The sequence below is a fragment of the Bactrocera dorsalis genome, chromosome 4 (genome assembly GCF_023373825.1).
Source record: "Bactrocera dorsalis isolate Fly_Bdor chromosome 4, ASM2337382v1, whole genome shotgun sequence".
NCBI lineage: Eukaryota > Metazoa > Arthropoda > Insecta > Diptera > Tephritidae > Bactrocera > Bactrocera dorsalis.
Genome location: NC_064306.1, coordinates 22,994,900 through 23,059,731, shown reverse-complemented (window position 1 = coordinate 23,059,731; position 64,832 = coordinate 22,994,900). Strand labels below are relative to the sequence as shown.

Sequence of the window (64,832 nt, the reverse complement as noted above, 5' to 3'; positions counted from 1 at the left end):
TTTACAAAAGAAAAATCAAGCACCTATTAAGCTATCGGAGTATAACGTTGGGTCTTCTTGGAACTTTTCAAGAGGCCATAGAGCGATTTTTCTTGGGAAGGTCGAGCGGTTTCATTTCTTGCACAAGCTGTATCTTGTTCGCTTTCTTTTTAAGATCTCGACGTAATATGCGTCAAGTCATTCCGTACGTCATTCCGAGTTGCTGAGAACGGCGCCGAATCGACTCTCCATGGTCTTCGTCTACACTTTCATCTACGGCTGCTATATTTTCTTAACTGGACGTGGTCTATTCCGTCGAGTATTATCCAATAAAGAATGCTGGGCCTTAAGATAGCTGATGGCATTGCGAATATTACGCTGACTAGGCCGATTATGTTGACCTTAATTTGAGCGAAGCGCGCGAAACACATTTTTCACAGAACGTGAATTTTCGTAAGAAAGTTGAACAATTTGTAAACGTTGTTCAGACGTAAGAGTTTTCACGATGAAATGCCTGTTTGGCTGAGCAAAAATAACATGACAGCTTGTCACAACTCACGTGTGATCTGTCAAAAAAAGGCAATTGGAAAAAATACCTTTAATTGGAACACCTAATATAAAAATTCCCGAACGTCCCGTTGACTCTGAGACATGTGAGTTATTTTAATGAAATTCAGCAAGAGTCTCTTTTTAAAAAGTGGTTTTTACAGCTTTATAAATCGATTTTTTAATTGTCTAATGTAATTTTATCCAAGTAAAAGATTGGAAATACAGATACATAGTCGCATAAAACTTAAAAAATACCAAATAAGGCGTTGAATAATAAATGTTGAAATTTTAGGTAACAGTTTGAAGTTTTGCAACACCTCAAAGTATTTCCCTTCTTTAATCCATAAAAATTGCGAGAGTATAAAACGTTCGATGCAGGCGAATTCAACACATCCTTACTTATATGTTTTTGCATTGATTTATCATAATATCCAAGCATTAATAATAGAAAATAGGTTTAATTGATTGCGTGGAAACAGCGTTTTGCAGGATAGTCTGAGTGAGTGACTATGGATTGTGAACCCAATCGCTTACCAAGGTAAAGTCCAAAATTTTGGTTTAATTATGTATATTCTCAAAAATTAATGTTGAACCTCCTCATACTTATTCAATCTATTTTTATTTATAGATAATAATTTTTATATTCTTCACATTCTACCAAAAACGATTTATCCTGTTCAGAATTCCCGTCAATTTCTGTCATTAAATGTGTATGCCAACATAATGTTCTACATATGTACATACAAATGTACTTATGAATACTTACATTGTGCGTATTTATGTACAAGTAAAAGTAAAGCTGACTATTTTCCATAGTCGCATCAGTGAAATTTCGATTTTGATTTTTTATTCTGTTAAAGGCATTTAGTGTCTGCAGCTCTACAGTATACCCTATTAGATGGATTTATTACAATTTCGTTATGCGCAGATGTACATTTACATACTGACATGAATACATATATATGTATGTACATCTGTACACATCTTGCATGTAAATTTGTGTGCGCATTCATATTTTCATACATACATTTTTCTGTATATGTACATATATACATACAAATACGTACATACATATTTAAATGTTTTGCACGTACCTATATACATATGTAGATGTACATAGATAGATAATTTGTATAAACCGCTTTTACCGATCATTTAAAATATTACTTTTTATTTGTAAAATTGGTATTTAAATGCCCGCGAATTTGGAACCTCATTATCTGTTGACCGCCAAACATCTTTCACTCGAGGAATACCTAAAATACATCATCTAGCGCACTAAAAAATTAAAGAATTGAAACAAAAGAAACTCAAGGCTCAAACTGACGAATGGACGACCTTATTTGTGTGTCGGAGAATACTGAAATAGCAAAAATGGCCCATGTATGTACATATGTATTTATGTATGTTTGCATACACATTTGAACGCAAGTCTTAGTGCGGTCAACACCCGCACCATTTACTCTTCGTATTGTATCTAAATTCACCATTGTTGTTGCAATGGTACAGGGTTTAAGTTTTTTTGATTTTTATACGCCACACGGATCCAAATTCAAGTCTTACCATATCACCGTTCATATACATACATATATATATATACATAAGTATATATGAACGTATTGAAGTCAGCTTCATCATCTGCAGCCGCTTTGAAACAGAATTCACTTACTCGTACAGTAGTTGTTGTTGGCATTGATGCTGGTTTTAACGAGGACTAATTCATTGCGCAGTCAAGTTTTTTTAGTCCTTTGTTTGCGTTTGTGTGTGAAACAAATTTTGATTGGTTGAAATTTCCCGCAAACATTGTCTGAAGGAGTGAAAACGACAATTAAAGAGAGAAAGAGATAAATAGAGTGCACAGCTTGCGCAACAAACAATTTACTGCATGTACAGTACGAAAACAAATGCACAACATACGTGCAACGTGTACAGTGTCCTTCAAACTGTGCCGTAGATAAAATCGTGAAAATGCTACAGATATTTGGAAGGTCAATCTACATATAATCTACATATGTACATTTGAGCATTTTAAACACTCTTGCACATAACTTATAAAATCTACACGACACAGGAAAACATATGTATGTATGTGTGTAAATGGATTTTTATAAAACTTACATAGATACAAGTATATACATTTATGCGGTTTGTAACGGATACACTGGAAAAAATTATGAATAAAAAAATAACCTTCCGATGTTTTTTGGAAAATGAAAAACTTTTTTAAAAAATGAAAAACTTTGATTCTGCTTGTGGATTATTTTTATTTGGTCTTTTAAATTTTTTTACATCAAGTCGAGAATATGATATCATGTAAATGGCCGCCGCCACAGTTGATTGTCATTTGAGCCCTTTTTATGGCATTTTCCATCACTTTGGCCAGAACTTCCGACGATAGGTCCTCACATTCTTGACGGATATTGTCTTTAAGAGCTGCTAGAGTCTGAGGATTGTTCACATATGCCCGCGACTTCAAAAAGCCCCACAAAAAGAAGTCTGGAGCGGTCAAATCAGACGATCTTGCTGGCCAGTGCAAATCGCCAAAACGGGAGATTAGGCGCCCGGGAAATGCATCCTTCAGCATATCGGTTGTGGCACGTGCAGTGTGTGCCGTTGCACCCCCCTGTGGGAACCACATGTTTTCCAATCCCAATTCATCAAGTTGTGGCAAGAAGAAATTGTTCATCATTGTTGTGTAGCGCTCACCACTCACAGTAACCGTTTGGCCCGCGACGTCCTCGAAGAAAAAAGGTCCGATGACTCCTCCAGAGAAAACAGCACACCATACAGTGACTTTGAGCGGGTGTAATGGCTCTTCGTGGGTTACACGCGGATTTTCAGTGACCCAGAAGCGTAAATATGGAAATGGGCCTCATCACGCATGATTATTTTTGATGAAAAATCATCTTCTATCGGTAGTGATTAAGGATGGCTTGAGCGTATGTTAGACGCGATTGGCGGTCAGCAGCTAATAGCTGATGCACGTCTGAACTTTGTACGGAAACGTCTTCAAATCTCATATCAAAATTCGCTGTAAATACCGTCAACTGATACCTATTTGCGTGGCACGTCGTCTGGTCGATGTCGACGGCGCTTCTATGACATCCTCGGCAACAGCTGCAATATTTTCTGCAGAACGGCTACTCCGGGGTCTGCCACGCCCACGGCAGCATCTCGTGTTGTACCAGTCTCTTCGAGGCGAGCGGCTAAACGTCACAGTGTTTCACCAGTAGGCGTCAGACGGCCAGGAAATCTGCGAGGAAAGCTGCTATCGGTGACTGATGGCTCTGATTATATCCTGGAAGGAATTTAAAAAACAAAGCATGGGGCATAGTCGGAATAAGCTTTATTTTGGTATCAGCGGTAATTTTATTGATGAAAAATATTATTTCCACAACAAATTTATTTTTATTTATTTATTTCAAAATATCAAAGATCAAGTTCCGCCAATTCCTAAACACGCTGAGAAATGTTCATGTTTGTCAGTGCAGCAAATGAGGTACTTATGTACCTACATACATACATATGTATATTTTTATCTCCTTGATTTCATTGCGAAATTAGGCATAAATAATTCAAATAAAACTTCATGGTTATTAAAACATTCATAAGTATAAATATATTTGGTATATATTCACTAAATTCCACTGGACGTGGCACTAAATATGCATTTTTTTTTTTGAAAATGCAAAATTCTTTGATAATGGCTTTTCTAATGGTAAATTTTTAAAACCGTATCAACTATTCAAGTCTTTATTAGAAATTTTTTCGAGTGAAAATACTATGAAATAAGAAATTACAATTTCACATTATTTAAAAAAGTAACATAGATACATATAAACATTTGTATGTGCATCATATTATATTTGCAGGCACGTCATCACAAATCGTCATCTAAAATACAAAATAACGTAACATCATTTTTCGTAAATCTAAAGGCAATGTACTCATACATATTTATAATATTATTTAGTGATTCGCAAGCAATAAAAATACTTAATATTGATTTTTTTGTTGTTTAGCATTTTAGGTGACGAAATACACTTCTTAGTATTTAGCATTACCCATATTTTGTCAATTCCTTTTCAAAATCATATACACTGCTAATAATTAAAATTTAGCAAGGCAAACGAACAAGAGCTTTTGCTCTTTTGCTGCAGTGATTCGTATATTGTTTCCGCTTTTACTACAAATACATACTATAGGGTGATTTTTTAGGAGCTTGATAACTTTTTTAAAAAAAAAAAACGCATAAAATTTGCAAAATCTCATCGGTTCTTTATTTGAAACGTTAGATTGGTTCATGACATTTACTTTTTGAAGATAATTTCATTTAAATGTTGACCGCGGCTGCGTCTTAGGTGGTCCATTCGGAAAGTCCAATTTTGGGCAACTTTTTCGAGCATTTCGGCCGGAATAGCCCGAATTTCTTCGGAAATGTTGTCTTCCAAAGCTGGAATAGTTGCTGGCTTATTTCTGTAGACTTTAGACTTGACGTAGCCCCACAAAAAATAGTCTAAAGGCGTTAAATCGCATGATCTTGGTGGCCAACTTATGGGTCCATTTCTTGAGATGAATTGTTGTCCGAAGTTTTCCCTCAAAATGGCCATAGAATCGCGAGCTGTGTGGCATGTAGCGCCATCTTGTTGAAACCACATGTCAACCAAGTTCAGTTCTTCCATTTTTGGCAACAAAAAGTTTGTTAGCATCGAACGATAGCGATCGCCATTCACCGTGTGGCATGTAGCGCCATCTTGTTGAAACCACATGTCAACCAAGTTCAGTTCTTCCATTTTTGGCAACAAAAAGTTTGTTAGCATCGAACGATAGCGATCGCCATTCACCGTAACGTTGCGTCCAACAGCATCTTTGAAAAAATACGGTCCAATGATTCCACCAGCGTACAAACCACACCAAACAGTGCATTTTTCGGGATGCATGGGCAGTTCTTGAACGGCTTCTGGTTGCTCTTCACCCCAAATGCGGCAATTTTGCTTATTTACGTAGCCATTCAACCAGAAATGAGCCTCATCGCTGAACAAAATTTGTCGATAAAAAATTTTCGAACCGAACACTGATTTTGGTAATAAAATTCAATGATTTGCAAGCGTTGCTCGTTAGTAAGTCTATTCATGATGAAATGTCAAAGCATACTGAGCATCTTTCTCTTTGACACCATGTCTGAAATCCCACGTGATCTGTCAAATACTAATGCATGAAAATCCTAACCTCAAAAAAATCACCCTTTATATTTCTGCAAGAGTATGTAAATAGATACATACATATGTATGTATGTATGTACGTGGCATATAAAGCTATGTGTAAGCAATTTAATTTTGCAAAGTTGGCGCGCAAATCGACGTTCGACGACACCTTGCCAATAAAGTGCGAAATTTCTTCAGCGAAACTACCAAACTGTGAAATTAAACATATGTACATATATACAAAAATATGCCTCAAACATATACAAATGTACCGTCGCCTAGGCTATGGTGTCAAGGCAGTGAAAAGTTTATTTGCAGCATAAACTCGAGGGAAGTGTGTCAGACGCATAGTGATTACGCTTTTTACCATCGAATGATCCGGGCACCAATAAACTCGAAGGCTTGTCTGTCTTTGCGGTCATGTTGCTAGCGATGTAGCGATGTAGCGATTTTAAAGTATTCGTCTTCCTGTGACTCCTGGCTTACGCATACTATGCAGATACTGAACTGGTAGCACTGGTGACAATGTTGTTTCATTTTTCAGTAAAATAACACAACAATGTTGGAACATACTTCAGACACAGAAAATAGTGGACGCACATCATTAGCAGCGACAGTGACTCAACCTCAGAGCAGTCATTTCTCATTGGGTCGAAGGGTCCAACAACCAGCCATGAATTGTTATTATTGTAAGCTATTTGAGAGACCGACAAAAAAGCAAAAACTTACCTCTAACGAAGTTAAACCAGTTAAAAAGAGACAATACTATGATGTGCGGCATAATGAGGAGCTGACGCGAGTAGACGTCGTCGAGAGACGTTCGTAAACAGAAGGGATGAGTGCACGACGGGATTCATAGTGACAAGGCGTACAGAGCAGCGACAAAAGCTGTTGCTTTCCCTGTTTCGCAGCCATTTCACTTGTATTTATGTGTGTATGTACATATATTGTAGTTGGTGTGCGATGACATATTCGTTCAGAGCAATGATGTTTCATTATTTTCCACATTATTATTAGTATGGCTAACGATTCGTGGTCTAGCAAAAACTACCATAAAACAGATGAGCTCGTTCAAATGGATATGTATGCACATATTTATTTACATTATATCTACATACTATATATACGTATGTATGTATGTGCACCAAACCAAGCGCCACCATTACCACCACCAACGCCGTTCTGTTAACGACGGGAACGAAAGCACCAACAAGAACAACATGAGCTCAAGTCGTTCAGAGATTTTACACCGACGTCGGCGTTGATGAGCCGCCACCCACCACCACGGCCTGGCATGTAAAGAACTACGAAGCCTCCGAAGCGGACAGCAAGCACATGATCCTTAATTTCGTTATAATTTTGTGTGCTGCCTGGAATCGTATATCATTTTAAGTTTGATCGGCCGCGAATACGCGCGTACCACCGAACCGAGACATTGAGGTCGTACTCTTCGCGACAGCACGGTAACTCATATAGATGGAACAGTTAGCAGCAGAGTGAATAATTCGAAGGACACATTTGCATACATTTTCTGGCTGTGGTGCGGCACAGGGCAGTAGATTGCGATAGAGTTAAACGCATCCGAAATTACATTATTGTTATTACCCCCTCTCAAGAAGAGGAAATCGAATTTTCATTATTTGTAAACATTAGAAATTGGTCTGGTCTGCTTCAGCTATAAACACGACGTACAGTGAACAGTTAGTTAAACACTCGCGTTGTATGGTGGTCGGGCGCCATCTACATATCTACATATATGGAGAGATTTTGGCATTAAATTGACGCGATTAAAAAGTTTATCGGGCCCAACGTTCGCTCTTTCTCTCTCTCTTTCGGCATGACGGGCGTGTAAAAGAAACGCTGGACAAAGCTCACCCGTCGACAGGCGGTTCGTAACGCTATACACTAAACCAGCCAGTACTATAATCGGTCTTCTGAGTACTGTAGTCTGGCGGTGCCGCGGCCAGGAAAACAGTTTGCAGCTGGAATAGTGACTGCGTGTGTATGTGCCTCCATGTGTTGGGGTTAGTGATGATTTCAACTATTCACCAGTCGTTTACCTACTCAGTATAGACATCGAGACGCCAGTGTCGGTTACGCGTCGGTCAATCGGCGGACCAAATAAAAAGCAGCAAACAAATCTAATATATGCGTACACACACTTATAGATATCTACCCAGATACCTTAATAATTGTAATTGATTTTGAAATTAATTAATTGATTCAACCGCAAAATTCGTGAAGTGCGTCGAATTCGTGAAGTGTCGTCTGTGTTACAGTGATATGTTGCAAATGGCTAATATTTTATCCTGTGTTTGTGCATTTTGATCAAACTTATTTGTAAGCGTGTGAATCGAAAGCTCTAGTGGTACTTGAAAGGATTAAACTGATTAGCAACTATTTGTGTATTGTTGTGAAGGTGTGCTCGTAGACATACCGCTTTTCCGTGTTCATACCGTTTTTCGCTGAGTGGTATAATTGATTTTTTCAAGACGTATATTGATACGCGCTTTTACACCGGCCACAAGTTGGATTTCAAACAACACAGTTGTGCCGGCGGCCCTGTGTCCGGTGGTGGCGTCGTCGGCAATACCATCTCGAATTCCCTTCAGGTGCATCACGTACATCAGCCTCATTTGTCTACTAGTAATCCGTCTGCCCATTTACCACCGCATCATTCGCTCTTGCATCCACATCACGCCGGTACTTCTGCCGTATCGCACGCAGCCGTCCAAGCTCACGCCGTCGGCTTATCGCATAGCGGTTTACCGCCCATAGGACAGCAGCAGCAGCAATCAGTTTCAGTAGCACCGACCGCACAACAACAGCCTTCACACCAGCAGCAACAACAATCGGCGCAGGCACAAGCCCAACAGTTACATACACCAACTTCCGTCGGTTGTGCGACCAGTAACGGCAGCGCCACTTCCGGTAGTGGCAGCAGTGCCGTCGGCTCGAATTCCGTATCGTCGTTGGTCATTGGCAACGGACCCGGTTCGGGTGGTAATAACGTCCATCCGATTTCGTCGGTGGCCACATCTGTCTCAACGGCTTCTTCCATACCTCACATCGTTCCACCCAGCCTGGGACTGAGTCCTCAATCCAGTGCAGATTCCCAACAGTTTAATATATTTCCGGCTATATTTAGTCGGCAACTCAATTTCACGGCGGGTACTTGCGGACAAAGCAAACTTTCAATGGATGAACTGCGTCCGAATTTGGTTGGCGGTTTGTTGGGCTTGCAACAAGGTTTATTAGATGACCATGCGGCGAATATGCAGCATGCTGGGGTTTCTCAAGACACGAAATTCATGTCATTTCAAGATAATCGCCTAATGGGCATTACCTCTTCGCATGAGAACCGTTTACTCGGCCTAACTTCATCGATGCAAGATACTCGTTCCCCACTCACATCCATCGACAAGGGCTCGCTTAATCACCAACGCAAATGCAGTAGTACACCCGAAGACTTTAGCTCATTGTACTCCGGCTTGCCCACACCTGGCATGGACACGTCTTCGCACCATCACACACCCGCGCACACCCCACCAACGCGACTCTCTGACCATTCGATATCCGGTAATTATTGTATTGCATGGAGCTTGCTCTCAGAAAGATGCATGAATGACTGACAAAGGGACATGTGTGAATGTGAAAAGAGTTGTAACGCCTGCGAGTGGTCACTTTAATCCTTTCTTTCAATTTGTTGCACATTTTGATGATCGCTCGTCGCAGCGTTCGCACAATCCCCTTTCTTTGTAGTGGATTATTCTAAATCCCCGGATTGAGCAGAAGCCAATAACTCCTGCGAATCTCTGTACATATGTATGTGTGTGTTTGCATGTTTACCACAATGCGTTTGTTTGTTTGCGCTGTCAGCCGCTGAGTGTGTTGTTGTAACTGTGCACACGTGCCGGAGATTATCACGCATTTCGGGTGACTGTTAAGCTAAGTACCTCAATTATCTTCTCAAATGCGAGGAACAATTGAACTACTTGCTCGATGAAATTTTATGCCTCAATGTGTATTTATGAACAGGGATGTTTACAGACGTTTTTGTGTTTGCTAAATATTATAAATCAACTTTTTTATTAAGTGATTTAAAAGAAACGTTTAATTTCCATGTTACATTCGGAATTCGACTGCCGTCGGGAAGTCGTTCTTAAAAAAATCATTTTAGATTTTGCTATATTTTGAGAATAATTGGTACAAATATTGGCCAGTTCGAATTTTCCATTCGGCATATCACTCAAAATTATGAATATAATTTCTTTTGGTATAGAAATACTATATATATTTTATTTAGGAATTGTTTTAACTTTCAACATATGTCAGATATAAATTATTCTATCTTTTAAGTCAGATTAAACTGGACGAATTGCTAGATATTATTAAACGTGTCAAGTAAATTTCATTAATATTATCTTCATAAAAGTGAATAAGAAATTAAAATATAGTGTACTCGTATATATTCTTTATATTCAATGTGACGAAATAATTATAAAGAAAAGAAAGCAGTGCTCTAATTTGAAATAGTTAAAGGCAACTCAATTAGGTACTTAATTAAAAAGGAGGAATAGACTGTTTTGTAAAATGAAAAATAGCAGGTTTCTCATAATAGTTATAGCGTAGCCAAAATACATCAATAAATAAGTAAGACTCAGTTTTATACCATTGCAACTTGCAAATATCACGGCTATGTCTCAGACGGTTCATCCATTGAGTCAAAGTTTCGATGACTCGTTCGAGCTTTCGACTGGTAACTGGCGAATGACACGCATGATGTTTGGCTCCAAAGTCTGATTTGAAGCGGGATTGTCAGCTTAGACTTTAGATTTTACATATCCCCACAGGGAAAACGTTAAATTATATGCTCACGGAAGTGTTCTCTCTGTGTGGGAAGTGGCGCCGTCTTGTTGAAATTAAAAGTCGCTGAGATCACACTCTTCAATTTCTGCTATCAAATAGTTGGTTATCATGGCGCGATAACGGTCGCCATTGATGGTTACGTTTCCACCGGCATTATTTTGAAGAAATTTGGACTGATGATTCCACCAAACCACAAACCACACCAAATAATTTTTTGCGTTTTTTCTGGATAAAATGGTTGTTCTTCCTCTCAAATGCGGCAATTTTGCTTGTTTGCATACCCATTGAGCCAGAAATAAGCCTGATCGCTGAACAAAATTTGACTCGAAAACGTCGGTTCTTGGAACTTTTCAAGAACCAATAGAGCAAAGCGATGTCGCTTGGGAAGTTCGAGAGGCTGCTGTTCTTGCCACCCTGTATTTTGTACGCTTTCAATTTAAGATCTCGTCTCAAAATGCGCCAAGTCGTTCCATACGTCAGTCCAGGTTGCTGAGAACGGCTCCAAATCGACTCTCCATGGTCTTCGTGTACACTCTCAGCTATGACTGCTATATTTTCTTCACTGCGTGCAGGATTTCTAAACGTTGGCGTAAGTCTTTTCATGATGAAATGCCAAACAAACTGAACAAATATAACATGAGAGCTTGGCACGATTCACGCGTGATCTACCAAAAAAAGCAATTAAAACAAAAGTACCTCTGCTTTGATCACTACTTGTAGTCCAACTATTGGACCACTTCAAAAGATAATGTTTTGGCCGGCATTTTAAAAGCACAATATTAGGAATTTTAGATGTGAACAAAGCAAAAATGAATCCTCAACTAATTGACAAAATCATTTCAAATATCGCTCTTTTAACGCACTGAAAAAATTCTCCGCAACGACGTTTAAAATGATTTTGTAATATTCAAAATAACTGTTATATTGGGATTGGGCGTGGTAATTTCTGATTTTACCCCTTATTACAGTGTTCGGAGAAATGTTAAAACTACTTTTTCTCAACAAGTTTGGTCCAGTATAAAATGCCATAACTTAGCACTAAATTAAGATATAAAACTGTAATTTGGTACAGGTGATCGCAGTAGCAAGGGACAATTGTGGACACAAAATTTTGAAAAACTGGGCGTGTCCCGTTTAATGTACATATCACCTAAACCACTTAATCTACAATAACCAAATTCGCTCAGGACAAATTCTATAAGAACCCCTACCGACCGTGTGAAAATTAATAAAATGTGTTTATAACCCGTTCTCTCTCCATATAACGGTTTTCTTAAAAACTACTACAAGTGCAATACGAGTATATGAATAATCTTATACATATGTATGTAAATATATAAAGACTTGAAAATTTGTACTGGTATTCCTTTACTCCTGTAGAAGGTTCTAACGGCGGACTTTTTCGCAAAATCCCGATTTCGCAATTTATGTAGATATTTATAACTCAGGAATGGCTGAAGCGATTTTGCTGAAAATTGGTGATGAGATAGCTTGAAACCGGGACGGGACGGGCATAACCTACTTTCTATCGTTTTATCTTATAAGTCACAACAATTCATTATTAGAAAATATATATTTCAAAACACAAGTATGTGTTCAATATTTATGTACGAATCATTAATATTTTTTTACTTCAAAAGTACAAAACAACATCGCACAGCTACTGACAGTGTACGGTGGTTTTTGTTTACATACACATATACTAGGGTGGGCCATATAAAATTTCGAAGAAAAATGGGCCGATGATTCCACCAGACCAAAATCCGCACCATACAGTGATTCGTGCTGGGTGCATTGGCTTCTCGACGATTACGTGCGGGTTTTCTGTGCCCCAAATGCGACAATTCTGCTTGTTAACATAACCATCGAGGTGGAAATGAGCCTCGTCCGAAAAGATGATTTTTCGGTAAAATTGACCATCCTCGGTCAAACGATCTTCTGCCCAATCTGCGAACTGTAGAATAATGAATAGCGACCCATTTCGTAAATTTTAGACTTTTTACTGAATATCTGTCACTTTCCGAATGGTATTTGACATTTCCAATGTCGAAATATAGATAATTCAAATTTAAAACGTTAGATGACCCACCTTATATATATATGAATTATAGTTATAGCTGTAATTGAACAAGAAAAAGTTTAATCATAGTTTGAGATGAAAGAGATTTGAGATTACAAATATTCCTGAAGTATTGCACAAAACAATGCAATATTTAAAAGGAACGGACTTGATCGTTTTCTTACTACTACACGTAAGATATTAGCCGTTGATTTTGCAATTACATTCGATGAATGTTGAACAAAATATTACCAAATGATTAGATATAGGGCATGAGAGGCCCTACTCTTGCACTTTTATTCACTATAACAAGAATAATATTGTATATTGTATGTGTAACAATATAAGATGCAGATGCAGAGACCGTGGATATGTTGTTACATCATACGTATTTATGTACATGTACTGTATGTACTTTCCCTTAAGAGATTCACGAAGTTAATAAAAAATTTAGATTGCCAATTTAACTATTCTATTATATTGTTAGGACGATAAATGATATCCTTAACAACAAGGGACGAACGGAGCCGCGGGCTTAGACTTAAATATAAACCCAAGATGATACAAAAGTGGTTTCTGAGGTGTGCCATCTCGAGTATACAAATTGCCAAAATCGGACCATAACTGTTTAAGCGCCCAAATTCCGAATATGTTATCCCCAGTGCATAGGGCTGACTTTTTGCCGAAAATATTGGCTTATCTGGGAGATAATAATAAACTTTTGTATAAAAATGGGTTAAATCGGGTCAAAACTTCACTTAGCCTTGACTACTATATTACAAATGTACATATATGGTATGATTTTCAAACTTCCAGTTGACTTTATAGACTCTTTATCAACCAATGTGGGAGTTATTTTAATGAAATTGGGAGAGCATATTTTTCTAATAACAATGTGTATTTGTACCCGGGTCGGTTGAAAATTTGCCCTAGATCCCATCCCACCTGAAGGTATTTTTCGGGGTTTAATCCTAGAAAGTTGCAAGAGTATGAAATGTTCGGTTACACCCGAATCTACTCTTCTTTACTTGTTAGAGATATTATTATTTTTACAAAATGTTAACTATTCGAGTTACGAAAGCAGCCAAAAGATTGTTGTGTTTAAAACTATTGAGCCGCTAAGCTAGAAAAAGTAGCATGACTTTTTGAAAGTCGAATTGAAGCTATTTTTATAATAAAAAATTTCTAAATATAACATGCTGTGACAAAAATGATATTCATAAAATATTTTAATTAAAAAAAAAAAAACAAATTAACAAAATCAGACTATACTCTAGTAGACATAACTAGCAATTGTTTGTCTTACGGGATGTACACATATTTAAAATTTTTGACAAATGGGGAATAAAAGAAAATGTGAACTTTGGTTTTAAATATGAAAATAATTTCTTAAGGGGTCAGTAGGGTAATCTGGCCTGTTTTTTGACATTTTTTCATAGAAATTTTTATTCTGCAATAGAAATTTGTTCTCATGTCATGAGGTACATATATTGCGGAATTTTTTTTTGATGACACCTGTCGGAGAAATTGGGTGAATAAGATGCGTTTTTCACTGGCGGACACGATTTCTCATGTTTGGATCATCTGAAACACAAAAACCCAATTAATTCTTAAAAAGTACGTGAACGTCCTACTAGAATTATGAAAAAATGTTGATAAATAAAAAAGTAATTAACGTTTTTTTTCTAATTGACATAACATTGTCAATAAATTATAAAAAAATATAGGGACGATAGCTAGGCGTTCGACCGGAAAAAGTGTGTTTTGAGAAAAACGCGTTTAAAGTTTGAGGTGTGCACTCCGAGCGCTCCGAACGTCGAGCGGTATTATTAATTTTGGGCCTTTTCCGAAACCTTCCAATGGTAAAGTGGGTTTCTACATTAATTCTAAGGCTATAAGAGAACAGAAAATGCAAAAAAAAAAAACAAATTGTTGGAAAAAAGATTAGCCTACTGAGCCCTTAAAATATACTTAGGGGCATGGCAATGAAGCGGGTATAATATGTAAAGATTCATTAATTTTTTTCGTAATTTTGTTGTTCACATAACTAATTTATCAAGTTTGAACCTCAAGCTGATGAAAAGTAATGATTGTTTGTTAATTTTGTTGACTATAATAAACAAATCGTGGGAAGCATTTTTGATCGTTTTTTTTTAAACAAAAAAAGTTGTCATCAAACGCATTTGTACTTAGTGTCACATATAACTATTGCTGAGCCGGAGATGGGCTTACCAGTTATATACCTTTACAGTCGTGTGAAAATTTTTTAAATTAAATTAAAGAGTTTAAGAGATCGTTTCAGTGTGGAAGCTGTTTTGTTTTTTGAAATTAGAAAAAGTATCGAATTTGGCTTTTTATTCAACAATTTTCGTAGAAAAAAGGAATATTAAAAAAATAAAAGCTTACAGACCTCTAAATTGGAACTAAATATCTTCAGAACTCTTCTTTAAAGAGTGGAAACCGTTTTGAAAAACACCATTCTGAGGAAAACGCCTTTAAAGATTGACGTTGCTGTGTTCCCCACTCTGTTCCTTTTTACAAGAAACGCTGTACCGACCGTAATAATTTGAATTTCAATTTCAAAATTTGAGAGAATATTTATTACAGTTTATACTATCCGATAAAAATTCGATTTCTCGAAAATTTCACATTGGGACGATCCCTTAAGGCTTAAGTAAAAAAAAATGTTCTTTTAATTCTACAGTGGCTATACTCCTTATAGACATGTGCTGTTACTCTCACAATAAAGAATATTTCATAAAAAATAAGTTTGTAAGAAGCAAAAATCCAATGGTTCAACCTATAAATGTATTCTTCAATCTGGTATTTAAATAGTAATTAAAAACTTTTTTCAAAAGCTTTAAGCGTGGTTTTTCCGATTTCTATTCGGCATTACTCGTTCATATTAATATTGTATTTATTCACATACTGATTGCCTTAAAAATCGTGTGACGTCGATTGGTAGATATAGTATTATTCTCATTGGCCTTGGTATTGAATTTCAAACAAAAATATATTTAAAATGAGTTTATTTTTTATTTTAACATAACCTGTAGGGTGTTTTAACAAAAGTCTACTTAATTCAAGTACTTTTTGGGAAACATAGATCTAGACCTAGTAATATAGCAGTACTTCAGATCCGAACGCATTTTTCCAACACCGAATCTATGTATGTCAATGTTTTTTTTGTATTATTATTGACGATGAGTCTTGCATCTATGTATGTATGTTTTCGACCCGGAAATAAACCATCAAAAAAACTACGTCAAAGCTGGTCAAAGGTTACGTTGACAGTTTTCTTCGCTTAATGAGGTGTGCTGCACTGTAAAACTGTCAACAAGGAATACTATGTACGTATGCACATACATATATTTGACTGTTATGCGCCGACAACTATTTGTTTTTCGCACCACGATAATGCGCCGTCGTATATTGCATTGATTTTTAGCAAGTTTTTTGCCAAATTTGCAACCAATATCGTCCCGCAACCACTGTATTCACCTGATTGAGGTGCGTTTTGAATTTAGTAAACCGAGAAAACCGTTTTGTATCAATTGAAGACATTAAATGTGAATCGCTACGCGCATTGAAGGCTATTCCAGAAATTGATATTAAACACTAATTCGAGGATAAGAAAAAACATATGCACAAGATTATTGTGGCCAAGGAAGATTATTTTGAGAATAAGTTAAGAATTGTAAAATTATTAATAAAAAATCTAACTATTTTTTGCTAATAACAGTATGCCACTACCGCTGTTAATAAAATTGATACAGTTGTCATGTTTTGTAAAGCTCCTTGCGTTATGTTCACAACATTTACATACATCATTACAGCATCTCCCAGTTTCATTTTTGACACGACACATTCAAACAGATGCACAATAAATTTTAGTTGCGTTACCAGTTTGGGAGTTATGAGCCAAACTAGTAACGCAACTAGAATTTATTATAAAAACTTATTGTTATCATGAAGTTGGCTAAAGTAAGTCGTAATTGTAAAAACTTTTTTTGAGTATAACTGCAAAGTAAATATTGAATCTTCGTATTTAAGAAATGGTTATTTATTATCCTCTCTTTAAGGTTTTGTTAGGTTACATCTAAAAAATATGACAATATCTATGTTCTTTTCTGATCAAAAAATTAATGAAATAGTTCCAGTTTCAGTCGCCAAGTTGTTATATTCTATTCTTTATGAAATCAATTGAAATTTTGCGCCCAAAAGACTTTACTCTAGCCTAATTCACGTATGGATATAATATTTTTTCTTACAATTTGTGAGATTATTCAATGTTTCGTTCCATATGAAATATGAAAGGGGTGAAAATTATGGGTTGGTATTACCACTTCAATACAGTTGTCTCCTGAATTTACTCTTAGTTTCAAAATTAGTTTTCTACTAATGCCGCTAATGTATTTCATAGCTACTACTCATTGCGCCAAACGGTCTTTTACATGGACTCCGAATTAAGTGATTGACGAATTTGTCGCTCTTTACCTGTTTGGTAAAAGCTGACAGACAGGCATTCATGTAAATACGTAAATTACTAAGGATGAGTTTTAACTTGATGAAATTTCACCTCGATTAATATAAAATTTGCATAAATTATCCCAATGTTGCATATTCATATGACCGTTAGGCCGCTGCGTTGCCGTTAGACGCACCTGTGCTTTATATTTTACGTTTTCTGCTTCATCTTCACCACTACGGGAATATTATTCTACCTGCATATACATATACAAGTGTTATTATTGTTGATCTTTGGAACGTCACCATCTCGCCCACACTTTTCTGCCTTTTCGCCCTCTTGTGTTTGTGTGCGTATTCCTTGACTTTCTGCTTGTGTTGTGGCCGCAGTTTGGTTAGTCTAATTATTCATAATTTTAGGGTCAGCGCTTGGCGGCGCTTAAACGTTTTTTGAATAATAATTTGCCGGTATTTTACATACCGCCTTAAAGTCGCCATCTTTGACTGAATGTACCGTATAAGAGTGCATGAGAGAGATTGATTTAAAATTGTATATGACGAGGAAAGAGGACATTCCTGTATGCATGTGTGTGTATATGGGTACATGTCAGTGTATGTTGGTTTGCCTCAAATTATACATAAATGTCACGTGTTTAAGAAATCAACAGCTGTTGGCATAGTTATCTCAATTCTAGTTAATTTAACCTCATAAGCAAACAATATACTTATGTATATAATTTATATACAAACGACGACTAAATGTAAATACCTATTTATTAAATAGTTTACTTTGGACTAAATTGAATTTTGCAGCGGAAGGTGCATTTAAGAAGCTCAAGCCCGAACCTAATACGGGACTCTCGTCTGTTTCCGGCGGTGTCACGTCGCCCGGAAATGGTTTATCTTCGTTAAGTCAACATGCCGGCCATACACCGACCACAGCATCCTGCCCGACTCCAGCGAGACGAAGACATCGGACGACGTTTACACAGGTCAGTTACATAAATCTTGTTCGAATCAACTCTAATCTTAATACTACTCTAGTTTACGTAACATTTATGTGTACGTCTACCATATCCATACAAACATATGCGTGCAGATGTAATATATTATATTAGCAATCAATTTTGACTGTTTGTGCAAGCAATAAAGTTCCGTTTATTTAATATACAACTATTGAAAATCTTGTTACAAATTTATGGAATGTAATTAATATACATATCTAATTCTGGATTCTTTTAGAGAAACTTCGACATTTCATACCTACTTGCCTACTTTTTTAAAGAAAAAAACACAAAAACTTCAAATTTAATGGGTAATGTTTATTATCATTCGAAAAAATAGTCTTTGACACTTATTTATTGAAGCTTGCTTCTTTCAAATGTTGGCCGCGGCTACTTTTGAGATGGTCCATCCGATGAGTAAAATTTTTGATGACCCGTTCGAACATTTCGTTTTGCTCAAAGGACTGAATCGAAACGAGATTATCCACATAGGTTTTAGACTCTAATTATCTCCCAAGGAAAAAGTTTAGCGGTGTGATAACACACGATCTTGGTAGCCAATCGAACGGCCCAAAACGCGAAATTATCTGCTCACCGAAGTATTCTCTCAATAAATCCATTGATTGATACGATGTGTGGCAGTGGCGCCGTTTTGTTGAAACAAATTTCAGCCAACGAATGGTAGGTTATTATGGCGCGATTACGGTCGCCATTGACACTAAACAGTTGTTTCTTCTGGATGAAATTCATTAAGATCTCGAGGTAAAATGCGACAAGTCGTTCCATACGACAGTGCGAGTTGCTGCGAATGGCGCCGAATCGACTCTCCACGGTCTTCGTGTACCCTCTCAGCTGCGGCTGCTATATCTCCTTCACTGGGTGCTAGACGTGGTCTTTTCGGTCGAATATTATCATAATTATTATAATAATGAATGCTGGGTCTCAATATGGGTGATGGTGTTGCGAATAGTACGCTCAGTAGGCCGATTATGTTGACCATAAGTTGAGCGAAGCGCGCGAAGCACATTAGGGGTATTCAGACCAGCTTTGTTAATTCGTTAGTCGTTACTCGGTAGTTTTTTATGTAGGTTTTGTTTTTGTAAAATTAACAGATTATCGTTTTACCGAGTAACGAAGTACCAGACTGGCAAGCATGATAGTTTTTTCGTTACTTGGTAACATCACTCAGCTGTTTTGTTTGCGTTGTTGCCTCAAAAGTTAACTTAATTCATTGCAAAAAAAAAATACATTTGCTGTCTACTACAAATTAGTTTCTGACAAATTTTTGAAAAGTAAGTATTTATTATAATTGAATCAGCTGTTTTGAAACAAAATTTACACCCACTACTGTGTACAGCAAAAAGTATGTTCACAGTTAAGTGTTTTAACGAAGTATCAACTAACGAACTACCAGATTAACAAGTTCGGTCTGAATACCCCTATTTTTTGACAGAACTTGAATTTCCGTAATAAAGTTGAACGATTTGTAAACGTTGTTTAGGCGTAAGTCTTTTCATAATGAAATGTCAAACAATACCGCCCAAAAATTATACAGCTTTACACGCCTCACACGTGATCTGTCAAAAAAACTATTAAATAAAAACTAGTAAAATTTATAAATTAAGTTAGTATTTAATTCACTTAGGAAATTAATCGATAAAATGTCGGTCCTCACATATACAGAGTCTGAAAATATTTTATATGACAGTATTCAAATTGCAAAGCTGTTAGACTTAATTTCTCTTCTGGTTGACTTAGTTCCTTGAATCATATGTCCGTCCATGTGTGAAATGTATTATAATGGAATGGATCATAGTATATGTAGTGAAAATCGGGATGATGGGGATGCGAAAAACATTTCTTGGCTTGATATTATTGGGTATCAAAACAGCACATATATCCTGTTTGTCCCTAGTTAATTTTTGGTTATTAACTATCAGATAGTTTACCTTTTTCACCTTTCTCATCTTTCTATGAACAATCATACAAACAATTTGTTGAAAAATCTCTCCAATAAGTTTAATGTAGCGGAAATACTGTACGAATTCCTACCAACAGTGTGAAAATGGATAAGCTCGGGTGATAACCCTGCTCACTCCCCATGTCTGGGTACTATTAAAAATCTACACATTAAACCTAAACCTAAAAACCGCAGAGACATTAAATTTTCCCACCGAGATGGTATGAGAGGGTTTTATGGCAGCCGGTGTGAAAATTGGACGATGGGCGTGGCACCGTCTACCTTTAGGTGAAATCACATACCTCGGGACACTTTTGGTATATTACATTCTTCTCATAATCCTATGTAACAGAGCGAAAATGAGCGAAGTCGGACTACAACCTCACTTTTAGCACAATTTTAAATTCCATGTAATTTTTTTCACTTTCCAGTACACATATCAAGAAGTAATATAACGGGATACAATATGCAACAATAAATCACCTTAAAATCAAAAAATTCCTAAACCCAATCAGAGCTGTTCAAGCCCCTAAGCAACGAATATGTGGACACCAAGATGTATAGTTGACTTTTGGCCGAAAATATCGGTCGATGTAAGGGATATACAATTATATTCAGAGAAAAACCTGACAGTAGTGTGTCTGTGTATCAAAAATGGGTTGAATGGATCAATACTTGTTTGAGCCCCCATATGTCTAATATATAGATTTTCGAACTTCCAGATGACTTTATGCTGGATACGAGTACGAGTATATCGGCCAATATTTGAGTTATCTCTATGAAAATTACAGAACTGACTTTACTCCATATCATTGGTGATTGTATGTGTGATATGGTATCTCAATGAAACTCAGAAAATTTTTTTTAGTAGACAAAAAGGCGGAATAATATAATGATATTTGTTTTTCTTACAAATTTTATGCCGGGCATGTCAGTCATTGTATGAGTTATACAAAGTATATGTACTTGTACGTTATATTGGTACCAATTTTATCAATTCTTGGCATCACGATCAAGAACTTAACTTTTTCAGTATGCGTTGTAAGAAACATATGTTAAATAAGTCAAGTTATAAATATATTTTCGAAAACTATGTTCTATTTTCTTCTCGATAGTATTAAATTTTCGAGTTTAAAAATTTAAAAAATTAGTTGTACATATAATCCAAAAATATTTTTGTTATTTATTTTAGGAGCAACTAGCTGAGCTGGAGGCAGCATTTGCAAAATCACATTACCCGGACATTTACTGCAGAGAGGAACTGGCCCGAACGACGAAGCTGAATGAAGCACGAATACAAGTAAGTTAGCCCACAATTGAGATGATGGTCGCACAATAAACAATTAGGCTCACCACAATTGCGCAACTAATCATAAAAAACATGCTAAAAACACAAACTCCATTGTCACCCGATCAGATATCTCTTTGTACTCGAATGTACACGTATGTATCACTTCGCTGTCCGTGCTAATCATGATTAGCGATTAGTCGGCGATTATTCCGATTCAATGCCTGCAACGCGTATAGCATTTGGCCGCAGTGTCGCTGTAAAGTGCACTCATTATTTTATTTCAATACAAAACAATTCGAACTGTTGACATCCGATTCATCGGCTTAGAAATCTATCAAAACCCACTAACATGCGTACATATGTACATCAACATTTACTCGCATATGTATGCGCATGGTTTGTCATGGATTTACACACGTAGTTCCCTTTGTGCCCCGCAGTTATAATTAATTTATAGTTTTATAATGACGCCAACCCTCGTTAGGGCGAAATACTTGTATGGCAAGTAAAGTCGATGGGTGGTGCCGTTGGTGAAGCACCCTTGCTCATATTACTGTAACACTTGTCGCTGGTACGCCTCAAAGTATGTTGCGTTATTTTAACTTGCTCGTGAATATTTCAGACCAGATGTAGACTTAAAAGCGCTTCTGTGCCGACTCAAATAGCGTCCGGCCAAGGGCAGACGGGAAGGCGGGCAAGGTTCGTCAAATTGCTGGGGTTGCTGCTCAATTTGTAATAGTACTGCCGCAATCGAAAATATTTGAACATTTGCAATAAAATATGGTTTTCGCTCGCTAATAAGACGGTGGTTAATGGTTGAAACCTTCAGAGTGTTTAGTGTTGTTGGTAAGAGTTGAAAGCTGATGACATCGCATCACATTTGTCATTTGATGACTTGATAATGCGCTTTTAAAACCTTATCACACTTTTAATCTGCGATTACCCATATGCACTTGCAAATATGTATATAGAACACATAAATATGTATATACTTTAAACAAACTTCGGTGGTTTTGGAGGATACTGTGAATAAGTGGCGTATGTTCCCTGAATATATCATAAGGCGCTCGGGACATGGCCCTTTTTTATTATTATTATGTTTTATCTTGAATTATATAAAACACAATGAAAGCTAACCAACCACAGGGCAAACATCATGGAATTGGGAAGAGATATGTAAAAATAGTTTTGAGAAACAATTCATCACAGCAATTAATTCAATATTTAAAGTACTACCATGTGCAAAACATTGTAAGACTTTATTCATAATTTTAAAATTCTTAAATTATTCTTAAAAAATCTATGTCGCCCCTCAAAATAATTTCGCTATTCCCAATACACTTGTGTCAACGTTTTTTCCCATCCTCGAAACAGTTGTTTAAGTCAATTTCCGGAATAGCTTTCAATTGACTTAAAACGGTTTCCCGAAGCGGTCATTTGACTTTGCTGAATAGCTAAAAGTCGAACGGAGATACATAAATCTGAAGAATAGATTGGTTGTGTCACGATATTGGTTGAAATTTTGCCTAAAAACACACGAAGAATCAAAGCAGTATGCGACGGTGCATTATTATGGTGTAAAAAGAAACAGTCATCGGCCCATAATTACGACCTTTTTTTTACGAATAGCTTCACGCAGATAACGCATAATACTCAAATAGTACGTATTTCTGGTTGATAGTTTGACCGGTCCGAAAGAATTCGGAGAGCACCACACTTCGATAATTGAAAAAAACTGTCAATATAACTTTGATTTTTAACTTGCTTTGGCACGGCTTCGACTCACCTTTGCCACGAAATTCGGCAGATTGGTGGTATGTTTCCGGTTCGTAAGCATAGATCCAAGACGCATCCCCAGTAATAATATGTTTCATAACATCCCGAAAGTCGGAAAGCATTGAGCGATTTTGGACCAATCGTTCATTCATTTTTTTTTAGAAATTTCTATGAAATGATCTTTCAAAATGAGTTTCACTGAACCTTCCGATAATCCAACGATGCCATTAAGATCTCTTACTGTTAATCGACGATACTCAAGCACCAATTCTTTTAGTTTATTGACTGGTTGATCATCAGAGGCCGTCCTGAACGTGGTTCGTCGTCAACGCATTCTCGATCCTCTTTGAACAATTATCACCGATGATCTTTTCCAACATTTTGAACGTTTCGGCACCAGAAATTTCACTCCGCCCACAAAATTTAATGGAACTTTGATTGTTAAATTTGTTCAATAACTTCCGGAAAAAATGTTTCGACGAATGGGTTTTCGCGCGAAATTGAAATTAAAAAGCAAACAAAGCGTTCAACATATTTGGCACTTGTTATTTAAAATATTTTACAATATCTTCTTTGGAAGTTATATTTATTATGATTTATCAAGCAATTTTGTAAACTAATTAATCCTAAAATCTGTATAACGAAATTATTGTGCTGAAATTGAAATTATGGGCAAGTCATAATTTCAGTACTAATGTGCCATGGGTTGTCAAACGTTTTTGACTCAATGTCAAAAACGCTTTTCATCCGAAATAAGATAATGAAAGAACATTCAGCCTGCAGCTAATCATACTTGTCCAATAATTCGAATACCAAACTTGGACAAATTTAGCTCGGAGAAGTGTCGATAATTTCTACAGACTAACGAACATCGGACGCATGGTGCTCAACTTTTAATGATAATGAAATTCTTAAATAAAATATAACTATATAAAAATTGCATAACTGAGCACTAGATACCTAAGATTTGTATTATTTTCAAATCTTAAGGTTTTCAGACGTCGTTACTTTCAAATTTTGTTAGGAAAAAATTGTGCACCCATTGCTCGGAGAAGTGTCGATAATTTCTACAGACTAACGAACATCGGACGCATGGTGCTCAACTTTTAATGATAATGAAATTCTTAAATAAAATATAACTATATAAAAATTGCATAACTGAGCACTAGATACCTAAGATTTGTATTATTTTCAAATCTTAAGGTTTTCAGACGTCGTTACTTTCAAATTTTGTTAGGAAAAAATTGTGCACCCATTGCACGCATTGTAGGCACTACTCAATATAATAAGATATTTTGTCAATATTCGCAATATTTAGGGACAAACATCAGGAATGGAGTCGGATGTAACCAAACATTTTATACTCAAAGACTGGCATATACATATGGTACTTTCAGAAGTTGGCAAAGCTTTTTACCGTGATTTGATTTGTTGTTGCTTTTATACCCTTTCTTGAGATAACAATAAAAAAGGCGTCAATTAGTTATATGACAAGGAATATCGATTTCTCATTTTTATTTTTAAATAAATATTAAATTTTTCACGTTACGACAAGCATATTCCATTACGTAGTTATCTTTAATGGTATATTCGAACAATAGAATTCTGGAATTTTCATTATTTTAACCGCGTTGTCAATAAATATGCTTAATTTTTTTTTCAGTTTTAAGACTTGTATTAAGTCATTGAAGACTTCAGAGTTGATGAGAGTGGTTTGGTTTAGATCCCAGAGAGAATTCGAAATGCATCTGCAGTCCGACTTTATATAGCAGCGAAAATCAAATCGGTCTAATTTAAAAAGAAAATATAAATTAAAAAGAAAATATTTTCGATTTGCAATCGTTCTTTTTCATAAACCTTTGCTTATAATATAATCATGATATTATCCACCTTATCCACCTTAGATATGTTATCAATCGTAAGTTTTAAACTCGTATATTGTGTTAGTATTGACCCGATTTTATCCAGTTTAGGAAAGAGGACATACTATTATTAGAGAGAGATGCTCTTTTAGTTCTTTAACATATTACAATATGTATATATCTCACATATTGACTGGTATATACGGTATAAGGTCAACCAGAAATTCGAATTCTTTATATATTATTAAGTACCAAATATGGGCGATATGGAAAGTATTTCATACAATTTTCGAAAAATATTCTTTTTGAACTTCAATATTTTATCTCAGAGTTTTACGGTTATTTTCGGTACGAAAGCACCTATAAGCACCCAGTAGGGTCCACTTCGGTATCTGAAGAATTAAAAAGTTAAGGTCCGATTTCGACTGTTTTGTGACGTGAAATGGCTTAACTCAGAGGCGCAAGGTGAAGATATTTCCGATAACTAACCTTTTTAATGTGTCGAATAACATGGGTACCAAAGTTCATCAAGATATTTCAATTTTTACTTAGGTTATCGCTTATACAGACAGACGGTCGGACAAACAGTTACTTGAAATACATGTCTCCTCATCCTGAACATTTATTTCTAATTATCTACAAGTATTTACCGAAAGAACAAACTAAGACGAAATAATGTGGAATAATAATTATTGCAAATCTACTTATAGATTAAAAACTAACAAAATGCTTTGTTACAAAATACAAACTGTTACTATGAGAGTTTTTAAATTCATAATTAAACTTCCCCTACTAATCATACCATAATGACCAGTGTAAATCCCAGCTTCTTTCCACACCCATTTATCATCTTGCTACGCGGTTATATCGCTTTGAAATTTCATCACACAACCAAATACAAAATAAACAAGGCTTGAATAAAAAATATAACGAAATGCTAAATTTGAAATTGAATATAATATGAAGGAAGGCGAATGGAAAAGGGAAGCAAACAGAAAATAAACGAAAAATTCCGAAACGTCGCGCAATGCGTATAAAGAAGGGAGCAAATCCTGCAGCTCAAGTTGACGACGCCGTTCATTGCGGCACACACATATACATACACTCGCAATATACCCATATTAATGGAGGTAGCATCAAAGACTATGATGGCAATAGCAATTTTAATGGTGGAGACGTAGAAATGTCTTAAGATGAAAGCCAAGCAAAATGGAAGGACGATATTATTTTTGTGTCGTTTTTTATATCGCATAATTTTTTTGTATGAATTTACTGAAATTTGAACATACATACATACATACATATATGTTCATATGTACGTATATATAGTATTTATGTATGTACATATGTACATATATAGTAAGTTGATGGGAGATTTGCAAGAAAATAATTTATCACAAAATGGGGTAGCTTAGTGTTGTGTCTATATTATTACTGTATGTGTTCGTCGTATTGCTGGAGCTTTGATGACAAGTAGATTGCGAAACAAAATAAAGCAATAAAATGCGGCAATGTCTGAGTCTTGCAGCGGATTCTTAGCGGTCTTCAAACGAAAAAATACAACCTATGAAAATAATGCATATTTTAAGGTATGTTCATTTAAAATTTTAGAGCAACGTCTGAAACAGTTAAAATTGTGTAAATTTACAGTAAATAAATCTACATTTTAGAAATGATAGCTAAGCTAAATCTATAAAAGATCTAGTAACAAAATCAATAATCCGTTCTTATTTCTTATTTGGCTTACGCGCATGTGTCTACACATACAAACATATCGTCACCTTAACTACAAGACAACGTAATATATTGATTAGGATTCTCTATGTCATATATACATATTAGCCGTGTTTTATTTGACCATCATAAGCTAATAGCTAAATCATGAATCATTAGCTTATTTCATATATTCGCTTAAAAATGAATTGTTTTGGCAATGCGAACAAGAACATTCTGCTGATGTTCAATTTACCGTGCGATTCTGTACTGTGATACAGTCTCAAGTCTCTAAATTTGAGATTTTAAGTTAGAGACAATTTTTGAGACTTGAGACGATTTTGCTATTCTGTAAGTGACAGTCACAAAATCTATTACATTTCATTATTCAGAGATGTTTTTACATTTGAATGAAAATAATTATGTCGATAACAAATATTAAATTTTCTTTAACATAGTCAAAAACATAATTACCAATAAAAATATAAATATATGTTCACCTTGTTTCATAATATTTACGAAATTTATGCAAAATTGATTTATTTTTAACCTTTTCGGTTTTGAGTTGCTTACAACATATAAAAAACGACATTCGATTAATATCTATGATGATCTCTATTCAGTATATTCAAAATGGCAAACAAAAGTTCTTTTTAGTTTTGTTACTGCTAACTATCTGGTCACAAATTTTAGACAATATTGTGAAACTAATGCTAGAGACTGTTTAGTGAGTAGTAACTAGTCACAAATTGAGACCTCAAAATGTCTCAAATAGAGGCTAGAGACTGGTTACAGAATCCCGCTATTAGTCTTCCATACAAAATAAGCTAATAGCTTAATTTGCTGGTCAAATAAAGCTCGCCTATTATGACAAAAAAGTACCGGAAATTGTAAACAAAACGCAAAATATTTAATTATTCATTCATAGAAAACGGGTTTCATTCTGATGATTGTCGACTTGTTTGCATAAGCATGTATCATCGACAGTTATAATGCACGCAATCGCACGATCAAGCATGCCCAAAAAGACCTGTATTCTTTTTGAAAAAAATTCAGCTTTATTGGGTGGAGTCGAGTTGGGTATTTTCATACCCAAAATATCCACCTAAAATTCCAAAAACATTCGCTAGAGATGTCGAGCTCTCTTCCCACTTCAACACTTTCATGACGATTTTCACTATATACTTAATTTTTTTTTAACATTTTCGTCAGTATAAGAGGTCGAACGCCGTCCAGAACGAGGCATGTTTTCAACGATCTCACGACCTTTGAAGGCTTTGTATCACTCGTAGGATTATGTTTTTGATAAAACTGAATCACCATAAGCCTTTTCCAACATTCGCAATGATTTCGTTCACGAAATTTGGTTAGAAATACAAAATTTTAGACACATTGTTTGTTCTATAGTTTTATCCATTGTAAAATTCGCAACGCACTACTGAGGTGTACCGACTTAAGCAGATGCTGTAATCAAACTAGTTGCCAGTTTGAGCCCCTATTTGGCATAATAATCAACGTCAGCTCTACCAACTTAGTTAAACATATTTTTGAAACATCATTTACCTTGGAAATTTAATTATAATTTCCGGGTATCTTTTTGACGCAATAGAGGACATGTCAGCGCTAAGACTTACTTTAGTTATTGAGGCTGTTGAGGTTTGATCTTACGACTTACCGAATTCCCTGAGTTACGGCACCCAGCTTCGTCAACTCGGTAGCTTTTCTTAAGTTTAGAGTTGGCGGCAGAAGGAGTTTGTAAAAGTGTCTGAAAGAGTGTTTGTGTACAAAAAAAATAATTATCGTACTGGAAATCCAATAAATAGTTAACCTCAAAATAGTTCATTGCTTTCATACATATTTATATTTTATGTAGAAAATGGTTGTGATCTAAAACAGAACTTCAACATATGCTTAATAAGACTGAAGATTTTAAAGATATAATTTGAAAATATTTTGTCCTTACATTAGGCTCGAGAGCGCTTAACTACCTGCAGGGTAATCCTGTACACATTTCATGTGTTTCTCTGTAAGTTTGCACGAAATTCATTTCAACATTTACTGCTGCCGATTTGCCTCATCCCCCTTGGGGTGAAATTGGGATCCGTTCCATCCATTCCATCCATTTGCTAGTTGTCTGTTCGTCTGTGTACTAAGGGTATATTTGTGTTCGCTTGGCTGCTTTTTGCTTTCAGGAATGGCGGATTTAACTTTGCAATGTTGGGAAACAGATGATGGTGGTGGCGTTGATGGCGATGTTGATGTTGATGATGGTGACGATGGTTATGCGCCTGTGCATGAATGAATGTGTAGGTGGTTCGTTGGCCGGCGGGCTAGCAGTCGAGTGGGTTCGTTGGTTGGTTGCTTGTTTTCTTGCTTGCTTTTGCGTAGATGAAAATGTGTTTGTAACTGAACGAATGGTGGGCGGAGTAACTCAATTAAGGATCCATTTGATGGCGCACACACACATATACACACTTGCTTATTTGTATTAAAACAAATATACAGTCAATGTAATACATAGCTACATATGTACATCCAGCAAACACTCATATACATACATACTTATATACATACATTTGTATAGGAAAATACAATTTTCGTATTATTTTTCCACTTTCTTCTCTCTACGTTTTTCCACATATTTAATTCACTGGTTGCCGATGTTATCATTTGCCAACTGACTTTAAAGCGTTCTAACTGCAATATTTATGTAAAAACCAAAGCTAAGGAATACCCATATAATTCACCGTAATTATTTCAGTACAATTTGAACGTTCGGTCGGCGGATGTATTTAAAATTAAATGAAAACAAATTTAATTTCACGGTTTGAACTAAATTATTTGTTTCATTGACCTACAGAGCTGCGACTTCGCATAAAACATTAGATAATTGAATAGCACACCTAACTCAGGGGGAGATCTCTCGCTGTTCAATGCGGAGAACAGGTTCAAGTTGATAACTCAACATTTACGAATACACTTGGAGGGGCTTAAGTCTATAGAAAACAATGTTTTAATAGCGGTAAAACTGCGAGCGTGATTCTTTATAAAAATGAAGTGCTATCAATTCAATCGATTAGGCAATCAGAGGTGACTACTAGCACTCGCTATTTTTTCGCATAACATGGAAGAGCAGGAGATTTATTAAAAAATGGGCATTTTACTGTTTATTTCTGCACCAGACGGAGCCAGAACCACGTCTATCTTGAAGTTCTAATTTCTGTCGATGCGGTTGATCTCTCATCTAAAATCTTAACTGGCCTATTTTATAATAGTACCAATGAAATTACAACTTACTGCCTTGGGTCTTCGTCGAACCTTAACCTGCCCTGTTGTGATTCGCATAGTCACGTATTAAAGTTCTTGCTAAAATAAAATTGGATATCGACGCCATTTTAACTCTACGAACCGTTTCAAAACTTTTAAATTAATATTTCTATTAAAGTACTAAAAAATAAATTCGAACACGTGATTACCTCTCTCTTAGTTGTCTGGAGGATAGCAAAACAGAATCGTCTTACTCGTTTTAGCCATGCTGTTCTCCCTTTTACATTTTACAGCAAATACAGGTACAATGTCATTATAAAGTAAAAAGCCTCTGAGTAAAAATACAATTTTTAGAAATGAAAATTTAATTTAACGAGAAAGAGTGTCACATTTTTGTGTTTTCACTTGTTTAGTAAAGAAATATTATTTTTGAACTAAACTTTTACTCTAAGTTCCTTAAGTCCCTTTATATTGTTCCTCAAGAAGGTAAATTTTGACTGAAATCATATCGCAGATATTTGAGTTGGACTGAGTTCAGTGTTTTTGGCGAACCGCTCTATTAACCGGAGGTTTCTTGATATCTTCAACAGAAATTATGGTTTTATTTGTGATATAATTTTGAACGGTTTAAGTGCATATTAAATTTTTCACCAAACCTCTTTTTCTGCCCAAACCTGACAAATCAGGTTTGAGTTTAGAACAGCCCTTTAAATAATGTCATAAGAGCTTTTAATATTTATGGTGATCATCAGGACCGTCAAAACTAATTTCTTAAACTTACCATTCCTTATCATTCTTTAATATTTTAATATTTTATAAAAAGTTTAATATTTTTATAAAAATCGACACCTATCTTTTTTGGTCCTTCAGCTAGATATGCACCACTGCAGTTCAAATTTGTTTCCGGAGTAGAGAATTTCGATTTTCTTATCAACAATCTGGCATAGTTGCAGGGATTATAATGTTGCTTCATAATCATATTAACTAGAACACATTTTATTGTAAATGAAATATATACATATATGATATTTGATTCTTGATCAATAAGAGATTTTAAATAAAAAATCTGTTCTTTTTCCAAAGGTTTGGTTTCAAAATCGACGCGCAAAATACCGAAAACAGGAAAAACAGCTGCAGAAAGCTTTAGCTCCATCTGTGATCCCCTCCTGCAATGGCATGATGAGGAATATTCAAGGATATGGTGTATCACGTGGTTACCAACCCTATCCACATCATAACTCGATAAATCGATATCCACAGGTATGATTTTAAACTCATTTTTAACAATTTTTGCAGAAAAATATTTACCACTATCTTTTCCAGGACTTATTTCAAATGGGCGCTTCCTCATATCCTGGTATGACACAACCTTTCACAATGACGCATGGCAGCAATATGGGTTCCGTGGGGGTGCGGCAAGATTCAATGGGTATGTTTATTATGTTAAATAGCAACATTTTATGTATATATGTGTGTGTATGCTATGTGTTATAAGCCTAACCAACATTGCTGAATTAATTGCAATGAATAGTGAGCTCTAGTTAGAAAGATAATTAAAGCCAGGAGTTTATACAATTATATTTTTGCATACATATTCACATGTGTATCAGTATATACATATGTACTTACACTAATTTCGAATATACGAAGATTATAAGATGTTCTGCTTGAACAGATAAATCAAGAAAACTTCTTATGTTCAAAGAATCATACATAAACATATATTGACACACACAAAAATATTTCTTAGCAGGAAATTATGCATTTATTTTCTTCAATTCATCATATATGCAGAAAGTCTCATTCGCATTGGTCGCATTTCCGTTTCTTAAATTGAAGTTCCTCCTTGGCAAGGCATATTGGCAAAGCACCGAAAGCGTCTTGAAAGTACATGCAAGACTACATCCTTAGTAAGACGACGAAAACCTTAGACAAAATCAATTATTTGGCGTTTCGGCACCTAATATAAAGGGAAATGAGGCAATTGCTTACTTCATTGAATTTGATTATTCCGTTTGGCACATAACTGATAGTCATTATGCTTACATTATTGCATTCTCACTTATATACAAGTATGTACATAAGTACATACATATAAATGTGAACTTACACATATGTCTTATTAGGTATTTTTCAAATATGAACGCGTTGAATCGATTAATTCAATAAAACTAAAGGTATTAGGCTACAAATTGCATAGCCACGGTCTGTCAGCCCTATTTTGCGGCCGTGTGTCGCCACGAGACAGTGACCAGTAGTCCGATGTTCTATAGAGTGCCAATAAGAATTTCGTGTACTTCCAATCTACCGTTTTGCGCATGACATTTGCAGTTTTGCACCCAAGAAGTGCATTCCATCGGGTTTTGATTCTCTTTGCCATGCTTCGGTCCAGATCATTGTGTAGACAATGCGCGGGTTTCCCAATATTTATCACGTTTTCAGGTGTTAACCGTACACCATTCTTGGTAATCTCGTCCACTATTTCATTGGCCTCGATGCCTTTGTGGCCTGGGACATAGTAGAAGTGAAGTTGCTTGCTTCTGGCAACACTTTCCACTGCTGCTCTGCTACTCAAGACACTTCTGGCCGATATGCGATACGAAGTTACTGCCAGCTCCGTGGCTTTCGCAATGGTAAAGACCTCGGCTTGAAATATTTACTATATATATATCCAACGCATCAACCCCATCGTCCATTTTCGAGCCATCCGTATAAAGATTTATAGTGCATGTAGCTAACATAACTTTACGCCAACCATCTTCTCTATATTTACTTTGAACAGTTTAAAAGTGGGATCATGTAGTCGGTGTTTGCCAAACCGCCATTACCCACCGACCTATGCCCGAAGATTCTATAAGAAAATTCCCCTGCAGCCAATAGTCGTCCCGCCGATTTTGCTGCGCAGTTTTCACCGAAGTGGTCTATAGGTGGCAGGTTTAGTATCATTTCAAGAGTCGCCGTTGAAGTTGTTCTTAAAGCTCCCGTTACACACAGCGCAGTGTCCTGTAAACCCTTTCCATTGGCTTCCGGTAGTTGGATTTCCGCATGTCTGCCCACCATACTGTTGCGTAGATTGATCTTACAATAGCTGTGTAGCATCAGTGCATGACAGAAGGAGAGAGCCGCCAGGTTGTGCGGAGCATTTGCCGACATGCATACAAAGCTTTTCTCACTCTTTCCTCAACGTTTTGCTTCCACAGCAGTTTGCTGTCCAAGACAACTCCAAACCTAAATAGAGGAATTTTCTAAATTTCTGAACTGCATTGGTCTGTAGACACCTATCCGTTATTAAGATGGCAATGTCGTCCGCATACGCCCCTAAATTAGGTGCTTTGCCGTTCAAGTTAACAGTGCTAAGGTTTGAAACATTTTTTTATGTTTTATTATTGTATTTGTAAAATTATGTTGTATTCTTTCTTCCTTACATATGTATCGTATATTGTTTCGTATCATTATTTTCTTCTATGATATTCATATAATATATTAGGATAATCTAATATACGGATTCTTTGTTTAGATTCGTGGATACTCCAATTTACCGCATAATTTAATTATTCGGATGAAATTTCCAGCGCTAGTTCAAATTAGAATTGTTACACAATAAAACGGTTTGTTGTTGTTATTAATCGCTAAGATTTTCAAGTGAATTTATCGCTTAGCAGATGCCACACAAAACAACAGAGTATTTTACGATCTTAATAAATAATTATGATAAATGCGAAACGTAAATGGCATAACTGCTTCATGCTTCGTGCAGGAAGTGATATTTTGTGTCTTTGATTCTTTGAGTGGAAAACTGTTTCCACATTCCCTTCTTGCTTGCAGCTGCGGCACCTACTTTTATAATACGATACAGCGACAATTTTAGCCCATGTTCTCCAAAAGGCTAATGTCCCGTGATAGTAGATGTATTATAAGTTTACATACGCTATTCCGATAGCAGGTCTTTTATTAGTTTCCTATACATATGTACATACAGAAGTATGTTCTTTAATATTAATTGGTCGTATTCGCTGCCATTAGTATTGAAGACGTTATTGACGTTAGATATCAGAGATAGAGCTTACAATCGCAAACACTAAAATACAAAATATGTAACCTAGTAAACGCATAAAAATTTGACTAACATGTACATAAATGCATTTTTATATTTCAAGGTATGTCACCGGAGGATGAATGGTATAACAAAAGCTTATCAGCCTTACGCATGAACAGTTCGCACCATCCTAACTTATCTGCGCCAATGCTGCAATACCAAACATAATCGAAGACTTTTGACGACTTCTTTTAAAATACAAATATGGAGCTATGAAAAGAAAATGTGGATCCTGTATTTGTATTTTAAAAGAATGCCGTCAAGGGATGAGTTACTAATGTAGTAGGTAGAATATGGACAGTGCCACCCATGTTAGGTGCAAATTTGTTAAACGTTTTTTAAAACAAATCGCAATATCAAAAATAGCATGATCAAATGGAAAGTGAAAAAATAATTTGTAAGTCCAAAAACAAAAATAAAGTGTATATTATGATTAATTGTGAATGTATATACCTAAGCATAAAGCTAAGTTGCGTATCGAAATTATAGAACATAAAAATGGATTTCCACATATATTTTAAATATGATAAATATTGCCCAAGTTTTTGTGGATTTATAGCGGGATTCTGTAACCAGTCTCTAGTCTCTATTTGAGACATTTTGAGGTAAAGTCTCAATTTGTGACTAGTTACTATTCACTAAACAGTCTCTAGCGTTAGTCTCAAAATATTGCCTCAAATTTGAGACCTGATAGTTAGCAGGTCACAAAACTAAAAAGAACTCTTGTCTGCCATTTTGAATATACTGAATAGAGATCATCATAGATATTAACCGATTGTCGTTTTTTTATATGTATGTATGTTGTAAGCAGCTCAAACACGAAAAGGTTAACAACAAGAAAAAACGTTAACTTCGGTTGCACCGAAGCTAAATACCCTTCACAGGTGCTATAGTAATTCGATCTGAACAATTTCTTCGGAAATTACATTATTGCCTTAAAAAATAATCTATGCCCAATTTCGTGAATATATCTTGTCAAATGTGAAAGTTTTCCATACAAGAAATTGATTCAGTTTATATGGCATGGAACGGCCGATACTACGGACGGACCACTATAGTCCGTAGTATCGGCCGTTCCGACAAATGAGCAGCTTCTTGAAGAGAAAATGACGTTTGCAAAATTTCAAAAGGATATCTTAAAAACTGAGGGACTAGTTCGTATATATACAGACAGACGGACAGACGGACATGGCTAAATCGACTCAGCTCAACATACTGATCATTTATATATATACTTTATAGGGTCTCCGACGCTTCCTTCTGGGTGTTACAAACATCGTGACAAACTTAATATATGTACCCTGCTCAGGGTATAATAAATCAATTTTACATAAATTTCGTAAATATTATGAAACAAGGTGAACATATATTTATATTTTTATTGGTAATTATGTTTTTTGACTATGTTAAAGAAAATTTAATATTTGTTATTGACATAATTATTTCCATTCAAGTATAAAAACATCTCTGAATGAGGAAATGTAATAGATTTTGTGACTACAGATGGGAGGATGGGGTCATGTGTAGAAGTTCACGCAAGTGAGGAAAGTTCTCTGATCGCCATTCACTTGGGAGTGGCCAGGAACGATTCTTTTACATATGGCTCAAGCAGCTCACGACTTCCGGTCTTTGGCTAAGTATGCTCTGGGTAGCCTAAGAACATCCCTTTTAAGGCGAGCTAAAGTAAGAAGGCGAAACATCCCCTACATAGGGTTGTGCGCTAGGTTTGGGACCCGCCACGTAAAAAAAAAACACCCAATGAAAACTTCGACTATAATCGCGTAAGTGGTGTCTACGCCAATTAAGAAGAAAAAGACTTACAGAATAGCAAAATCGTCTCAAGTCTCAAAAATTGTCTCTAACTTAAAATCTCAAATTTAGAGACTTGAGACTGTCTCACGTTACAGAATCCTATTGTAGTAAAAGAAATAATTTCAATATTTAATGAAGATTACTATGTATGATTTGAAAAGGTTCACTTCATCACCATAATTTCATTGCGTCAACACGTGTGACACCTATACATCGAGTCACCTTATTTTAGTCAGTCTCATTTAGATGTTTAAAGCGATTTTTTATGCAATGTCTAGCTCCCGGGCAAATAAATAACTGCTTACGAGATGTTTGGATTCGACAACTTTCATTATTTTATTTATTTTTTTTTTTATTGGCTTGCGTCTTCGATTTTATCGTACTTTCTCTTTGATGGTGACCATCAAACAATACTGAGTCAAGCTATCACAAAACTGTTGGAGACTTCATCAATTTCTTGCCTTTAGAAAGCCTATTTGAGTAACCCGGTCATCTATAAAACGCGAGATGCCGATAACGAAAGTAAAGTTTTGCAAAATTTATGGATTTCTTTTATGTAAAAACTAACTTCTTTATGAACTAAAAAAATTAAGAGATTAAAATCACGATTCTTTGTGGCAAATATGAAACGCCGATACGCATCTTGACTATATGCAGGTATAATACATTTCCATACATGTGTAATATACTCGTGTGTACATATATGCATGGGAGTTATTATGTTTCATATGCGAATGAATTACAGTGTAAGTTAAATGGCAATTTTATAAATATCTAGAGAGAAAACTGAATAAAAGCTTAATGAAATTTTATTGTAAATAATTGTAGCATTAAGAAGTTGAGCGAAGGGAAAGTGTTCTTGCGCTCATGTTTGTATGTACATGGATATATGTATATAGTAAAAGTAAATACACAAATATATTTAATTGCATGTTTGTAAGATATGGTAGCTGCTGACAACAGACTTTTATAATCGTGTGCATTTTATTATAAGGAAGTGTGCACGAAAGTGCCAAATAATAATTGCAAAAGTACACATTTGATAGATTCCTGTATATACATAACTGGAAAATACATACACACATACAAGTATAACTAAAAACGATGTGAAATGTTATCGCTGACCGAACGATCTACACGAGTGCGCACAATTGCGATACTCATACATATTTGTATTTCTGCAACATTATTTCTGATGCAAAATTCTTCATTTTAACGATAGTCTACTCTTAAGAATACAGTTAATGCAACAAAGCTAAATAAATTCAATGGCAAATGTGTAATTTGACTAACACGAAACGGCTGATGCAACCCTATTGTAATGATTCTAATGCATATGTACTTGTAAGTTGTAGCTAAGCAATGAGTAATTAAGTACTAACTACTAACTAATTGATTACAATTGAGTAATACTATTTTATGATTTAAGCCCAGAATATTCAAAAAATATAAAATGCAATTTTCCCACTCTATGTTGTAAAAAATCTAAGAAAATACTATTAAATATAAAACTGAATTTATTGAATCAATTATTTGTTGTTATTGGAACTAATCGCTCACATCGATGGTAATGTTGGTTAAGAGTGGGTTTATTCTCCACTCTTCAAAAAAGGTGAGCATAATAGGTATATTCGCTTTATAGTCACATACATACATATGTATATGGCAACTGATAAATTGATATTAATCAGGGGCGGAGATCTCCGCAGTTTTCCGAAAGTTTCAATTTGAGTCAACTGTTACCAAAATTTAATATAAATTTAGAAGATAAATGTATAACTGTACTCATTGAATGCCTTGTTAGACATTTTGTGAAAATCTTGCCAAGAAACAAAGAACTGCAAAAATCGAAGCTCAAAGCAGAAGTAGCGCTTTGACAACAACAATGGAAAATGCAAATGAACTCAAGTGCTTTCTGCTTTAGAAACCCTCAGCACTTGCGATAAGGATATATATCCGATGATATGATACTTTTATTCACGTACTTTGCCAGCCACAAATGCTAGCGCTGAACAATCCTTTTCTTCTTTGCGCCCAATCAAGATTTGGCTCTGAACAACGATGCCCTGAAAAAGTCGATTTTATACAGATTTTCTAACTTTTTCTAATTCTAAGCTAAAAATTAAAAGTTCTAGGTTAGTTCTTACGGTAAAGAGAAAATTAAAGAATATTCATGGCAAATGTCAAGTAAATCGACGGATTAGAACCTGAGATAACGTAACGACCGTATCGAAAAAAGTTGTTTTAAGAAAAGCACATTTAAAGTTCCATCGTCCGCTCCAGTTTCACCATGTCGGCCTATCTGTCCCTCTGTCTGTATAAACGCGAACCGGTCCTTTAGTGCCTGAGATATGGAACTAAAATTTTGCACACGTTCTTTCTTTCCCAAGGAGCTGCTCATTTGTCGAAACGCTGCCATAAAAACTGAACGATCGGAATCAAGTGCTTGTATGGAAAACTCTTTTATCTTCACGAAATTCGGCATGGATTATTGCTTAAGGCAATGGTGCTATCTTCGAAGAATTTATTCAGATCGGATCTCTATAGCATATAGTTACTATACAGACTAACCAATCAAAATCTAGTTCTGGTAAAGAATCTTTTGTATTTCTGAACAACAACAACAAGGAAGGAAGAGCTAAGTTCGGATGTAACCGAACTCTTGCAACATGTCAGGATAAAAGTCAGGGAAATATCTTAAGGTGCATAAGGTTTGTAAGTTATTTGGGATCTAGGACAAGATGCACTGTTATTAGAAAAACACGCTCCCTCAATTTTATTAAAATAACTCACACTTATTTATACCGATATATCTGGTATAAAGTCAACTGGAAGTTTAATTAAGTATTTAGGGGCTAAAGAAATTATTGACCCGATTTAACCCATTTTTGATATATAGCCCTACTATTATTGGCAAAGAGATCTCTCCGAATTTCTGTAATATATCTGACAGTGCGCCCGATACTTTTAACAAAAAGTTCACAATTAGATTTGATTTGATCCACATATTCGATATCTGGGGACATGAAAAATCTTGCTCCGACATTTTATGGTCATAAGGTGGCCTACTTTAAGCGCACTATTCGGGCAAAGTTTTATTGTGATACATTCAAGGGTGTTTGATTTGCATTTTGGAAAGTGAAAGAATCAGATGGTATTCAAAATTGGTTTGTGTGGAAGTAGGCGTAGTTGTACTGGGACATATGAATGTCAAGATAACATTATACATATTTCGAATTTGGTCGATACAGGTTGCGTAGATCCTGAGATATGGCTTTTCACCGAAATGTGGGCGGTGCCACGCCTGTCAATAGTTATTAACGGAGCCATATAAGTATGAGTAGCGGCCTGGATTATCACCCGATGTGTCGGTTATAATGTTTACTCTATGGAAATTAGGTTATTGTAGCTTAAGCGGTTTAGAAGATACATATAGACCATGGGCCACGGCAATTTTTTTTTTTCATTTTTAGCTCACGGGTTCTCCTTGCTACTGCGACTCTCCATGCCTGATCATTTATGTATATAACCCTATATCTAGCTCGATTGTTTTTAGGTGATACAAACGACCGTTAGATAAACAAAACTAAGTATTATCACTGTAGCGACATGCTGCAAAAGTATAAAAGTGTAGCGAAATTGTTCAACTTCATTCTTCGACTTAACCTTGAATGGATTACAATCAAAATTGGTATCATACTAATTTATTTTAAAGCGCGTACACCTACTTAGCTTTATTACTATATTTTACTTCCTGTCAGCAAAAGTATATTAAAATCATCATGCAACGATAAATGTGATGGTCGATGCGTAGTGATAAAGAAAATCGTGCATCACCAAAAAATTGATGGTCTGCGACGATTGCGTAGTCAGTTTTATTAGCTGTTTTAATAACTTATACTAAATTTTGTATTAAATTCAGCGATTTTGGCAAAAAATATATACGTATTGTAAGTGCTTTCATTGTCGATGAAACTGAATCAATTATTTATAATGATTCTATTTGATTTCAATTTGATAATGTTATAATACTCTTGCAAACTGTTGCTACAGAATATTATAGAACTGTTCACCTAACGGTTGTACGTATCACCTAAAACTAATTGATATAGGGTTATTTTTTTTCAATATTATTTTATTTATTGAATCTGCTTTTTTTTAAGCCTAACAATAACTTTTAAAATTTTAAATCTATTTAAAAACTAGACAAGCTCAAGCAAGTGATTGAGCTGTTTTGGTGATACGTTGCTCTTTAATACGCAGGCATGTCTCTTCTTTTAAGGCGTGTTTGATCGCAGGAATGTACCAAAGCATTAGCCAAAGGGTTTGGGTGATCTCGGAGTTTAGATATATATTTAATTCTGCTATCTTCTATTTCTTTCTTAACCATAGGAATACCAAGGTCTTTATGGATATTTTCTTTACGTATGTACCACGGTGAACACGTAATTGTTCTAAGCATTTTCGATTGGAACCTTTGTAATACATATGTATATCAATATTAGTTGCACAGGTCGTACCCCACAGTTGAATGCCATACATCCAAATCGGCTTTATGACCGCATTATATAAAAGCACTTTATTGTCTAGGCTAAGTTTAGAGTTTTTATTTAAAAGCCAATTTAAATTTGCAGCTCTAATCTTCATACATGTTATTTTACTAGAGATGTGTTTTCTCAAGATATGTTACTTCGTTCACTTGGGGTACTAAAATATTGTTTGTTTTTACTGCCGGGCACATTTTTGGTCTCAGCGAAAATGTAACATGCTTACACTTCTGTTCATTCACATTTATTCACCAGTTCGCTAGCCATTCTTCGACAGAACTTAAATGCTCCGCTATTCTTGATGCTAAAATGTGACATTTGTTACGGCTTATTATAGCTGTGTCATCCGCAAAAGTTGAAGTTAATACATTGTTAGCAGTTGGAAGATCTGCTGTATATATGAGGTATAGAGTTGGGCCTAAAACGCTGCCCTGTGGTACACCAGCCTTTATCTGTCTTTCATCCGATATGAAATCTCCTACTTTCACCATAAATTGTCTATTGCTTAAATAAGACTTGTTTTATACACTGGTCGGCATATATATTTTGTCATAGCATTCATTTGACCTTTAGACTCTTGAACTAAGTACCGGTGCATTATTAGAACCGAAAATGATGATGAAAGAGAAGTGCAAATTAATAACTGTAAATATGCGAAATATTTCGTCAATTGTCTTTTGTTTTTTCGTTCTGCTGATAAGAATGCCGGCAAGCAACGATTTTTGCAGCGGCATATATATTTTGTCATTGCGTGATTTAGTTGTTTCTAGGCAAGCTGAAAGTGTGGTTCAAGAATATTATTACAAGTTTTCATTAACATTGCATAAAGTTGATCTTTTAATATTTAAAATGGTTAAAACATCTGAGCTGAGCACCAAAATAAGATCAGAAATTGTGATCAAATACAACTTGGGTTTTTCCGTAATAAACATCGCTAGGGAATATAATTTGTCTCGTCAGACCATTTACTATCAAATCAATAAATATAAAAAATGTAACGATGTCATCAATGTTCGCCGTAAAGGCAGAAATCGAAAGACAGGACCTGATGCCGACCGTCTTAACGTCCGTGCTTTTAAGAAGGACCCTCTAAAAACACCAAAGGCTGTGTCCTTGGAATGGAATGAGACTACATCCACTTCCATAAGTGAGAGAACAATACGCAGGCGTTTGATTGAAGCAGATATGAAAACATATATTGCAAAGCCAATACCTTTTATCACCCCAAAAAATAGACTAAAGCGTTTGGAGTTCGCGAAAAGGTACATCACCAAGTCCCCTTCTTTTTGGCGTAAAATCCTGTGGACGGATGAGAGTAGTTTTGAATTCCACTCATCTCAAAAGAAAGTTTTTGTACGAATTAACAAGAATTATCGTAAAAAAATTGCTCCTGTGTGTCAAAGAGTAAGCCATGGGGGTGGGAGCGTAATGTTCTGGGGCGCAGTTTCATACAATGGTGTGGGAGACTTGGTTCCCATAGACGGATCCATGAACCAGAACCGATATTTAGAAACCTTAAACAATTATGCACTTCCTTCCGGCGACAAATTAATAGGAAAAGAATTTATTCTCCAACAGGACAATGCTCCATGCCATAAGGCGAGATTAATTACTAGGTTCTTAAGGGATGTTGGGGTGGAAACCCTCGATTGGCCACCACAAAGTCCTGACTTAAACATTATTGAAAATGTGTGGTCGCTAATAAAGCGAAATAGAAGCACTGATCTGACCAGGACAAAACCAGAAACCATCACTGAGGTCACAATGAATTGGAAAGAGATTCCTTTGCAATACCTCCAAACCTTGGTCGATTCCGTCCCGAATCGCCTCCAAAAGGTCATAGACACCAAAGGAGGTTATATTTTTTATTAATTTCCAGTTTAAAATAGATTTATAATTCTAAATAGTGAATTAAGATAAAAAAAAATTTTTGTCAAAAAACTTATGCCACCCATGAAAGTACTTTGTTTTTAGTTTTAATTAAATAAAAAATCTAAATCAATGTTAAACATGAAAAATTGTTATATTTATAATTTAATATATTGTAACTAAATGAACTATGTACAATCCATAAATACTTTTCTCTTTAAAATAAATAAAATTTCAAACCGAAACTGAGGCATCGCCATGTCAAAATATATATGCCGACCAGTGTACAATTCTAAAGGTCAGATTTTTTAATCTTATATAAAAGACCTTCGTGCCACACCTTATCAAACGCCTGGGCTACATCTAGAAATATTGCTGAACAGTACTCTCTGTGCTCAAATGCTTTCCTTATTTCGTTAGTAATTCTATTTACTTGCTCTATTGTGCCATGTTTCGCACGAAATCCAAATTGATGCATTGGTATTGTATTATTTTCGTGGATGAAACGAGAAATCTTTGATAGTAATAAATAATTACTTTTTCAAATACTTTAGTAAAACAGGGTAGAAACTGATTGGTCTGTATGAAGACGTATTTCCCCGATTTATCTATCAAGATAATCTGCGACTTTTTCCATGAAATTGGATAGTATCCGAAACTAAGAATTGCATTGAAGAGCAAAGAGAGCACCCCTACAGCAATAATTGGTAACTCAATTAGCATTTTTGGGGAAATATTATCATGTCCCGGCGACTTTTTTGGATTAAATTCTTTGATGATTCCAATAATTTCAGAAGGTGAAGTCTTAAAAAACTCGAGCGACTCTTTAGCTGTTCAATTGTTCTGTTCAATTCTTCCTCACGTTTTAGCACTTTTTATAATTTACTTGCAGCAGATTTCAATTGAAGCTGACTGAAAGGGGAGCGATTTATCTGCCATTCAGGCCTTGCAGGCCTTTTTTCATTTATAAGCCTTTCTATTTCACTATAGGTGATTTTTCTGGGACCAAGCGGCTTATAGTTTTTATTTGGTGTTGCTAAGACAGCTGCGCTGGTTATTACAGTAAAACCTCTACTTGCGGACACCTCCAATAAGCGGACCCCTCTCCTAACCGGACAAAAATTCAGGAACCAAGTTTTACTTTGCGTTTTCAGAACAAATTCCACTCTAACAACCGGACCCTCTCGTGACCGGACGCGGACACTTTTTTTACTACTTTTTATTTTCATTACCTCTCGAAAGCGGACGCGGACCTCTCGACAAGGGACAAGCAACTTGGATTACTGAACGAAAGTGTAAAGAAAACAGTAAAAACCTCTGATGAGCGGACGCGAAACTCTTATTTGAAGACAACGAAGACCAATAATTGAAGTAAATGTAGAGTAACTAACCGAACAGCCGAAATCTATATACGAGTAATATGAGTACATACTCGTACACACACCATATGTTAAACTGTGAGGACAAGCGGTAACTTGTTAAGATGTAACGGGATCTATATGTAGCAATTTGTAGCTATTAACATGAAAAAATAAAAATTATGATTCATTTGATTTGTCTTTGCAAAACGTTTAAGTCGTGTTAACCGGGAAAATATGCCACAAAAAAAGAAAATACTTTCTATTAAAGAAAAAATGGAAATTTTAAATGTGTTGGAGAAAGAAAATTTATCTGTTCGTGCAATCGGAAAAAGGTTAGTGCTTTATAATAGTACAATTTTTTTTTACTTTTATTTGTTTGCTTTTAAAGATTCGATATTGGAAAATCCCAGGCTGCCACTATTGTGAAAAAAAACGAAGACATTAAAAGGATATGGTTGAGTGGTGATAACATAAATAAAAAGAAAAACTTCTTAAATAGTGATGGTTCAAAAATAGACAATTTGTGTTTTGAGTGGTTTGTCAAAGCCAGAAATCAAAATATACCAGTGTCGGGCCCTATTATAAAGGAAAAAGCAAAACAAATTGCGGGTCAATTAGGACTTCAAACTTTTTCGGCATCAAATGGATGGTTGGAAAAATGGCGGAAACGACATAATGTGACTTTCAAATGCATATGTGGGGAATCTGCTGAGGTTAATCCTGAGGATGTACATCAATTCAAACAAAAGCTACCAGACTTATTATTGGGCTACAGACCAGAAGATATATTTAACGCAGATGAAACTGGACTTTTTTTTCGGGCTTTGCCAAATAAGACTCTTGCCTTGAAGAACGAAAAATGCGTTGGCGGTAAGTTATCGAAGGAAAGATTAACAGTGCTATTGTATGCCAATATGGCAGCATGCCCACGCGCGTTTAAAAAATGCGATATAAAAAATCTGCCAGTTGAATGGAAGTCAAATCCCAAAGATGGGATGTCTCGTGAAATTATGTGTGAGTGGCTACTAACTTTTGATAAAAAAATGGGCTCTCAGATGAGAAAAGTTTTACTATTTTTGGACAATGCCACAACTCACCCTCGAGATATTAAACTTAATAACATAAAGTTGATCTTTTTACCTGCTAATACAACATCCATTTGCCAGCCCCTCGATCAGGGAATTATACAGAATTTCAAATGTCACTACAGATGCAATATTATCAAACATATTTTAACAAGAATAGATGAAAGTTCAATGAACAAACTTTCAAAAACCTTTGACATTTTAAAGGCTATTTATTTTATTAAGACTGCATGGGACAACGTAACGATGGAAACAATTAAAAACTGTTTTTCTAAAGCTGGTTTCCAGAAAAGTTTGAACGAAATTTCTGACTTCGATGCAGAGGACGATATTCCCATATCTACGTTATCGGCTTTGATAAAGCTTTTAAATGAAAATGGGCAAGGGCAGCATTCCGATGACTTTTTGTTAATCGACGAAATTGTTACTACAGAAGATGATAATATTGACATTGTTATTGACGAAACGGTTACTGAAGAATTATCTGACAGAGAAACTGCAGACCTCAATGAAGTATGCGCTCAGGATGCGAGTCAAATTAAATCATACACTGAAGCACTAAAACAACTTCGTCGTTAGTGACGACGTTACTGGATTTCAGTACGCCAAAAACTTGGAAAGTCATCTTGAAAACTGTTTTATAAAACAGAAACAAGAAAAGTTGCGACAGACTTCGGCAAAGGAATTTTTAAAAGTCCAAACATAAATAAATATGTTCAATATATTATAACTATGAAACATCTCGCAATAAAAATGAAATATATAAATTAAATTACAGTAGAAACTCGATTATCCGGCCCTCAGTTATACGGATTCGCGATTATCCGGACTACCAATCGCGACCAATTTATATGTACCTACGTAGAAATTATGGAATCATGAACGTGTCGGAACTTGCATATTCCGCTCGCGCAGTGTGGGGTCGCTGCCGCTGCCCCACGCGTTTTTCTGCGTGTGTTTGTTGTTGCACCGAGAGGAAATATATGCAATTCTTGCACCGTGCAAGGGGTTTGCAAGAGCGAGAGAATACCCCTAGAGTAATACTGTGAGTCTACTACAACTGAAACGAATTCGTGATATAGCAGCAATAAAGAGAAAAAGTTGCTTACGTTAAATGACAATTACCATTTTAAACCAAATTAATCTTATTACCTACCTACTTATTTCATGATTACCAAATGCAAATTATTTGTACATACGTACCTAAATATTTTATTGTATTTCATGATTAATGCTGCAGTTTAGTATTACGTATGTAGTGTAATCTAAGGAAATATGTACATACAGTGTTCATTTCTTAATAAACATTGATTTTCGTTGCAGGATATGAATATCTATTTGTTTTTCTTCATACATTCGATTATCCGGATTTTCGATTATCCGAATGCCTATCGACAACAATTAGTCCGGTTAATCGAGTTTCTACTGTACCTATAAATCTAATTTATTTAAAAAGTAATATGTGTATAAATTTTAGTAAAATTTTTATTCGCCCACTCCTACAAGCGGACCCCCCCCATAAGCGGACAAAAATTGCGGAACCGTCAGTGTCCGCTTGTGGGAGGCTTCACTGTATATCATTGACTTCTCTTATGCCTTCGTCAATATCTCAAGGGTTATTGATATATAAATGATCAGGAGTATTTTTCTCATATTCCAAAGTCCGAAAATGGGTGAAATCGAACTACAACCAAACCTACTTCTAATACAACACAATTTTAAATTCCATTTGATTCCTTACCAAAACTATTCAAGCCAGTTCAAAATCTTTATATTCTAGGCTCGGGGAAGTATTGACCCAACTCAACCATTTTTAACTCCAGTATCTATTGCTGACTTTTGACCAAAAATATCGGTCAATGTATGGAATACACAATTGCAATTCAAAAAGAATCCTTTCCTGCCAATAGTATTTCTGCGTTTTTAAAATGGTTGAATTGGGTCAATACTTTCCTGATCCTGGAATATAAAGATTTTTGAACTTCCATGTGAATTTATGCTGGATATATCAGCCAATAATTGAGTTATATCAATGAAAATTACAAACAATTTTTTACTCATAACATTACATGGCCCGATACCGATTACTTTGGCGGAGGGGTAAAAAAGCGAATTTCCGCATAAATGGGGTATGTACGGAGCTTACCCAGAGGAGAAATATCCAAAAAAAATATAAAAATAACTATTATTTTTTAAAATATTCACGTTTAAATGTTCAAAAATTTACACTAAGAACACATGGTATTTCTCTATGCTTCACCAAATTTTTTCACGTTTTTTACTCTGTATATTTAAATATACATTCTAAGCATTGAAGCATTGGCGGCCTTCGGACGCGCTCTATAAAAATAACCCTGGCCGAGCGAATACACGGGGTAACTGAAATACTTTCGCGTAGTACTCCTTTCTGCGTTAAAATGAAAAAATATATAGAGTTTTTCTTATAAAGTGGTTATATTTTTGGTTATCTGCACTCATATTGAAACAAAATTTGAGTTTTCGTACTGTACTTGTATACTTTACACTTTGTTACGTAATATTATTATATAATATTACTTATACATATATACATATATATAATATTACTAATACATGTACATAATATTACTTATTTGCTTAATAAATTTAAAAAAGAAAATATTCATATGCGTGAATAGAGAAATTTCAGTGAATTGCCTCATCATCACATGGCAGCGCTCCATTTCGTCGTAATTTTTGGTAAACAAATGAGGTTCAAACGAGTGTAAAAAGTAATTTTTAATATTGTATAAAGATTTTTTTAGGTAAAAAAAACTGCTAAAAGTGTAAAATGTGGATTTATTTAAAAGTTTATAGTGTAATTTAATTAATTTGAAGTGAAAAATGTGAATAAAGTGTGTTTAATGTGGTGAAATAGCTTCTTGAAATGTTCGAATTTTGCGAATTTGTGAACTTTAAGGTCGAATATCTCGTTAACTAAGCGTTTGCGGACCCTATAACCCCAGGAGGGCTTCCTCTTTCCAACAGTACCCTCAAATCGCGGCACCAAAGAAATCGGAGTTGTGCCCATTACATCTTCGTGTCTAAAATAGATTCAATTGGGCGAAAGCTTGTTTCTTAACTGTTTTTCTTTATACGCTCCCAAAAACAAAACAGTTTACTGTGAAAGTAAACTTAACATTGAAAGTGTTCTATTTATAACGTCAAATTACAATGCATCAATTTGCCATGTTGTTTGACGTTGCATTCGGGCGATGTATGTATGTATATGAGATATACTACAGTAATACCGTATCGATACTTCGCAGTAGTACGTCAGGGATATTATCTCTGAGTACGCTTTCGAAGTCAAAGAAAAATTAATTTTTTCCAAAGAAACGAGATCAGATGACTGCGCTCTTGCAACACAGGGTTGCCAATAGTAATATATTATATTATATTTTGTAGTAATTAAAAAATTAATTTGATTTTTTTTAATATTCTTAAGTTAACTCAAAACTACAGTCGAAGACAATTATTTATAAATAGTTAGATAATTTTTAATAATTTAAGTTTAGTTTTGGAGTTTGACAACAACTACATTGCCACTATGGAAAGCTGGCATACCGGTGACTAATAGCTCATTCTCATCAGCCCGAATCAACTGACATAACCTATATTATAAGAGCTCAATATAAATTAATAGTCAACACTGCTTCTACCGTACGTTACCGTGCAATTTCCTAAGAATTTGATTTTCCCCGTAGAAACGAGTCAGCTAATTGCTTTCTTACAACGCAGGGTTGCCAGTCCCGATATTCTGTAGTAATTATAAAAATTATCCTTAATACATTTGAATTTTTCTTAAACTAACTCAAAATCAGAGTCGAATATTATTATTCATAAATATGTAGATAAACTATTTTTAGTTTTGATATTTTATATTATGAAATATTATAACTGAAAAGTTAGATGTGAGCAAAACTATATGTATATGTACATACGAGTATGCGTATTGAGCAATGGCAACATTGTTCAAATGTAAAAAAACGCCATTAAAACTTTCAAATGTGTATACAAATTTATTTGAAAAATATATTAGGGGTATTCTCTTGCTCTTGCAAGATTGCAGATTGCAAAAATACTACACCGAAATATACAAGGGCACGAGAGCACCCATTGCAGAATCTAGTGATATATGAGCGACTGATTCAGTCAATTTATTGTAAATGACTATTGTGCATGGCTATTGTGAATTGGCGCACCTTCTGCATACATTTTTAACAAAAAAAAACTGTAACAAAACTTTATAATTTATATAGAAATTATAAAATATAATTAAAATTTACCTTTCTCAACAATTTAACGACGTAATATGTCTTTATGTAAAATGGCAACTACAACAGGGTTGCAATTTTATTTTTGCGTGACATTGCACGCCAATATACACGGGTTTTGGTCTGACATATTTCACAGCCCTTGCAAATATTTTTCTGCGTGTGTTTGTTGTTGTGCCGTTGTAAATTTGCAATGCTTGCACCGTGCACCGGGTTTTGCAAGAGCAAGAGAATACCCCTATTGAAAGGGGAAAATTCGTGTAGTGTGAGTATTAATGAATATCATGCAAGAGGATAAATTAATAGGCACGATTCCGATTACTTTGGTGGAGGGGTCAAAAAACCGAATTTCCGTATAAATGGGGTATGTGCGGACAGGGGAGCTTCTCCAGAGGAGGAATATCTAAAATATAATAATATTGAAATAACTTATATTTTTCAAAATAAAAACACATGGTATTTCTCTAAGTTTCACTAATTTTTTTTTACATTTTTAACTTGGTATATTTAAATATACACTTTAAACATTGAAATAAGTTCACATTTAACTTTTATTTCGTAATATTTTACCTAAATTTATTAATTTAAAAATCACTTATCACACTCATCGTTGCAAAGGTTATATTGCTTACAATTATGAGGAAAACAAGCGTTGCCACATCTTAAACACCAAATTTGTAGTATTCTTAACGATATTTCTTTGTTTGTTTCTTTGCGTGGTTCTTTTTTCTATATTAATTCTAATAAAAAATACTTTCCAACATTTTTCAAGTTATAATATTGAGTTGTGAAAACTTTTTCCATATACATATGTATATGAGCCATTCCATCAATTGGCGACATGGTTTTGTACCCGTGGTTTTTCGATTTTGACCAAACTTTAGAATATCATAATATAGACCAATAGAAGAATATCTGTTAACTTTTTAGTGGTCAAAGTTGCTCCATTGTTTTTTGGCGCGCACTTCAAATTGAGATCAAACAAAAAAATGACTTTTTCTTTTATTTTTTAACGACCTCAAAATTGAGTGAAAAAATTTTTTAACTTATCCAATGTTATGTAAATAAATCTCAGCAATCGGATCAATCAATCGGAGAACTATTTGCTTATTATCATATGGCAGCGCTCCATTTCCTTATAATTCTTAACACAAAAATGATCCTCACTACGAGTGTAAAAAGTAGTTTTTAAATAAAGATTTCTTAGGTAAACAACCTACAAAAAGTGAAAAATGTGGATGTATTTAAATGTTTATAGTTTAATTTAATTGATTTGAAGTAAAAAATGTCCGAAAAGTGTGTTTAATGTGGGGAAATAGCTTGTTGAAATATTCGAATTTTGGGAATTTTTGAACTTTGAAGTCGAATATCTCGTAAACTAAGCGTTTGCGGCCCCTATAACCCTATATATTATTTAATCAGGAAGACTTTCTTTTCCCAACGGTACCTTCAGATCGCGGCGCCGAATCGGAATTGTGCCAATTAACAGATCTGGTTGATATTTGTACAATGGTTACTCCTTTGCTACCTGTTGGCGCTGCTCAGCCCGAATCACAGTCACCAGTTGACGCGGTACAAGTGGTGTCATCGGAACATGCGCACGCGGGGCACGGGCCATCGCCATCACAGCTATTATCACCATTGAGACCTATATCGGTATCGCTACCTTCATCATCAACTCCTTCCACGTCAACCTCCTTCCTTCACCATCATGCTCTACGCAAGTGCCCTCACAAATAGTAACGCAAAAGGGTAGAAAACGAGGGTCATCTACTAGTGAAGTTGACCAAAAAATTATGGAGACTATCGATTTATTTAATAATAGATGGTCATCCAATGGACAACATAGTAAAAACCCGGCAATACAGGCATTTAGCAATTTGATTGTTTCCATACTATCAAAAATTAGTGAACAAAAGCAACGAATATTGCAAGCTGCATTCGAAGTGCAACAGGAGCCGGAGTAGTTTTTAGAACATACATATATGTATGTATAATTAGAATTAATACAATTGTAATAGTTATGAATTTCTTATTTTTATATGTGACCTGGTCTACGAAAAGGGAGCTAACGTGCGAAAGCTAGTTTTCCGGGAAACAGCTGTTAAAAATAAACAACTCGAACGAATTGACAAAAAAGTGAAAATTGATATTTTGACATCTAAGCCCCCTTTCCGTAGACCAGGTCACATATTAATTTAGTTTTATTTATATTTATTTATGTTCTGAATTTTGAAAAAATTGAATTAATGAATTTATGAAATTGAAAAAATTAGTAATTATTTCTAATAAGTTTAAAGCTATGATCCTCCTCTGATAACGTCTAAATTGTTCTGGTATGGTAAAGATCCTTCATTGATAAAATAGTTCGAAAGACTTTTTCGTAAGTAAAACCCATTTGAAGGACCTCTACGCACCGAAGCTCGCATTGGTTGCAAAGAGTTAAGAGCGAGTATAAAATTGTTTAAGGTTATGCAAGCGAACACAATTTTTTGGATTACATTCATCGTTGTTCTCAAAATTCTGCACCGAATGATGTCAATATACCAAAGGAATTTTCTATGACTCTACGAGGACGTGACAGTCGGTAATTGAAAATACGCTTCGTGTGTTTTAGATTTGATCCGGGAAATGGGCGCATTAAATTACTTCTTAGTGCACGGCCACGCACTGAGCGATGAGCGACGAAATTAAAACATATGAAATGCTATTGAAGTGGCCACGCAGTAAGCGATGAGCGACTGAGCGATTTCTCTGCGACTGAGCGACGTCGCTTAACAATTAAAACATGTTCTAATTTTCAGTTGAATGCTGAGCGACGAACAGAAAGAATGGACAAATTTAACATTGAAATGCTTATTTCTGAGGTGCAAAGCTACCCGGTTTTGTGGCAGGATAGCCACAAAGACTTCAAAAATAAAAATATCACTGACAACATATGGAAAAAACTGGGAGAAATATGTGGTTGTTCTGGTGAGTGTTTTTTTTATTCATAAAAAAAATTGAGGGTTAACATATTAGCATGATAAAATGATTTGATGAGCTTCATTAAAAAAAGCGTTGTTCCGGATCCTATGGATGGGAATCTTTTGGAACCAGAGCAATATCAATGTTGCAATCCTAATTATTCGACTTTGATTAACGATCTACTAAGTGAAGAAGACTCTGTTTTTAAAACTGTTGATTTGCCTGAAACCAGCACTTCTGTTTCCACCAGTTGCTCTACAAATGTGCCACCAAAAACAAAGAAAAGAAAGGGAAAAAGAAGCGAGTTTGAATCTGAATTTCTCCAAATTAAAAAGGAGCGAATGGAAATTTTAAAAGCTGAGGTAGAAAAAAAGGAAGAAGATGATGATGATCTTCAGTTTTTTAAAAGTTTCTTGCCATTTATGCGGCAGTTTAACAATATTCAAAAATTAGAAGTCAGAGGAGAAATACAAAATGTAATTTTAAACAAATACCGGACATCGTACATATTGAAAGAATCTATCTGGAAATTTACGTAGATTTTGATATAAATGATTAAATTCACCGAACCTCCTTCTTGTTTGGTTTATAGGATGAACACCATACTTTCTTTTTTTATACGTAGCAAGATTCTATAAACATGATATCTATTTTCAAGCAGTAATATACGCTGTACAGCCCTTGACAACGGCATTTTAGAAACTAATCGCTCAAAATCGTCGCTCAGCAGCTCATCGCTCAATCGTTTACTGCGTGGCCGCGGCCTTATTAGGAATGCAGCTAAGAAATGGTTCCGGTGACACGTCAGACAAGACAAGACAATAGAGTGTTTTGTATTAATGCATGACTAAAAGAAGTAAGTTGAAAGATTCGTATATTAATAATAATAGAAATGCATTATACTCGAATGGTACACGATTTTATAGACAGTGTCTCCGTAACTTTGACTTCCATAGCTGCAAATACTAACCGCTGTGAACTATTGCTAATTTATAACTCTATGCAATACTTTGCACCGATACGCCTTCTACAAATAGCTAACAAATATAATAAAAGCACAGTTATCAATCAACTTACAGTAATACCAACTAGAGCATTTCCTATTGACCAATCCGCTGCTTTAGCTTTTTCAAGGATTTTCATACTTAGTTCAGAAGCAATTTGTACACGTCTGGTGGCATCCTAGCATCCTTGTATACACAACAAGTTGTTTTGGTTTGCTGTTCTTCATTACCAGAAAAGTTTTTAACTGGTAACCAGAACAGCCCCAGTTTTTTTTTTATTAATTTGGCGAATTTTATATCTTTTCTCCCTTTTTTGTTTTTATACTTGTTATACAATGTGTATAATTAGAGCTTAAAAACATTCATTAATTTTGTCCACTTCCACATTGCAGTCGATTCAATTTTTAAAATTGTATGAAATGTCAAATGTAAACAAAAGAGAACAGCTGATTTCTACGTTGCTACTATGGGCGGCAAATACGGAAGGGCGGCACGTCATTAACTAAATGAAGCATAATAGGTAGGCCACTTAAAGGTCATGGAGTTATATATATATAACTACATTGATTATCGATTTATATTTTGTATAATGACATCAGACAGAATTTAAAATTGGTATTATATGTATACTTATATGGGAACTAGGCTTGGTTGTATATGGCTTTCCCTTTTTTGACAATTCACCATACGAATGCTGATATTATCCACAAAATTTGGGTCAAACTAGTCCAGTCGCTTCTGAGGTTTAAGTGGGTGTTGCCACGCCCATTGTTCAATTTTGACTCCGTCTCCTATGAAGCTCGTTTACGTCGTGTTCCATACCTTAAATATGTATATATATGTATGTATGTATATTGATTCAAACTGGGTAGTCGTAATGTCTTCCCCAATTTAAACTTGTTTTGGTATATTTAGTTTCCCATGAAGTTTTTAACACCCAGAATGAAACGTCGGAGACCCTCTAAAGTTCAAATAAAAGATTAAATAACTGATCAGCTTGACGATCTGAGTCGATTCAGGCATGCCCGCCTGTTTATACGCGAACTAGCCCCTCAATTTTTGAGATATCGATATAAAATTTTGCACACGGGTCTTCTCCTCAAGATACTGTTCATTTGTCGGAACCTCTGATATCGGACCTCTATAGGATATACTTACATACCTGCCATACAAACTTATCGGACAAAATAAAGAAGCCATTGTAAGAAAGCTTTTTTATTTACAAGATATCGTCACGTAATTCGACATGGCAAGGCAACCATAGAACCTCCCTCTCAACAAATTGTTCAAATCGGACCATTGCACTTTTTTACTTATGGGTTCTTAAACGCAAAATTGTCTGATACTCTGTAGTCAATTGAATATACGAAATCCGACTGCGTTTTTAATAAGAAGTGGAGGAAATCGTTGACTAGAGTAGTTAATTAAGATTATCGGAATCGATGGCATGTGTTCAAAGGTAAACAGCTATCTCTCCGATCTTTCCCGCTTGTTTTCTGCACGCGACACATTTACAAACTGAACGAAGGAGTACAGACTTGACCTTAATATTGTAGTCGATGGCATCAAAATTCCGATTGTTACAAATCCAAAAATTTTAGGTGCATATTTTGATAGTCTATGCTCCTTCACTCCTCATACCGTGATTATCGCTAAAGTACAGAGCCGCAACAAAATCCTCGAGTTTTCGCAGAAATCATCCTTGCAGTCACTTGCTTGGAGCGGAACCGCCTCCTAGGAACATCAAGAGGTCATTCCACAATAAGTCGACGACATTAAACAATACGACGACCAGACTTCGAACGCAACAAACTTCCGACAAGCACCGACCGCCATTCACAGTGAAGCCATCAACACCTTCACCGACTCCCTTCCAGTGAATGGCGTACTCGGAGTCAAACCACCACCCATTGCAGACGAAGAGCTCGAGTTGCCGCGAGAAAACAGAGTGATCCTTGCACAGCTTCATTCTGGATACTGTAGCAGGTTAAACTCCTACCTCTTCAGAATAGACCCCGATATATGTATCTAATATATGTCCTGTGTGCAATGAGTCTCCGCATGATACTGTCCACCTCAGCCAGCCGATATTTGAATACTGATTGTACCCTATCAGTCCATCGACACATCACATCTTCGTCGATTTTATTATTTTCGACAGTACGAAAATGAACTACCTCTATTCCACTATATTTGAGGTTTGTATCTCCGCATCTCCGAAAAGCTAATACGGTTGTGTAAACCGACGTTCGATACTAGGCGAGGTTTCAGACAAGAAGACTCCCTATTGCGCGACTTCTTCCATCTATTTGGGAAGAAAATATTACCAGCTGCAGAGCTAAATAGAGAAGATACAATCTTCTATAAAAGTGTTAGCGTACGTCGATGATATTTTTATCATTGGCCTGAACAATCTCTCCCGTTAGCAAACGACGACTGTTTGTCGCACTAGCACTTAACAGTCATAACTCCGAAGCCGTAGATAATTTCGCCTACCTTGGAAACAGTATTAACACCAACGTCAGCCTCGAAATCCAATGAAAAATAACTCTTGCCAACAGATACTACTTCGGACTGAATAAGCAATTGCGAAGTATAGTCCTTTCTCGACAAACAAAAATCAAACTCTACAAGTCACTCATCATCCCCGTCCTGCTATATGGTGTAGACATGGACGATGACTTCTGATGAGTCAGCACTATGAGTTTTTGAGAGAAACGTTCGGCGGAAGATTTATGGTCCTTTGCGCATCTCGCAATCGATGGAACGATAAACTGTGAAAACACTTCGAACACAAAAATAAGTTAAACTGAAGTGAAAAGCAGTATATTTTGATAATGAAATGGAAAGTGTGTTTATTTTCCACGTGTAAACTCACTGCCTACTGCCTGAATAAATTGTCAAACTATTTTTTTAAGGCTATCGCCCAGCTTAACCCTTTAAGTGGATTTAGCTCAGTTTCTTTTGCTATTATACTATAAGTACTACTTAGTAACGAAATTCCTCTCCGATAGCCCTTAGAAAAAATAACCACTGCTGTTAAGAAATTTCAAGCCACGTTTTCCTGTTATTTAAAATTTATGCAGAGAAGTAAGAAACTATATTTTACATTTTATTTGTAGTGCACTCGGAATAATACAATAAAACTTCTTTGTAGAAATGAAATTACGGCACAGTTCAATTTAAAAAGCCAATGAAAAGTTACACAGCTTTATATACCATATTATTAATAATTGCGATGTGAATATGTTAAACAAGCATTTCGTTAATAATATATAATATTTTCTAAGTTTATGAAATGTAATGTATCATAGAAATTTGTAAGAACTCAAATAATTGTGGAACTGCTGGGAACAGTTCACACAATACTTTTAAGAGTTTTTAAACACAATACTAAACAATTGAGTAGTAAATAAATAAAAAGAAAGAAAATGATGGCAATGTAAATAATAAAGTACGAGTAATGAAAATGTTATTTGGCCTTATGTTTTCTAATAGTTCAAAACATGGTGTTACATGCGCGTTGTCTATATTTTGTTCCAAGTTATTAATATAATATTTGTTTAATACAACTTTAGCTTAATTTGGCAATGCTAACACCTGATAGGCCCATTTATATACAGCGCACTTTCACCTATCATATAATGCATCTCTCGAGTAATTCTTTAATTAAAATTGTAGATATCCTTATATTTTCCGTATATTTCCGTTCCACTCGTCTTTCAACTAATTTGTCGTTCCGAGTTTTAATTTTCATATCAAGTGAACTAAAGCTATACTTATCTTAAACACATACATAGGTGTCAAGGAATTTTGTTGACTTTAATTTTTGTGATAGTAGAGTTATGTTAAGATTTCTATTGATACTAAATTTTCAGTATCTCCTACCATGTTTAATGAGGATAATAGGATGGATCGTCAAGTATTCAATATATATAAATATGTATGCATGTGTATATGCATAAAACTTAAGGCGTGTCAAACACCTGCATTGTGTCATTTAGCATTATTCACCACCATTGGTCCACAGATGTTTGTGCGTCTAAATGAATTCTCATTTAGGTTGCACTGGCCTTGGCAAAATCTTGTTCGTTGACGTTTAGAGCGAACTTCTTGGCTGGTGGTTGCATATCATTTTGATCAGCATCTAAGTCAATCTAAGAAAAATAGAAAATTAAAAAAAATTTTTAGTATGCATATTATTGAAACTCACCTCCATTATAACGTTATCCTTCTGTAAATTGGTATTGCTATTATTAAACTTGGATTCGTCTTTGGTAGACTTTGTTACGGTTGCTTCACTTGAGGTTGTGTTATCCGATTCATCAGCAATAACAGACGAAATGGCACTAACGCCAGTGGCTGTTGCATTTGCCGCAGACGGCTCTCTTTTCTTTGATTCGTCTTTTTTATTGTTGGAGTTAGTTGTTTCACTTGCGGTGGCAGTAGCTGCTGCTTCTTCTTTCTCTGCCTCATACTTTTTTAGTTCTTGGTCTAAATTGTAACGCCGACGATTGCTTACGAAAAAGGTACGCACGTGAGCTTCAGTCTTCGTGCCAATAGTTTCGGCTATTGTCTGTAAGTGATGTTTTTATATAAATTCCAATTTAGTAAAAAAAAGCAGGTTGTTATAATGTGGAAGTACCTGAAAGTCTTTGCCATATTTACGCACACCTTGTACGACGAGCAGAGCCTCATCATTGGACCATCTTGAATTGATTCGATTCGTGTTCTCAGCTGGGCGCATATCGTCTAATCCCTCTGAATTCTTACGTTTTAGCGCCGATATATTCTGTTTGTTTAGCTGAACCTGAAAGCCATCGAATATAAAATTAAGGGATTGCAACACATGTCTGAGACACATTGCGGCCAATGAGTGAAGCTGAATGATGAATGATGAGATGAAACTGGTTATGCGTCCGCATGTGATCTATGCTCATGAAATGAATTTGAATATATGATCCTACATCTCCCTGTTTTATAGACCTATCTATACACCTGAAAGGTTACACTAAATTTGAGTTGCAGCATCCTAAGTGGCGAAATATTCACACATTAACTGAAAATTTAAGTATTTCTAATATTGTGTTGCACATGCTTCAAGGAAAAATATATAAATATAGATTTAGCTTAGTTATCAAATGATGCTATACGACTTGTTGTTCCTTGGCTTGACAATCTTCAAAAATTTGTTCACAACTATTAAATTAGTTACCTTAGAAAACAATAAAAAAAAAACTGTCGGGTCTACGTTTTGGAACGGGCTCGTATCTTCTTCCAACCAAGACTGTAAACTCGTAATAGAGTACTATGTTCTGTTGCTACTACAAAAACAAATGTTAGCGTACTATGCTCTAGTGCGGTACACAAGGTTTACTTGGGATTACGATTAGATTGGTAGTGGTTGTCATAACTATAAACTCGTGGGTTTTAACTATTAGCAACACGAAAAAGTGGTGAATATATTTGAATGTATGCATGAAGTATGTGGTTTTATAAGCAGTAGTTTTCAAATGGAAATTGCAAATTCCGATTTCTTACTTGGCTCAATAGCGAAACGATTTCCCTGTCTGTGTTGGCGAGTAGTTCGTCTTGATTGTCATTGGCTCTGGCCAGCGCCACAATGTCGTCGTGATTGATGTACATGCCGCGAGGTGGTTTACGTTTATGTCTTTCAGCATTGCGATCGCGCGACCGCTTACCAAAATATGGACCGGAAGTAGGACGCTTATTACCGGTACGTCTACAGCACACCATTCGGTTTCGGTTTTTTGTTTTATTTGGCACGCAACAACGATGACATACAATGATAAAGAAGGAATTTAAGACGTTTTAAATTCAAGAACGTAATTGTTATTGTTTTATATGTGTATATGTACCTCCAATGGTGGTGGCAACTTGAACATAGTTTACCGTGTGGCGATGCATTAAGCACACTACATGGAACTCCACAATTGGTGCAACAACCGCTCAAACCTGCTGAGTCTGCATTGGAACATGACGAATCGGTATTCGCCGTATTGGGCGGCGTTTGTTGGCGTTGATGTTTGATACCAACTGCCAGAGCACCAACATTGGCAACTAGACCACTGTCTCGTCCTTGGGCAATCATATTTAACGAAACAGAAGCCGCTGTGTTCTCACTGTCGGCGTCGCCACCGCCAATGCTGCTACCAGAAACACCACCGTTTTCGCTTAATTTATTTAATTTGTTCGGTAAATCGGCAGAAGTGGCACAGCCTATTTTCATTTGATCTTGAAACCCGGAAGTTGTAGCCAATGCTTGATCCTAAAGGCAATTTTAGGTAATTTGTTGAAATGTTGTTGGTAGGTATTGTGTGTTACGAGTGTGCGTGTTGCGATAAAGGAAAGAGAGAGAGAGAGATAAAGAGAACGGCCGGTTAACTTTGGCATAATTTAAATTTAACTAGTATTTGCATCAAATATAAAGCTACTAAGGTCATAAAGAAGTCATCAAACAAAATTATTGCATGTGTCCGAAAACAAAAGGCCAGCACAAAGGGCATGGCTAAATTATGGCACGCCACGAGCAACAACAATCAGACAAGGACGCGGCATCGATATACATACATACATTTGCATAGATCTGACCTAAACACAGCGAAACAAATTTTCTAACACACTTTGGGCATTCGAATTTTATCGATACATGTAAAAAAAAAAGATTTTGCAAGAATGGCGAAACAGATTTTCGAAAGAAACAAGTTTCAATAAAAGTAAATGTAAAATGTAATGGAATGATACATAACGATTAATATGGGAATGAAAATAGTCAGTGAAAAATATAAATATTATTTTAAAGAATAGACTTGCATTAAATGTGATTTTTGAAAATAAATGAGTTAATTTTTTGCTAGCTCCAAATTTTAAACATGAATGAAAAATAGGTTGCATGGCTCATAGTACATATAGTTAAATATTGGGTATGCAAGAAACAAAATCATTTCTTTCAAATAAGCCCTTCTCATTCATAGATATGTAGTTCACGAGCCTGATAAGCGTTAAATTATTTCAAAACCTGCATGATATATCTATTCATAAGCAAACTAGTTGAATTAATTTGAACTCTTAATTATAAACCATACTTTCACGGTAAAGTTATGCTGTCCAACTTAAAAAAAAATACATTAAAATTATAAGGCAAGCAATACAATGTAAACGTATGTACTATAAGATATTAACGAAAATATTTGAAAATGAAAGAAACACATGAATTTTGTTTAATCTTCTCGCAGACAATAAATGATTTATTGATAATTATTTATGTACTATGTATATATATTACTCTATCATTTACTGTTAGTAGAAGTTCTATAAACAGTCTTTCATTATGGGTAAGGTCTTACAATCTAAAATTAACTAAGAATAAATACATACAATTAGGTATAGTGTACTATGCTTGATAAATCTAGCATAAAATTTTGGATGCGATGATTTGAGGGATTAGACCATTTACTTGAGTAAGGAATACACACACCTGGTCTTCATAATGTCTGGTTTCAAAACTGCTACTAATAATATATCTAAATGTTTTTTTCGGTACAATTTGGTGGTCGAAACGTAATTTGATTTGAACATGTATAAATATTTTTTATGATTTGTGTATGAGTATATTTAGGTAATATGTTGGCGATTTGAATTTTTTGATTTGGAAAAATGTTAACATCAGCTGCCTTGAGCTCCCTGAATTAATCTGCTTATGTGGTACTATGAATTGATTGCCTCTATTTAAAAACATAATCAGTGATACTTGTGGTAGTTATATAAATACAGTTATAAATAAATGTTAGTGTAAAACATAATTTAAAAACGAAATAAAAATTTAATATCTAACTAAATACAACTAACATTTGTATATTTTGTTTTATTTTTATTTACTAAATATAAAAATTTGCATTTATTGTTAAACCACTGTAAAACTAGAGAAACCAATTTCAATTTGAATCTGACTCATGCCTAAAATACGAATATTTTTAACTAATAATTACCTTGTCATCTGTATCAGATTCTTCATTGCTGCCATTCTCACTACCGTTCTCTGAACCTTCTTTACTTGCTTTTGCTTTCTCTTGACGATCCATTACGCTTTGTCTGTGGCGCGTCTTCTTCCAGGAGTAATAATATTTCACCAAACTAGCTATTGATTTGTCGGGCAACTATAAAGGATATATTTGGAACATATATAATTGAAACATTACGCTCCAGAATATATTTGCTTGGCCAGATATTAAAATTACCATTTGACGGATGCGATGAAAACTTTTGCCGTGAAATTGAAAAGCCTGTTCGAATAACACTTTGTCTTCTACTGTCCACTCATCGGGGAAAGGTGTGAAGTTAGCTAAATCCATTACGGCACGCTCCAAATCATGTTTGTGCCAGAATAGCATACCCAATGCCTGTTCGCCATTATAACCGTATTTTTCTTTAGCTACTGATATATATTCTTCAACTGAAATATACATTACCAAATTTTACTTTATTTTCTTACACTTTATCTACTTATATATAACTATCGTACTTTCAGATATTAGAATTTTTGGTAATAAAAACTACTCATTACAACTTTCCTACATAAAAAGAACTACCATTTTTCAACAATACGTAAAAGTGCCAAATTATTGTAATTAAAGTATGTGTCATTGCACCGAAAAATAAATAAATTAAATACATATATAACTAAAGTTTTTGAATGTTGAACCTGAATCTTTTCATTTAGATTTAGTTAATACCATATATTACAATTAAATATCATGTTATTTTATAACAATATCATACTCACGTTTTGCATCTGGTATCTCTCTAGTGGGCGACCATACCAGAAGTGCTCGATCATTTAAGCCCTCTGGTTTGCGGTCATTTTCAGGTATTAACGGTGGACATACTGCCTGGTAGTCACGACCAACACGAATTTTCTCTAAAATTATTATTATATATTTTTAATAATAAATAATCGCTCGGCTATATATTTTTTAACTAACCTTCATATTCACTCTGTTTTGCTTTGGATTTTCCATTTCGTTTAATTGCTGAGGGGAAAAAAGAACAGGGATTCGAATTTGTTCTCTGAGGATTAAATACTTTATATAAACTTGTAACTCACAATTGTCATCGTCGGAACTAGTTTCCGGAGTTCCAGTACCACCAGCACCTCCACTGTTCCCAATATTAGTACTTGCCCCCACTGTACCACCCCCAGCAACGCCTCCTCCGTGCCCATTTGGACTTGGACCGCGTGATCGTCTCCCATTACGCACCAGCTCTGAATTTCTTTCAGCCAGGACCATTTTGTCTCGAATCAACTTCACACGATTTTGTTTCTCCAGTTTTGAGCTTTTGTGTAATTGTTTCCGTATCCCAAGCAATTAAATGGGATATTTCGTTCTATAAAGTATTAATAAGATAACAGGCTTAATTTTTCAAATTTTACACATTGCATTTGCAAATTGAAATAAACTGAGAAGTCGTTTCAGCACAGAGCAAAGAAAGTGAATAAGAAGAAGCATGCAAACTATGCGACAAAAAAGCCATTCAGTGGTTTCGCCCAGTGTCATTTACCACTTTCACAGCTCACTTTTATACAACCGTAGATCGTAAATTCTCCAAACGCGCTGAAACAAAAGCGACATTCAGTTTCCCAGCTGAGCTGTTCCTTTTTTATATTCTCAAAAATTCAGTTCCCTGCACTTCTTTAAAACACAAATAAAGCACACAACAATTTAAAAATTTTCAAAAGTTTACCTTTTCTATTCCCCTAGTGTGACAACGTTGATTTCGCTAAGACTTGGTACGTTTGCTTAGCAATTTATTAAACACTCCTTTAACACCTGTAATGCGTTCCACCGTGACTCTTATATTATCTTAGATCCTATAGCCTTTCAGATACTACTATCTCCGGCAATAGTAGTCAAACTATTTAAAATACGAGAGCGTCCTAAGAAACAACTGCAACAACCTCGCTTCTTGCCACAATCACAATGAATGGGCACGTAAATTTCTCAGCCGCTGCTTTGTAAGCGCATTGCTGAATTCACAGCTCACTTTTAAAAACGACCGCAGTAAATGTGTACGTAACCCTGTTAATTAAACAACCGCATTCCCTGTAATAAGTAATATTTAACAAAACCAATAGCAATATTGAGGGTTTACTAAAAACAAGGAAAATTTAAGTCTGTTATATGTAAATAACATTGCATTTAATTCATAAATGACATATTTTGAATTTACGATATCTTTTCAGGGTATGTTCAATGTATAATATAGTTTTGCCATTCAGCTAGGCATCACTCTCCTTGCTATGTTCAGTAAGATTATGAATAGAGGTGTTCAACAATTAGTATAAAATTATGTAATTTATATAAATGAAATAAAAATTTTTATTGGTATTATATGTCCGAAAGAAATTTCACATAAATTATTTATTTTAATTTTCACTAATACAATTCCTTAAAAATGATATATAATAAATGTGCGTCCATACAAAATAAAAATATATATATTAAGGGGGTATTCTACTCTAGAATTTTGAAAAAATAAATTTTTTTTCACATATTTAAAGTTTAGACCCTTAAGAACTTATTCTTCAAAGGATTTTTAAAAATTAAAATTATTTTAAGAGCTACAGTTACTTCAGTGACGCAGTACCTAGCCCGGTAGGTAGGTGGACTTACTTTTTTAAACGCGTTTTTCTCGAAACTACTTTTTTCCACACGGTACCGGCATTATCTCAAGTTCTATACAACCGATTTACTTGAAATTTTGTGTGAACCTTTTTTATATAATCCTTTATCCTTTATCTTTATATAATCCTTAATCCTTTGTTTTTAACATTTAAAAAAAATTCAGGAATTTCAAAAAAAAAGCGCAAAAAATGGTTTTTATTTTCAGACAGTCGCCATTTTTCAAAAAAAAAATTTTTCATGTTCCCTGAGGTAGGGACTATAACAGCATCCTTACTGATTAAGAATTTCTTTTGATTTTTTTTTTCTCAGATCACCAGGACCAGTCAGGATCAATGTCTGGATCAATGTCACCAGGATGTGTCATTTTTTTTACACCTGTCTCTAACTGTACCTCCGTTTAGTAAATAATATATAACACCATACTAAATTGAGCAGATTTCAAACTGATAACGAAAAAATTAAAAATTAATAATAAATTATATTAATTGATTCAAAGTTAGTAAAAGCAATATTTGTATCACATATAGGTAAAATATAAATAACTGTTAAAATTCATTTCAGAAGATATCATTAGGTGTTGAAGATATTTTTCCGATTGTTCAATAAAACTTTAGTTTTACATCTCTATTAATTAAGATAACATCTTTACTGAAAAAAGTGTAGAACTAAAGGTTCAAATAGCTTTGTCATAACCATAATCACATAAAACAGCCGATCGAAACAACATTGCAGGCAACATAGTTACCATTTAATTTTTATTATGGGGATGGCCCTAATTGAACCTTAGAGTGCTGAATACAATGCTGGCGACAGACGACAAACGATATCTGTCAAATATTAAAATACACACGTTCTTATGGACACTGTTATTTTGTCAGCTGCACGACTAAACGACTGCAAGCCGACGGTTGTCGTTCTCGCTAACTTCAATATACCTATTTATTTATTTTTTGCATAAAAAAATTCACTTTGAACAAAATATTAAAATTTCATTGAAGTGCAAGGTATTAGTATGTCCACAACGAAATTGTGTACATGCAAAATGGAGAGCTGTGTCTTGTGTACACGCGTTCATGTAGTAGGATGCTCAACG

The 64,832-nt window shown here is 35.1% G+C and overlaps 2 protein-coding genes across 4 annotated transcripts; one reads left to right on the top strand and one right to left on the bottom strand.

Moving 5' to 3' along the window:
• The first annotated feature begins 6,930 nt into the window (after positions 1-6,930).
• LOC105222662 (homeobox protein unc-42) lies at positions 6,931-34,941 on the top strand. The gene is made up of 6 exons (XM_011200072.4): positions 6,931-9,311; positions 17,941-18,119; positions 21,284-21,391; positions 31,084-31,260; positions 31,324-31,429; positions 34,158-34,941. The coding sequence occupies exons 1-6, from the start codon at positions 8,930-8,932 to the stop codon at positions 34,262-34,264; spliced, it is 1,059 nt and encodes a 352-aa protein (XP_011198374.3). The 5' UTR covers positions 6,931-8,929; the 3' UTR covers positions 34,265-34,941.
• Positions 34,942-56,127: 21,186 nt separating this feature from the next.
• Positions 56,128-63,152, bottom strand: LOC105222661 (REST corepressor). 3 transcript variants are annotated; one of them, XM_011200068.4, is made up of 11 exons: positions 62,799-63,054; positions 62,161-62,441; positions 62,039-62,086; positions 61,840-61,974; positions 61,295-61,509; positions 61,046-61,213; positions 58,916-59,325; positions 58,578-58,779; positions 57,682-57,846; positions 57,250-57,612; positions 56,128-57,193 (listed from the first exon to the last, which is right to left on the bottom strand). In XM_011200068.4, the coding sequence occupies exons 2-11, from the start codon at positions 62,342-62,344 to the stop codon at positions 57,095-57,097; spliced, it is 1,989 nt and encodes a 662-aa protein (XP_011198370.1). In that variant the 5' UTR covers positions 62,345-62,441; positions 62,799-63,054; the 3' UTR covers positions 56,128-57,094. The 3 variants fall into 3 exon arrangements, with proteins under 3 accessions (XP_011198370.1, XP_011198371.1, XP_011198372.1); XM_011200069.4 differs by lacking the exons at positions 58,578-58,779; positions 58,916-59,325 and having other exon boundaries at positions 62,799-63,052; XM_011200070.4 differs by lacking the exons at positions 56,128-57,193; positions 57,250-57,612; positions 57,682-57,846; positions 58,578-58,779; positions 58,916-59,325 and adding an exon at positions 60,272-60,976 and having other exon boundaries at positions 62,799-63,152.
• Positions 63,153-64,832: the final 1,680 nt, after the last annotated feature.

Bases quoted from the DNA above. Each gene is read 5' to 3' on its own strand.
- LOC105222662 (XM_011200072.4), top strand. From the start codon at position 8,930: ATGGATGAACTGCGTCCGAATTTGGTTGGCGGTTTGTTGGGCTTGCAA. The intron at 9,312-17,940 runs GTAATTATTGTA...TGAATTTTGCAG, and splicing joins CTCTGACCATTCGATATCCG to CGGAAGGTGCATTTAAGAAG. The intron at 21,392-31,083 runs GTAAGTTAGCCC...CTTTTTCCAAAG, and splicing joins TGAATGAAGCACGAATACAA to GTTTGGTTTCAAAATCGACG.
- LOC105222661 (XM_011200068.4), bottom strand. From the start codon at position 62,344: ATGGTCCTGGCTGAAAGAAATTCAGAGCTGGTGCGTAATGGGAGACGA. The intron at 59,326-61,045 runs GTAATTATTAGT...AATTGCCTTTAG, and splicing joins AATCTGATACAGATGACAAG to GATCAAGCATTGGCTACAAC. The intron at 58,780-58,915 runs GTACATATACAC...GGTGTGCTGTAG, and splicing joins AGTTGCCACCACCATTGGAG to ACGTACCGGTAATAAGCGTC.